Genomic DNA, 55,027 nt, shown 5'->3' on the forward strand with positions numbered 1-55,027 from the left:
ATTTCAAAATACCTGTCAGCAAGTATGTCTGCAACAATACAGAGAGACACAAAAATTCTCCGAGTACAGAGTTAAAGAAACCCCTATGACAACCCAGTTCCTGTTTCTCTGCTCCCTCCCACTCCCGATCCCAGACAGGCCCCCCTCCCAGCCAATATACCCAAACCCCCTACCCTCCAGCACCTAACGACAGCCCTCCAGCCCAGATACCTGCACCCTCCCCCACAAAGCCCAGCTATGGGGACACCCCTAGCCCAGACACCCCCCATCCCTCACATCCCAGGGATCCAGAGGGAAAAACCGCCTGATGCTCGGTTCCAGGCTTGTGCGGAGTTTTCTACATGCCATCGCCTCCTTCCCTCAGGGTGTGCTGGGAACTGCAGCTGCCAGGAACCCTGTACTTTCCTCCTCTGCCCCCTGGCAGTGTCTTCTATGTGTGAGCTGGGCTCTGCTGGATCCAGTGGCCCCTAATGGTAGCCAGCAGCACTGCAGCCCATTTCTGTGGGGGTAAGGAAATTCTGTGTGCACATTAATTTCTGCAAAATTCTGCATTGTGCAGTGGTGCAGATTTTCCCCAGGAATATAACATGCATGATGGTGCTCTGCAGGCCAGAGGTAAGGGCAGATAATGTTCCAGAGGCCACTCTTAGCACAAGGGTAACATGTGGCCATTCTGGGGTGGCTTGTGCAGAGTAGGTGAAGTGGTTGAGCCCAGGCCAGGCACAGCCAGCTCCCTATGCAAGTGGGGTTTAGAGCAATCTAAAAATTATAGACCCTTATTGTGAGGCCTGAATATGAGGAATCCCTGAACCAAATTGTCATGGTCCAGGGTGGCTGCACTGGTATTTTCCCCTTGGTGGTTCAGCAAGTGCATCCATTTTTAGGCCTCTTGCACCCAACCGTCGCCTCTCTTGGATGGGGACATGTGCTTCCCTCCCTCCTGACCAGCGTTTTTCCAGGCGCTGCAACTCCGGGCCTATACTGCAATACTCCCAGCAAGCCGGACTGCCTAAACAGGCCAGCATCTGCACTTTTCTCCCTCTCCAGAGGCTATAAACAGTGTAATTGCTCACAGTGAAAAGTGACCATGCAGCTCTTTCTAAGCAAGCATGTTTATTCTTCAGGTGACAGCATTACAAAGAAAACATATTAAAAACCAATAAAAATTCCTATATGCATGCTAAAAGCTTACCAGAGGTCACCTGCCTGTCTTGCAGTCCTCCATAGGTCAAAGTCCTCCCAATCCTTCCCAGGAATCATTGGGTCCCCCTTTGACAGAAGGTTCTGTCCATTTGCTGGATGAGAAAGAAGTCTCTGAGTCAGTTTAAACTCAGGCTATTTATCCAAAAGTATTTTTGCTGCCTGTTGGTACCTGTACAATCCAGTTTAACATAAGAAATGTAAGAATGGCCATGCTGGGTCAATAGTAAATTTAGCCCAGTATCCTCTCTTCTTACAGTAGCCAATTATTGAGTGATCCATCCCCTGTCGTCCAGTTCCAAGATCTGGCCGTCAGAGGTATAGCCATCTGGCCTCATAGCTATTGATGGGCATATCCTTCATCAACTTATCTAATTCTTTTTTTAACCCTGTTATAGTTTCGGCCTTTACAACATCCCCTGGCAACGTGTCCTACAGGTTGACTGTGTGTTGTGTGAAGAAATACTTCCTTAAGTTTGCTTTAAACCTGCTGCCTATTAATTTCATCAAGTGACCCCCTTGTTCTTGTGTTATGTGAAGGGGTAAATAACATTTTTTCCAATTCTAATCTTTTTTTAGACGGTGTGACCAGAACTGCATGCAGTATTCAGTAAAACAAGCAGTACCCTTAATCTTGTTGCCCTTCTCTGTACCTTTTCCAATTTTAATACATCTTTTCTGAGATGGGGTGACCAGAACTGGATGCAGTATTTAAGGTGTGAGTGTACCATGGATTTACATAATGGAATTATGATATTTGCTGTCTCATTATCTATCTTTTTCCTAATGGTTCCTAACATTCTGTTGGCTTTTTTGATTGCTGCCGCACATTGAGTGGATGTTTTCAGAAAAGTATTCAACATGACTCCAAGATCTTTTTCTTGAGTGGTAAAAGCTAATTTAGAACCCATCATTTTGTATGTATATGTTTATATGTAACATTTTGTATGGGATTATGTTTTCCAATGTGCATTACTTTGCACTTATCAACGCTGAATTGCATCTGCCATTTTCTTGCCTTGTCACCCAGTTTTGTGAGATCTCTTTGCAGTCTGCTTTGGGCTTAACTATCTTGAGTGATTTTGTATTATCTGCAAACTTTGCCACCTCACAGGGTTTTTTGGTTGGATATTTGTTTTTGGGTTTTTTTTGTAGATCACTTCTGAATATGTTGAAAGCTCAGGTCCCAGTACAGATCCTTGTGGGACCTCGCTATTTACCTCTCTCTATTCTGACAACTGACCATATATTCTTACCCTTTGTTTCCTGTCTTTTAACCAGTTACCGATCCATGAAAGGACTTTCCCTCTTATCCCATGACAGCTTACTTTGCTTAAGAGCCTTTGGTGTTGGACCTTGTCAAAGGCTTTCTGAAAGTCCAAGTACACTATCCACTCAATCACCCTTGTCCACGTTCTTGAAGAACCCTTCAAAGAACCCTAATAGACTGGTGAGGCTTGATTTCCCTTTACAAAAAACATGTTGACTCTTCTCCCAACATACAGTGTTCATCTATGTGTTGGATAATTCTGTTCTTTACTATAGTGTCAACCCATTTGTCTGGTATTAAAGTTAGGCTTACCGGCCTATAATTGCCTGGATCACCTCTGGAGCCTTTAAAAAAAAATCAACATTTCATTAGCTATCCTCCAGTCATCTGGTACAGATGCTGATTTAAGTGATAGGTTACATACCACAGTTCTGCAATTTCATATTTGAGTTCCTTCAGAACTTTTAGGTGAATACCATCTAGTCCTGGTGACTTATTACTGTTTAATTTATCAATTTGATCCAAAACGTCCTCTAGTGATACCTCAATCTGGGATAGTTCCTCACATGTGTCACCTAAAAAGAATGGCTCAGGCGTGGGAATCTCCCTCATGTCCTCTGCAGTTACGACAGATGCAAAGAATTAATTTAGCTTTTCAGCAATGGCCTTGTTTTTCTTGAGTGCCTCTTTAGCACTCTGACTGTCCAGTGGCCCCATTAATTATTTGGCAGGCTTCCTGCTTCTGATATAATTTTTAAAATGTTGCTGTTTCTTTGTGTGTCTTTTGGTGGTTGCTCTTTAAATTCTTTTTTTGGCCTGCCTAATTATACTTTTACTTGCTAGAGTTTATGCATCTTTCTATTTTCCTCAGTAGCATTTGACTTCCAGTTTTTAAAGGATACCTTTTTTGCCTCTAGTCACCTCTTTCACTCTGTTTACCAATGGTGGCATTTTTTTGGTCCTCTATGTGCTTTAATTGGGGTATACCTTTAAGTTGAGCCTTTATTATAGTGTTTTTTAAAAGTTTCCATGGAGCTTGCAGGCATTTCACTCTTGTGAGTGTTTCTTTTAATTTCCATTTAACTAACGTCCTCATTTTTGTGTATCTCCCCTTTTTGAAGCTAAATGCTACTGCAGTGGGCTTCTTTGGTAATCCTTCCTCCCCCCCAAAGATGTTATATTCAAATTTATTATGGTTGCTATTGTAACCCACACACCTCCTGGGTGTGGTGTTCTGCATCGGCGCCAATTCCATGGGTGCTGTGAGGCTGGAACACCCACGGGGAAAAATTAGCAGGTGCTCCACACGCACCAGCAGTCAAGCTCTTCCTGCCCCCATCCCCTCCTCCCACTCCCAGCGCTTCCCGCCCGCCACCTAACAGCTGTTTGGCAGCGCTTAGGACTTTCCAGGAGGGACAGGGAGGAGTGGAGACGTGGCGTGCTCCAGGGACTTCGTAAAGAGGCGGGGCAGGGGCAGGGACTTGGAGTAAGGGGGTGGAATTGGGGCAGGGCAAAGGTGGGGCAGGGCCAGGGCTGGCGGTCGAGCACCCACAGGGCAGAGGGGAAGTTGGTGCCTATGGTGTTCTGTCCCCTCTAGTAGCACTGACATCACTTAGAGATTAATGAGTCTGCTCTACAGCCTTAGCTAAGAGCCATATGGCTTTTAGCTCATGCAGTAGAGTCTCATGCACTAAGCTTCAGAGATCCCAGGTTCGATCACAGTCTGTCAGCATTACACTATTACCAAGTGTTTCAGGTATATTCACCACTTGGAAAATTTTGCACAGATCTGGACCTCAAACTATGGCTTTGATCCATCCCAAACTGATATCACCTGCTTGGATGTGATCTTGCCTAGTGATCTCACTCTTGGATCAGTTTGAACTGGTATATGCGAGCCTCTCCAGGTGGTGTTATCTGGAGGTGTTACAACCTGAGCACATTTGCCTAACAGCCCATGATAATCTCTCTCAAGGTTTTTATACTGTTGCCTATCTCTGTAGGATCTGAGCTCCTGTCATGTAAAATCAATAGCAGTAGTGAAGTTTCTCTTGGACTTCATGGAGTCTGGCACTTCTCCCTTTATGGGGCCAAAACTCTGCTTGGCATTGGGTCCCTGAATGGGGAGGATTCTCAAAGAGTGTACGGCAGTGGTGGGCAACCTGCGGCCCATCAGGGTAATCTGCTGGTGGGTCGCCAGACACTTTGTTTACATTTGCACAGCTGCGCGCAGCTCCCAGTGGCCGTGGTTTGCCGTTCCCAGCCAATGGGAGCTGCGCGAAGGGGTGTGGGCCGCAGGGACATGCTGGCTGCCGCTTCCTGCAGCTCCCATTGGCCAGGAATGGCGAACCACAGCCACTGGGAGTTGTGGACGTCCGTGCAAATGTAAACAAACTGCCTGGCAGCCCGCCAGTGGATTAGCCTGACAGACTGCAGGTTGCCCACCACTGGTGTAGAGGATGGAACCATGCTAATGTGCTGTAGTACTGGCACTCTGCCCTAATCACTAACCTCCTGCTTTTTTGCCCTCACTCCCAGTATACTGTCTGTTGTGCAGGAGCTCTCTACAGATGCTACCAGGGCTTTCTGATTAGCTCTTATACTCCAGGCCTCTTTGGTATGTGTTCCAGGCAAAGCCAGGGTTGGAGTGGTAGTACGAGTCAAAGGAAGTGAAGCGGGTGGTGGGGAGGAGGAAAGAGTGTGAAAGGCACTCCTTGCATTCATCACTGGCAGGATCACAGGTGGGAAGCAGATTTCACAATCACAAATGGGTGAGGATGGCATTGTGCCCACCCCATCCTCCCTTCCTTGCACTGGCCAGCGGAGGTGTTCAGCTACAGAAGGGAGTGTATCTTGCACCCCTGTAAAATTTGGTGCAGCAGGTGCACATGGACATGGGAGTGGAGGAGGGATTTTACTTGCTTGAGGCACTGTGCTTCCCAGAGCATCTCCAGGAGCAGGGCAGCTCTGCTTCACATCTGGGTGTTCAAGGCACAATCTGGCCTAGGGTGACCAGAGGGCAAGTGTGAATATTGGGACAGCGGGTGGGTGGTAATAGGTGTCTATATAAGAAAAAGCCCCCAAAATCGGGACTGTCCCTACAAAATTGGGACATCTGATCACCCTAATCTGGCCTGGTACATTTACGTGCTCTAAACTGCTTACAATAGAGCTCCATTTATTCTCACTGATGTTGTTCCTGGTGGTAACATTAGAAATGTGTTATATTCCTATTGTAATATGCAATTCAAAGTCATCATGAGAGGCAGGTAAGCCATGTTTATAAGGGACTCTGGTGACACGCTGTGTGGCATGAGAAATTGCTCTTCCTCTCCATGTCATCTTATAGGGTAAGGTGACCACCTAAGAAAAGTGGAAAAATAATGTCACTTTATTCCTCTGAAATAAATTGAATTACTTGTTATTAAAAACAAAGATAATCTGATTTTCTTTTTATAAAACAAAACAAACATCCTGTTTCCATTTGAGTTTTTGAAAACCACAATGGAAACATTTTTATTGGTCTTTTTTTTCATAAAAGCTTATTTTTACAAAACCTACATTTTGGGCCAAATTTGTTGTTTTAGTGTCCCTTTGCAACAGTTGTAGAGAAATGAGAGAATCTGGAAATATGATTGTCATGCTCTGCGGTTAAATAAATAGGATTCCCAGAAGAAGCTGAAGGGAGTAACAGTCATTCAAAGCCAATGAAATATATTATTACGCTAATCATAATTGCCTGGCTGTTAACATTTTCTCCCCAGTAGTAATAATAATAATTAATAATATACTTTGAATTTGACAGATCTTTTATGCAATGAGACAGCCTGCAAATGAAAATGGACACAGGTCAGAGACTTCCACAATAGTAAGGTCAAATTCCTGTGGTGTCAGGATAAAGAAACTGCTTTGGACAGGTAGAAAGGAAGAACCCTTTTCTTTGAGTTTCCCTGATAATGCTAGGTTTCAGAGTAACAGCCGTGTTAGTCTGTATTCGCAAAAAGAAAAGGAGTACTTGTGGCACCTTAGAGACTAACCAATTTATTTGAGCATAAGCTTTCGTGAGCTACAGCTTATGCTCAAATAAATTGGTTAGTCTCTAAGGTGCCACAAGTACTCCTTTTCTTTTTTCCTGATAATGCTGTGGCCAGATGTTGAACAGAAATGGACAGGGAACTGTATGTGATTTCTACCTGTTTAAAAACAATTGCAAGATGAGACTAATTGAGGTGCATCTGTGACAACTCGCCAGGTCATCCCAATATGGAGCTCTCCATATTGTTTGCTTTCTGTGATTGGAATGCACCCCTTTATTCACACTCTACACACCACTGTAATGATCTTTGTACAAAATATGCCTTGTGAGGAATCGCTTGAAAACTAATACTGTATCTCTCTGGTCAATAATATCCTGGTGAAATATAGGTAGCAACATTATATGTAAAGTTATGAATTCCCCCTAAATGATATTGGTGGTGGCACATGTTCAAACCCATGTAGCCCTGATTAGGCAGAACTGGTCAAGCAGATTTTAAACAAAGGAATGTGTGTTTACCTCAGTTTTCATATAAGTTGTAAACAGGGTCCTTAGACAGTAAGAAAGGGAAGACAGGAGACAAAGAACCTGCATTTCAACAAACAGAGGTGAGAAGAAAGAGTATGTATCCTCTTTCACTACCAGACATCATGTCACCTTCTTTACTGTTTAAATCAACTTTGCTTTGAGAGGTAACCTTCAGGAAAATGCATCTCCAAGGAGGACTGGACTATAAAAGTGAGGGTCAAAAACACCTGAAGTTCTCTCTCCCTATCCATCTTTCTCTCTTCACCTGAGAAGGCAAAAGAAACAACAGTTAGACTATTAGAGCAGATCCTGGCCTGAGAATTTGGTCAGCAATGTACTGAAAACATGTGGTAAGGGACTTCACCTTGAAGTCTAGTTTATAAAGTTTTTTTTATCTCTTTTTCTTGTAACCATTTCTGACTTTAATGCATCATCACTTGTACTCAAAATCTATCTCCTTGTAGTTAAATAAACTTGTTTTATTCTTTAATTAAAACTACTCCAGTGTTGTGAATTGTTTGCTTCCTTAAATGGAGTTACCCAGAGTGTTGTATGTTGATCCCCTTAGAGGGGCAATGAACAGGAGACGGCTGGACAGATTTTTTGGGGGAAAATCTGGGACAGGGAATGTGTCGGGGCCACCCTGCAGGTAGTAACTAAGACTACTGGAAGCCAGAGCGTTGTGATGTTTGCTGACAGGCTGCTGGGGTCAGTGTTACTGGACCAGGGCTGTGGCTATAGACAGACACTTAGGGTGTGAGGAGCAGCAAAGCATTGTAAGGCACTCCAAGTTGCAGAGCAAGTGCTGACACTATCCCTCAGTAGTCTGGATTGCACCTCGATATATCATACTTGTGTTACAACTTTTTTAACAAGGAGAAATGAACCTCCCTGATTCACTTTTTTTTTGTGGGGGATCATATATCTCTGCTTGATGGTTATGCTGCAATTTTCCTTAAAAATGGTTTTACCTTAGCCTATCGAGCCTCAGGAGCTGAGACTCCAGACAGAATCCCCCTTCCTTGTACAATGTCAGGCCCAAATACTGCAATGAGATCCGCATGGGAACACACTTGCAAGGCTCCATTGACTTCACTGGGGTCTGCCTATATGGATCCAATTGCTGGGCCTGGAGCTCCAATTTGAAAAATCCAGGTTCTAAGTGCCAATCAGCAACTTATTCAGAGGGCTAGGTGGAGGGTACGCATCTTGTTCAGTGGGCAATTGGTAATTCTATCTCACTTTTGGTCATCCTCAGCTGCTAGAGAATCTTGTAGGAATGAATTAGAGGTATGACCCCATTGGAGCCTTAGGTTAGATGTCTGAGTGGAGCAGTGCCTACAGATGATTTGGGGGACAGCTATGGAAGAGTTCAGGAGAAGGGGCTTGGCAGATTGAATGGGCACAAGGACCTCAACTAGAGGCCCAGGCGTGTCTCAGAAGCTATGGATGACCAGGTTTAGGGAGGAGCCTGCCTTCGGAGAGGAGACCTTCTAGCCCAAAAGGAGTGTGACTGTTAAAGGGGCAGGTTGCCTTTTAAATTAAGTGAGATTGTAGACTGCTTCCATGAAAAATTTGCTTTAGGGAGGAATGTAGCAACCTGCATGGAACTTGGAGGGTTGCTAAAGGGAAAAATTTGGAGGCGACACCAGAAAGTCAGTCTGTGTGCATATGGCTGGAATGCTAGCACCAGCTGTAGCATCTCTGTAAATAGTTCTCTTCATAAAGTGCCAGTTTAGTTTTAGAAGCATGGAGTCCTCTCATGTTATTACCCAGCATGTGGTATATAAAACAAGGCATAGTTAGCTGAGGAGACTTCGGAGGAGGAAGAGCCATTGGCTATGCAGCTGGGTGCTACCCCAACAGAAGTGAAAAGATGGGCTACAGCCAAGGCGCAAGAGACCTGGATCAGAGTGTGACCACTTAGACAAGGAAACATAGGCTACATCTGTGCTTCAAAAAAAGAAAACAAAACAAACCCGTGGTGGTGAGTCTCAGAGCCCAGGTCAACTGACTTGGGCTTGTGGGACTTGCACTATGGGGCTAAAAATAACAAGAGTGTAGATATTCAGGCTCTGGCTGGAGCTTGGGCTTTGAGACCCACCAAGAGGAGTAAGTCTCAGAGTCAGAGTTCCAGCCCAAGTGGCAATGTCTATACTGCTATTTTTAGCCCCAAAGCACTAGCCCCATGAGCTTGAGTCAGTTGACCCAGGCTCTGAGACTCGTTGCTGCTCGGGGTTTTTTTTTGTTTTCTTTTTTTTATTATAGAAGCACCCTTAGGCAGAACAAATGGGCCCTTGTCTACACTGGAAAATCATGCTGGGGTTGCTCTGGCCAGCACACAGAGAGTTAACAGTTAAAGTCGGTTCATGGTAAGCCTAATGCTTACCTGCTAACCATTTAACATTTTACATCCCTAGTTGATTATCAATTACAATCTTACATTTACTAGTTTCTTCACTGGTTTATAGTAATCTATGGTGTTAGAGGGCTTATTCCTTCACCCGCTCACTTCCCTGGTCCTTCTCGCATTAACAGAGAGCAACAATACCCAAAGTCCAAAAGTGCAAACAATTCAATGTTTATTGGGGTGAACTTCCAGCAAGCAATGATACCAATTTTCTTCCTTAGTGTCCCCCTTCCCAGCTCTGACACCACAGAGCTTTGGCTGTGTCCCTGTTCCCATTCCCTGTTCCCATCCCCCCCTTACTTCCTATTTGACTGCAGACTATATAGTAAAACTTGAGTTCTGCTTAGCTATACCTTAATGAATCATTTTACTGAAATTTAACTAACCAATCCTAACATATTGTAACATGATTATCTAACCAATTATATCCCACTACCTTAATTGGTTTACACCCAACAAAATTGATTATACAGACATACAATAGGGATGTGGGGACTACAGTGATAGAACAACAAAGAAATGAGGATTTCACACCCTAGCTATGGATAAGTGAGTTCTTGCCAGACAGGATGCTATCAAACAGTTTTCTGTAAATCTTCTAGGCTTTTCCCTTTCTCTGGTGGTGATAGATTGGATCACCTTTTTAACAGCCCCAAACTGCCTTATTTCAGTGTGACTGGTGAGGACGTGACCATTCACTTCCCAGCTTATGGCTGCCCCTGCTGTTTAGCCAAAGGCCTTAGCCTAAGAACAGGGCCTTAGACTGTCACAGTAAGAGAAGGCCCTTACACGGGCAGATAGTGATTTTGATTCTTTCTTTTATACCTCTATAACTAGCTAAGTGATAAGAATACACCTCAATTCTTAAAGTATAGGTAGGCCTTTTCAGACAGGCCTGAATATCTATATCCTAACATATGGCTCTCTGAAATGAGATGTACAGAGCCGCATATCTCTAATGTTCATGTAATTGTTACCTGCAGCTCCTGTGCAAGCACTCCCAATTCATCACACATCCTGAGGCAAAGAATGTCCCATTTGGCAAAGTTCACTACATGACTTAAGGCTGGGAATGAGCAGCAGGGGCGGATCAACTCTTACAAAACAAATATCGTTTGTGTGCAAAAATACACCTTAATATAAAGAATGTGGGAAGAGGCATAGGCACCGAGTCCGTGGGTGCTCTGGGACTGGAGCACCCATGGGGAAAAATTGGTGGGTGCAGAGTCCCGCCCCCCTGCCCCAGCTCACCTCTACCTCCGCTCCACTCCGCCTCCTCCCCTGAGCACGCCGCTGGGTCCTGCTTCTCTGCCCTCCCAGCCAGCACTCGCTCCGTGAAACAGCTGTTTCGCGCGGCAAGCCTGGGAGGGAGGGAGGAGGAGGAGGAACGCGGCGCATTTGGGGGAGGAGGCGGGGATTTGGGAAGGAATCTAATAGAAACAGGGAAGAGTGAAGCTCGGGCAGGGCGGGGGCGGCACAAGCACCCACCGGTGCCGACAAAAGTTGGCACCTCTTGGAAGAGGAATAGCGAAAGTATGCTGGTACAAAATCTGCTAAACAACCCAAGTCTCTGTGCTCACCTCACCCTAGTGATGGGCTCTCTGCACTGGTTCCCGATTGAGAATTGCATGCAGTTCAATGCCCTTACAGAATTTGTCCATGGAACTGGGTCTAGTTATCTCATTGAGTCTTCTTCCATGACTATGTTGTACCACAACATCGACATTCTCTAAAACAGGGATCAGCAACCTTTGGCATGCGACCTGCCAGGGCAAGTCCCCTGGCGGGCTGGGACGGTTTGTTTACCTGCTGTGTCCGCAGGTTCGGCCAATTGCAGCTCCCAGTGGCCACGGTTCGCTGTCCCAGGCCAATGGGGGCTGCAGGAAGCTGCGGACAGCACATCCTTCGGCCCGCGCCGCTTCCCGCAGCCCCCATTGGCCTGGAGCGGTGAACTGTGGCCAGTGGGAGCCGCCATTGGCAGAACCTACGGACACGGCAGGTAAACAAATTGGCCCGGGCTGCCAGGGTGTTTACCCTGGTGGGCCACAGGCCAAAGGTTGCCGATCCCTGCCCTAAAACAATAAAATTGTCACCCAGTACATAGAGACTCACGACAGAAGGAAAGAGAACTTTCACAATAGCTTTAACCAGACTATGGAACTTGGTCCGAAACAAAATAAGAATGAATGCAGACCTCAGGTTTCAGAGTAGCAGCCGTGTTAGTCTGTATTCGCAAAAAGAAAAGGAGTACTGGTGGCACCTTAGAGACTAACCAATTTATTTGAGCATAAGCTTTCGTGAGCTACGTGCATCCGATGAAGTGAGCTGTAGCTGACGAAAGCTTATGCTCAAATAAATTGGTTAATCTCTAAGGTGCCACTAGTACTCCTTTTTCTTTTTGCAGACCTCACTATGTTCAAAATAAATGCAAAACACATCTCTTTGACTTGGTGTTCCTTAAATTTTTTGTTCTCTCTCTCTCCCTCACATTCATACACACCATACACTAGTCACACAACCTATAAGTTAATATTTCTCTAAAGGAAAAAATAGAAAGAAATTTTGTAGTGTAGACATGGGCTATGCGATAGGCTTTTGCTAGCACAGCTGTGTAAGTCAGAGATCACATCTCATCACACCTTTGACCCACAGAGATATGCCGCCAAAAGCTTGCAGTGCAGACCTGACCCAAGGATAATGGATGAAAATATTTCCATGTGAGTTTGGAGGAAGCCAGAAATGCTTTTGAGAGTGTGACCAGCCCCCTTCATTTCAGTGAGGTGTTAACTCAGATCTCCATGATGGTAATCTGAATATCAACATTTTTAACTGCTTCATTCCTCATGTCAGGCCTTATCTGTACAGTGATACCACTTTAATTATATTGATCTATTTTAAAGTGGTAGAGTCCCTTTAGTGCACACACAGTTATAGTCCCTTGGCTATGCGGACACTATTCCTTTAAGGCAGGGGTTCTCTCATCACACCATGACCCCCTTCTGACAAAAAAAATTACTACGTCTCCAGAAGTGGGGACCAAAGCCCAAGCGCTTCAGCCCCAGGCACGGGGCCTGTAACCTGACCCTTGTCACCCAGAGCTGAAGCCCTTGGCCCTGGGTGATGGGGCTCAGGCTTCTGCCCTGGACCCCAGCAAGTCTAACGCCAACCCTGGTGACCCTATTAAAATGAGGTTCTGACCCACAGTTTGAGAACCGCTGCTCTAAGGGTATGTCTACACAGCTCCACACGCATGGCTGGGCCATGCCAGCTGACTCAGGTGAAGCGGTTCCGGTGAAGGGACTGTTTGAGTGCAGACACTCCAGCTCCAGCCCCAGCTCTGGAATCCTGCCACTTTGCCTTATTGGGATCCAGGAAGTGGGTGTGTGAAGCCTGCCCACTGCTAAAGAATCCCCCCCCAGCCTAAGTGGGGGGTCCACACGACCTGGAAAACCAAATAATTACAGGGGACAACTAATGAACAACAGGGACAGGAGTGCGGTCAAAGGGTCAAATGAAGAGAACCAGACGGGGACACCAAGCAGAGGAACCCGGACAGCGCCCACTGCTCCTCAAAGGTGTCAAGGGAGTCAGTGGACGCCGCCCAGAGGAACTCTGCCCGGAGGCATGAATGAACGGAGGATCAGAAATAGGCTCCACAGTCACAGGACACTCCATTGGCCAACCTCCTCACCCTGGTTTTATAGATGGCCACTTTAGCTAGGGCCAGGAGGAGGTTGACCAGGAGGTCCCGCGACTTAGTGGGGCCACGGACAGGGAGTGCATAGATAAGGAGGTGAGGGGAAAAGTGCAACCAAAATCAACAAAATATTCATGAGGAGCCGGAATAGGGGCTGCAGCCTGCCGCACTCCAGGTAGACGTGCGGCAGGGTTTCCCTCACGCTGCAAACGGGGCACGTGTACGGGATTGGGGTGAACCGCGCCAAGTACTCGCCCGTGCTCACGGCCCCGTGAAGGAGCTGCCAACTGATATCCCCGGCGGGCCTCGGGACCAAGGTGGAATATAGGCTGGGCCACCAGTTCCTGCCACTTTGCAGGCGCTGGAGTCTGGGCTCCAGCCTGACCATCTACACCGCCCCTTAGCTCGAGCTCCTCGAGCCCAAGTCAACCGGCACACACCAGCTGCAGGGGTCTAACTGCAGTGTAGACATACCCAACAGCAGGGCCCTGCTGGTCAGGGGCGTGAAGAGGGCTGAGCTGCCTGAGGGGATCTACACTGCACAGCCCTGCCACTGTGGCGCAGCCGCTTCCTACGGTTCCCATCCTGGCAGGGGAGCACGCAGGGCTGTATAAACCGCCCGCGCGGCGGGCGGTGTCCCCTGAGCGGGTCAGGCCTCGGAAGGGCGTGTGGTGGGGGTCACAGCTCTGCCGTGGCTCTTTCTGTCGCCACACAACGCGTGACATTGGGGGCCTAGCCCCAGATGCACGCGGCTGCGGGAGAGCCCAGCCCACTTCCCCTCAGCCGCAGTTAACTTGTGTTCGCGTGGAGGGGCGCGGCTCAGGGGGGTTGCCGCGAGTGATAATAGCCAGGAGCAGGGGACACCGACCGCCATTTTGAACACAAGACGCCCCCCCTTTCCCGGGTTGAGGGGACAGAGAGCTCGCGAGAGCCCACACAGCAAGGAAGCGAAGGAGCACGCGACCGAAGCCGGCGCACGCGCAGGTAGACACTAGGGGGTCGCATGGCTGCCGCGGTGGAGAAAGGCAAGGGGAAGGGGCGGGGTTACAGAGTGCAGCTCTCGCGAGAACACGGAGGCTATATAGTGGTGTGGGGGTGGCGAAAGCTTCCCCTCAGTGCAATTCCGTCCGAAGAGCGCAGCCACTAGCCCCCCGAGGAGCAGGCCCGAGACCATGGAGGACAGCATGGACATGGAGAGCATGGGCCCTCTGCGCCCCCAGACCTTCCTCTTCGGTAACGACCCGCGCCGCCCACGATCGGGCCCGTCCCGCCTGGGGACCGCTATCCTCGCGGGCATGGCGCGGGCGCCTGGGCCCAGGCTGCTCGCGGGGTGGCCGCGCGCACGGGGGCTGAGGGGGGGGGGCGGGACGAGGGTTCGCGGCGGGGACTCCGCAGAGCCGCTCTAGGAGCGGCAGCCCCCCCACCCCTCCGACCCCACGTGGCTGGCGCTCGCACGTGGCGTCTGCTCCGGCCTCGAGCTCCTGGCAGCGGCCGCCGCTTTGTTCCTCCTGCTCCCCGCGTTCCCCAGGCGGCAGCAGCCGCTTCTCCCCGGGGCTGGTTCCCGAGCTAGCTAGTTCCGAGCGGCTAGTTCCCGGGGATGCGCTTCCCTCGCGCGCGGCGGGCCTGCAGCCGGTAAATGCCCTGGGCGCACATGGCAGCGTGGGGCGGCTGCGTCTCGGGGTGAAGCACGTGGAAGGGCCGCGCTGTGAGCAGAGAAAAGGCGTGGGCGGAACCGGGCCCCGCTTGTGAACCCCGCAGGCCCATATTTAGTACGCGATCGGCCCCACTGCAGCTAACTGTTTTAATACATTTGAATCTCAGCAGCTTTCACAAATGATTCTCTGAGACCCCTTAAAAATTACCGACACTTGCGAATTACCAATCAGGTGACCAAATAAGAAGCAAATATTGTGCTCTGCCTTTTTCTAGCGTACTAACAAATGTTCTGTCCTTTTTTTTTTTTAAAGGTTAGCTTTGGTATTGAGACCTCGCTGCGTTTCTTTCTGCTATTAAATCTGAGATGTGAGCATTGAGGAACCCTGCATTTTGTATACAAATTTAGATTTTTGAAGTGCAAGCTTGTAGGTTTTGGCTTTACTAACGTCTAATAAATAAGTACTGAAAGGAAAGACATTTTAATATGTAATAAATATATGTGCAGTTTTATAGTTAAAATATTTTACCTGTAACTTAACCGAACTTTTGCAGGTTGTGAACTAAAAGCAGATAAGGAGTATCACTTCAAGGTGCACGATGAGGAAAATGAACACCAGTTGTCACTGAGAACAGTAAGTCCTCATGCTCGGAAATTTAAGATTATGGTCCTGTGGAAGGTAGCTTTCAGCCTTCATAATCATGGGAATCATAAATGAAAATCATTGAATCACTTTTATCCTGCTGTATAGTTTTGTGTGTTGGATGTTGTGCTCCATTGTATTTCAGTGGTGCTTTTGTGAAATTTATAAAAGCTACTTAAGTATTTTGAGATAGATACTTAAAAGTAAAATTACATGAAACTTATTTTCTATTCAGTTTCCATAATTTGTATTTAAATTTCTTCAGAATTATTGATGTAATTAAAATTTACTAAGAACTCTTCTTTTTTGATGAAGAGAAATTAATTTTAAAATAAGCATGTTATGTATGTCAGATTTATATGTCGGAACGCTGTTTTGGAAAAGTAAAAACAATTTAATACAAATTGAGTAATGATTATACCTTTCACTACTGCAAAAATTAAAATACCTGTATGTCAAGCTTAAGCATTTACTTACCAAGCAATTTGTTCAGTTGCTTGCCAGTTTAAGAATTCAGGATTCTTTTCTATTGCAAGACTTGATGAAATAACTGTGTGATATCACTGCTTTTGCCATATAGCAGGGTGGATTGATTTAAGTCACTGATTTTAATCATTGCAAGCAGGAAACTTTAATTTAAATCCTCAATTTTAGTCATGTTTTGCATTTTTTCCTTTGTCTTACAGATGTTGATTTTCATTTGTTAATCAAAATATTTTGATTTGCAGCTAAACATAGCCTTTATGTTAAGTTTGGTGGTGGTTTTTGCTAGCAACATATTTAATTATGCTGTGACATATCTTAACTTACACTTAGATTCTTAATTTTTACTTGTTAGAAAATGGTGAATGATGTACTTTGACGATGGTTTTTTATTACTTTTTCTCATGCTGTATTTGGATAGAAATGCAAATTTAATTAAAATGCACAAAATAAAATTTTAACTTTACTAAATAAAACTACTTTAAATGTGCTGGTACATAAGAAAAAAGTTGAACAAAACATGGTTTGTGTTTAAAGCTAAGTAAGTCTTATCTGTAGTTAGTGAGTTGAACTGATTATGTCTGGTCACCATATCCTTCAAGATTTTAGAACTAGTAGATCTCATACAAACATAAGAATGGCCCTACTGAGTCAGACCAAAGGTCCATATAGCCCAGTATCCTGTCTTCCAAAAGTGGCCAGTGCTGGGTACCCCAGAGAGAATGAACAGAACAGGTAATCAAGTGATCCATCCCCTGTCGCTCATTCCCAGCTTCTGGCAAACAGGCTAGGGACACTATTCATAGAATCATAGAATATCAGGGTTGGAAGGGACCTCAGGAGGTCATCTAGTCCAACCCCCTGCTCAAAGCAGGACCAATCCCCAACTAAATCATCCCAGCCAGGGCTTTGTCAAGCCTGACCTTAAAAATATCTAAGGAAGGCGATTCCACCAGCTCCCTAGGTAACGCATTCCAGTGTTTCACCACCCTCTTAGTGAAAAAGTTTTTCCTAATATCCAACCTAAACCTCCCCCACTGCAACTTGAGACCATTACTCCTTGTTCTGTCATCCGCTACCACTGAGAACAGTCTAGAGCCATCCTCTTGGGAACCCCCTTTCAGGTAGTTGAAAGCAGCTATCAGATCCCCCCTCAGTCTTCTCTTCCATAGACTAAACATCCCCAGTTCCCTCAGCCTCTCTTCATAACTCATGTGTTCCAGTCCCCTAATCATTTTTGTTGCCGTCTGCTGGACTCTTTCCAATTTTTCCACATCCTTCTTGCAGTGTGGGGCCCAAAACTGGACACAGTACTCCAGATGACGCCTCACCAATGTTGAATAGAGGGGAACAATCACATCCCTCGATCTGCTGGCAATGCCCCTACTTATACATCCCAAAATGCCATTGGCCTTCTTGGCAACAAGGGCACACTGTTGACTCATATGCGCTTCTCATCCACTGTATCCCCTAGGTCCTTTTCTGCAGAACTGCTGCCTAGCCATTCGGTTCCTAGTCTGTAGCGGTGCATGGGATTCTTCCGTCCTAAGTGCAGGACTCTGCACTTGTCCTTGTTGAACCTCATCAGATTTCTTTTGGCCCAATCCTCTAGCTTGTCTAGGTCCCTCTTTATCCTATCCCTACCCTCCAGCGTATCTACCTTTCCTCCCAGTTTAGTGTCACCTGCAGACTTGCTGAGGGTGCAATCCTCACCAGCTTTCAAATCATTTATGAAGATATTGAACAAAACCGGCCCGAGGACCGACCCTTGGGGCATTCCGCTTGATACCGCCTGCCAACTAGACATGGAGCCATTGATCACTACCCGTTGAGCCCGACAATCTAGCCAACTTTCTATCCACCTTATAGTCCACTCATCCAGCCCATACTTCTTTAACTTGCTGGCAAGAATACTGTTGGAGACGGTGTCAAAGGCTTTGCTAAGGTAAAGGAACAACATGTCCACCGCTTTACCCTCATCCACAGAGCCAGTTATCTCATCATAGAAGGCAATTAGATTAGTCAGGCATGACTTGTCTTTGGTGAATCCATGCTGACTGTTTCTGATCACTTTCCTCTCCTCTAAGTGCTTCAGAATTGATTCCTTGAGGACCTGCTCCATGATTTTTCCAGGGACTGAAGTGAGGCTGACTGGCCTGTAGTTGCCAGGATCATTCTCCTTCCCTTTTTTAAAGATTGGCACTACATTAGCCTTTTTCCAGTCATCGTCCGGGACTTCCCCAGATCGCCATGAGTTTTCAAAGATATTCCTGCCCATCCTGGCTAATAGTCATTGATTGACCTAGCCTCCATGAATTTATCTAGTTCTTTTTTGAACCCTGTTATGGTCGTGGCCTTCACAACATCCTCTGACAAGGAGTTCCACAGGTTGACTGTGCATTGTGTGAAGAAATACGTTCTTTTGTTTGTTTTAAACGTGCTGCCTATTAACTTCATTTGGTGACCCCTAGTTCGTGTTATGAGAAGCAGTAAACACTTCCTTATCTACTTTCTCTACACCCGTCATAGACTTCAGTCGTATCTCCCTTTAGCTGTCTTTTTCAAGCTGAAGAGTCCCAGTCTTATTAATCTCTCATACGGAAGCTGTTCCATACCCCTAATCATTTTTGTTACGCTTTTCTGAACCTTTTCCATTTCCAATATATCCTTTTTGAGATGGGGTGACCACATCTGCAGAGTATTCAAGATGTGGGCTACAATGGATTTATATAGAGGCAGTATAATGTTTTCTGTCCTATTTTCTATCCCCTTCTTAATTATTCCCAGCGTTCCGTTTGCTTTTTTGACTGCCACTGCACATTGAGTGCATGTTTTCAAAGAACTATCCACAATGATTCCAAGATCTTTCTTGAGTGGTAACAGCTAATTTAGACCCCATCATTTTATATGTAAATTGGGATTGTTTTCCAATGTGCATTACTTTGCATTTATCGACATTAAATTTCATCTGCCATTTTGTTGCCCAGTCAGCCAGTTTTGAGAGATCCTTTTGTAGCTCTTCACAGTCTGCCTGGGTCTTAACTATCTTTAGTAATTTTGTCACCTCACTGTTACCCCTTTTTCCAGTTCATTTATGAAAACGTTGAATAGGACTGGTCCCAGAAGAGACCCCTGGGGGACACCACTATTTACTATCTCATCCTTTCACACATAGTTTTATTCATCGATTGGAAGAAGAAAACAAGCTTTCCTGCCTTTTCAACTCCTGGTTGTTTTTAACTGTTCATGAGTTAGTCATTAAACTGAAATGAAGAAAATAGCCTCTTCTGCAAATGCAGAGAATATTGCTATCAACAGCTGGGTTAGAACTTCAATAAACTCTGGTTCCAGGTGCTTAACCAGGGACTCTCTCCAGTTCAGTGGTTTGAAACTTGGCAGCAAATGTACTGCTTAATATTATTTTTGTATTTATTTGAATCATTTTAATAATTATAGTAAATTTAGCCCTTAACATAAGATGTTGATTTCAAATCTAATTTAAAATACTTACAATCTTTGATTTTTATATACTCTGCACATAATTTAATAAAGTACAGTATCTTTCATTTATTTCTTCCTAAAACATTTAATGTAGTGATCGATGCAGAATGCCAGAAATGTCTACATTTCAGTGGTGGACTGAAGTGATTTCTATACATAGTCTGTAAAGCTCCTTGAGATTTTTTTGGATGAAACTGTAAATAGCAGCAGTTGATGAAATCATGCTTAAGTGTAGAAAATGCTCTTACTCAGATTTCTTTTAATGTCTTTACCTGTTGATGAGGGAAAGAAAACCCTGGACTCAGTTTAGAAGATGTTCCTTTAAAACATATAATTATGAAGTAATTATGTATGCATGTTAATGCAGGGGCGGGCAAACTTTTTGGCCTGAGGACCACATCGGGTTGTATGGCTGTGTCTCCCCAAACAGCCAGGCGTGGCTCTGACCCCGCCCCCCTGATGCCCCCTCCAGTGAATCCTACCCCATCCAACCTCCCTGTCCCCGATGCTTGTGCGCACCCCTCCCTGTCCCCTGCCCCATCCTTCCCTCCCTGCCCCCTGACTGTCCCCCTGCCACTCCATCCTCTGACCACCCCTGCCACTATCCATGCCCCTGCCCCCTGACCACCACCCCGAACTCCCCTGCCCTCTGTCCAACCCCCATCCTGTCCCCTTACTGCGCTGCCTGGAGCACTGGTGGCTGGCAGCGCTAGAGCCGCGCCGCCCAGAGCACCGGGTCAGCCCGCAGTTCTGCAGCTGCGCTACTGGCAGAAGCTCGCAGCCCTGCACTGGCATCACAGTGAGCTGAGGCTGCGGGGGAGGGGGAACAGCAGGGGAGGGGCCGGGCAGGAGGGTCCTGCGGGCCGTAGTTTGCCCACCTCTGTTATTGAATGTTTTTCAGTTTGCTTTTAAAGAGAATAAGCATTGAAATGCAAAATTAAATTATTTTAATATTAATATTAAATTAAATTTATTTTCACAATGCTGAATATGGGTTGGTTGTCCCATATGGAGCTCTAAGGGGGATAATGGTACTTTTACAATTGTTTGTAGCTGTTTAAAAATCAAAGCAAGAAAATGATTAAATTTTGCAGTTGATAGACTTTTTACACAAGACGAGCTTAAAAAACATCAATATTTAAGTGTTACATTTTTCTTGCTTTTTCTGGAGTTTTACTGCTTAATTGTCCTTATTTTTGAAGCGTGTCAAAGACTGGAGATTGAGCTCTTGGGTGTACCCAAAATCAATCATGTAATATGAAGACTATTAAATTGTGATAAGTGAAAGCCAAATTAAGTTACATGATAGCAAAGAGCTGGGTACTTAAGTCTGCCTAGTCATTCTTGTGTTAGTTCCTATACACTGTCTCCTGTTCAGAAGAACATACAATCATTACGAGAGCAATGATTCACTTACTAAATGAAACATAACTTTACTGGAGCCAACTGTAGGTTATTCAGTCGTGGATATCATAAGAAAGCTCACACTAAAAAGTACTGTCGGGGGCGGGGGGGAATCTATACAGTCTGAAACTGATGCACAATTTTGCTGCAATCCTAACAGTGGGAAAAGGCATTGCCTCTAATGCAGTTACTGTGGGATAAGAGCCGTTCTTATTCATAAACACACTTCTAGCAGTTAAGGTGTCACATACAAACTCAAAGGAGTAAAGTTAGGCCAGTTGCCTGCCTGCTTCTCCACCACACTTCAGCACTGTCACAATCGCCATATGCTATAGGGAACACACATTTTTAGCTCTGCTTGAGTGTGGAGGGATGATAGCCATCCAGCATCAGTACAGAAAGTTTGTTCTGAAATATTCAGCATCCTGGACAGCATTTTTCATAATTTAACAAATTGTAATTTATTAATAAATGCATAGTAAGCCTCTAAAAAGTAGCCCATCCCTTAAATAAATGCTACGAAGATCAGTTTAAAAAAAATGCCATTTGAGGCTAAAAAAATCATGACACTCAAAATAAAATTCTTAAGGGTCTGATATTTAAATAAACCTCAGGATAACATTGATTTGAAAAATTTCAGGAAGTTCAATCTTTAAGCGGATTGGGTTGTAAATCAGTGGAAGGTGTATATTTTTCATAGTAAACGGGTTGATTCCCTGTATTTAATGAAGAGTGAAACCAAGCCTTTACAATAAGTTCTTCATTGGGGTTGTGGAGTGTACATTACTAGGAATTGAGATTGTATTTTTGTCTAAAAGATACTCTAGTCTAATCAAACAGGGATTAAAAAATTCCAGAAAGTTCTGTTGCCTGTGTTACGCAGTTCGTCAGATTTCGATCACAATGATCCCTTCTGAATGTCTAATCTGTAAATCTATAGTTTGTACTGCAGTAGTCTCCAGAGACCCCACTTCATAGAAAACTGTCCCTGCCCCCAGGAGTTTCCAGATGAAATATAGATATGCTAATTTACATAAATATTCTCCCAGTAGATGGGGAAGAGGTGAAGTAGATAAAATGGAATCTTCTGATTGTATGTTTAGGAGGTAAAGGTCATAATGAACTACATGTGAACTATATATACGGCAATACATGACATAAATCACTGAGTAGCCTTTCAGATGCTTAACTTGTCTGGAGTAGGTATAGAGAGGTTATTTTACCTCTATTGCGCACTGGTGCTACTGTTTCTGTGTTGAGTTTTGGGGCCCACAAATCGAGAGATTTTAATAAATTGGAGAGGGTTCAGAGAAGAGCCAGAACAATGATGAAAAAAGTTAGAAAACATGTCTTATAGTGATAGACTTGGGCAGCTCAATCTATTTAACTTAACAAAGACAAGGTTAAGGGGTTATTTGGTTACCTTCTATAAGTTCCTACATGGGGAACAAAGATTTAATGAGCCCTTCAATATAGCAGAGAAAGGTATAACACAGTGGCTGGAAGTTGAAGCTAGGAAAATTCAGACAGGAAATGAGGGGTGATGGTGGATTTTCCATCATTAACTTTAAAATCAAGATTGGGTGTCTTTCTAAAAGATCTGGTCTAGCAATTATTTTATGGAAGTATTATGGCCTGTGCTATACAGGACATCAGACTACATGATCACCATGGTTCCTTATAGATTCTGTGGCCATAAGTTACATGGCTTCCTGACGCAAACTCAGCTGCTACTCATAGCTGTTGGAAGGCTATTAGCCGCTCCTCTGAGCTGCTAATGCAGTCTCTTGCCACAAAAGGATAGGGTGGGCAGATCAACAGACATACAAAACAGTTGCTATCAGTCAGCAAAACACAGCAGAACCGTTGTCCCTGGTTTTTATGTGAAAGGATAGACACTTACCTATTCATTTTCTCCACACCATTCATGACTTTATAGACCTTTGTCAAGTCTCCCCTTAGTTGTCTTGTCTTCTAAGCTGAATGGTCCCAATCCTTCTAATCTCTCTTCACATAGAGGATGTTCCATACCCTTAATCGTTTTTGTTGCCCTCTACTTCTTTCAGTCCTAACCTTTTTTGAGATGGTGCGACCAGAACTGTGTGCAATATTGAATAAACAAGCAGTAGCCTTAATCAGATCTTATAAGATACTGGCCTCACTTTCATCACAGGTACCTGGCTAGAACTCCTGTCTGGACCAAACAGCTTTCCCCAGCCAGTTAATTGGTATGGTGTAAGTCTAGAGAGAACAAGAGGTGAGGTGGCTGTGCTGTTTTCATCTGTGCAAGTCAGTGTCCCTGGAATATCCGTTACCAGATGGATTCACCTGGCCCACTAGATCAGTTTGATCTTAGTCACTATGGTTTTGGAGAATGATGGAACTATACAAATATACAACTAAACACTATAAAAACCTTGTTTTGTTCAATGTATATTATAGCATAAAAAGTTCAGTTTGGTTACTATTTTCTCATTATTGAAAATTAATAATTCAGGTTGTATCTAACTGCAGTCTGATGCTAATTAAATAAGTCTCTGGTGGTTTCACTGCAGAAAGATATCCAAAAAACATATCTTTACTTAGTCTTAAGGGGTAAAAATACTGTTGAAATTGTGAATTACTTTCAAATACATTTTAAATTCTAAGTTTCTTCTAACAGTTTTGGCAATTTAAGAATGGTGGTTCAGCTTTTCATAAAGGATAATATATTTCACTTCTTGCATAGGTCAGTTTGGGTGCTGGTGCCAAAGATGAATTACATGTCATAGAAGCAGAGGCATTGGACTATGAAGGGAACCCTATTAAAGTCACGCTGGCATCTTTGAAAATGTCAGTCCAGCCTACGGTAAGGACAAACCTATATATTATTGATAAACTTTGGTGTCAAGTGGTAATCTCAGCTAAGAAACACTAACAAAGTAGAAATAATAAAGCAAATCCTTGTTTCTAACTTCAGGAGTTAAATGAGAATTTTTAAAATACTTCTGTTTCATTTGTATTCTTGGATGGGTCTCTGGTCAGTTCATTCTCAGGTTCTTGGACATGAGCATAACTGTCATTTAATTTGGAAAATGGAAGAATTTTTAACTTTATAAAGCTTTCATTTTAATTAAAATATGGGGGGGGGAAATTGGGTGGTCTAATGTTTCTTTAATCTCTTAATGGAAGCTTATTTTGTGCTAAGCTGGATCTGAGTGGGTTTCCTTAATTTAGAGCGATTTCAGTTATTTGTAAATCACAGTGCATGTTACTCAGCAAATGTGCACCTAGGTGTTCATTCATAACTGCACGTGTCAGTGATGAATTTCTGTTGCTTTATTCATTAGTCCTGTAGAGCCAACAAGTGTGAGATAGATGTTACTCCTTATGCATAGTTTATTCCAACTGCACCTGTGCATACCCTTTGGGGGAAGGCATTGGGTTACACAGTGGTGAAGAGATGATTATAAAGGTGGAATTGAGGGGCCAGGTAGACCCGCACAACCTATATACTGATGTTGATCTATAGTGAGATGAGAACTCAGTTTGATTCTCAGACCCCAGGGAGGTTTTTAGATACCTGCCAGGGTTCTCTCTTGGTCTTACCTGTTTAATATGAGTCTAGTGGAACACTGTAGAGCATGAGTGAGGTACTGTACTGGGTACCACTTGTATGTGGGTTATAAATAATGCCTGCTGAACATTCTAATAATTCCTTCTTGACTGTTGCTATGAGGAAGCTGCTGGTTTGTTGTGTTTGTGTTAATGCCAGCTCTTTCAGCTCTACCATTTACATTGTTTCTGCATCATTTCGGTTGGCTGCCTGTTCTGGCACTTATTATTTGGTGGTCAGGTGTTGACTAAGTTGCTGTTAAATAACCAACATACTTTCTCTTCAGGTTTCTTTAGGTGGCTTTGAGATTACACCTCCAGTTGTTTTGAGGTTGAAATGTGGTTCAGGGCCAGTTCATGTCAGTGGCCAGCATCTTGTAGGTATGTTATATTTAAAAATGCATTGAGAAGACTTACAAGTTTCATATTAGTCACAAATATAGAATACATTCTAAACCAGGGGTCTCAGACTCAAATGACCACGAGGGCCACGTGAGGACTAGTACATTGGCCCGAGGGCCGCACCACTGACCCCTGGCCCTAACCCCACTCCACCCCTTCTCTGAGGGCCTGCCTCTTCCCACCCCTTCCCTGAAATCCCCACCCCCAACTCCGCCCCCTCCCTGCCCACAGGGGGTCGGGGTGCGGGGTGCAGCAGGGGGTTCAGGGCAGGGGTGGGGGGGTGGGGGCTCAGGGCAGGGGGTTCGGCTGCAGGAGGGGTTCTGGGGGTGGGTCCAGCCTGGTGCGCACATGGGTCTGTGTGTTGCCCTGGCTGCTCCCACGGCCAATGGGAGCTTTGGGGGGGGGGGTACCTGGAGGAGCGGCCAGGGCAACACAGAGACCCCTGTGCCCCTCCTCCCCCAGGTCCTATCCACTTCCGGGAGCAGCGTAGGGGCCAGGCAGGCAGGGAGCCTGTCCTGTCCCCAGTGTGCGCCAGGCTGGAGCTACTCTAGGTAAATGCTGGTGGGGTGTGGGTGCCATGGGGAGCTGGCGGGCTGCAGAAAATAAGTACGCGGGCCGCGTGTTTGAGACCCCTGTTCCAAACTGACCAAACTGGTGAGAGTTTGTGTGTCAGCCCAGGTAAAGCTCCCTCTGCTGGACACACTAGGCCAAAAAGGACCCTTCTACAAAAGCATGAGCCCATGTTCCTCTTTCAGCCTCTGGTTTTAAATGCTATCATTAACACCCAGTTTCTTTGTTTCCTCTTTCTGGGAAAATTCCACTGCTTTGGACTCCTGCCCTATCCAGAGTAGTTGGAAAAAACTGGTGTCAGCTAAGATGTGGCCATTCCATTGTCCTAAGATTGTTCCCATTCAAATGGGAACAATGTTATGTTAATGATTCTCCATTGTCCCTGGTCCTAGAAGGACACAACCCTTACACTAATAGTATATGACTGACCCCATGTCTAGTGAAACATTCATCAATAAATTTTGTAAAATTAACCATATTTATAGGTTGAACATAGAAAGATACCCCAAATAGTCACAGCTTGATTTTTGGGTAACATGGTTGCTTACTAGTGGAAAAACTACTTCTGCATTTGTTAATTCTAAAACCCCTCAAGGGAACTCCAGTTCTAGAAAATGGACAGTGATGTGTGTTTTGAGGTTAAAAAATGACCCATTTTTTTGTAGCTCTGGGTGACCCTAATATGGTAAACACTTTGACCTTGTACAAAAATATTCATGTATTGTTTCTTAGCATTAGAGGAAGAACCAGAGTCTGAAGATGAAGATGAAGTGAAGATATTAAACACTTCCGCGAAGAGACCAGCAAGCGGAATAGCAGCTAAAACTCCACAGGTAGAGTTGACGTTTCTTATGAAGTAAGTTCAGGACTTTCTCCTGGAAGAGTTTATATCACTACCACCTAAAGCAGAGTAAGCAGCTGGATTCCTTACAGCGATTAAGGTGGTGATTGTTGACAACTGTAGGAGAAAGGTTACTTGGTACTCAGATCCTGGAAATCGGTACTAAGGACTTTCCCATACATAGTTCTAAAGTATATTTAACAGTATTTTTAAAGTCTGACTGGATGTTAGTGGTTAGCATTTTTCAGTTTGCTTTTTAGTGTAAAAATTGGGGTTGAATGTATAACTGGTGGTAGTGAAAAACCATATCCTGTGTAGTTAAATTGCAGATAATGCACAAAGATGGGCCTTGTCACATAGTATTCCATGCTAGTATTCTTTTAGTTTGTAGCATCAGCTGTATTTTTAAAACAAATGCATATCTTGGCTTATGGTGAGCATATGGTTAACTCCTTTAACTTCATCAGTGTGTAAACTTGCTTCCGGTGTTTTAGACCTTGGGCTTTCTTTTCTTGGTTCTTGTTACAGGGATTTGGTAAACCTTTTAATTTATTGACATTAACAGAACTGATTTTTCTGACTTGTCTACATCTATAAAAGTTGCAGTGGTTCAATTTTAACTTAATTTAAAAAATGATTTAGTTAAACCAGGTCCTTAAAACTCATTGGTTTTAAACCAGTATCGTTTTAGTTTGTGTCCGTAAATTTACCAATACAAAGTAATCCAATACAATTCAGGTGTAAATCAGTTTGAAGTACCAACACACAAGTTGGCACCAGGTTACTTATTTGATATAAAGTGACACATTTAAACTGGTGGAACTCTAGAAGAGGCCTTCATCTTGTTGGGGATACAGTACTGTTTATGGGAAGAGCAAATTTCTGACAAACCTTGTGTACCATCTGTATTGCACATTCAGAAAACCATTTGTTTAACTTTGTAACCAGATTTGTAACAAATCTTTTCTCTAAAGAAAAAAGCAAAACTGTTAGAAGATGATGAGGATGAAGATGACGACGATGAGGATGAAGATGAAGAGTGTGTATCTTTCTCCTTTCTTTTTGCAATGCATTTTGAAATGTTTCGTTTTCAGAGGTAGTGACTTCCAAGCATGAAAAATATGCATGACATTGAATCAAGGGTATTTAGTTCTTACTTAGCCTAGAAATTTTATAGTGAGCGTTACCTCCAAATATGATTTGGCTTCATGTGTCATGATGTTGTATAGATTACGTTCAACACTGACTCAATATTGGGAGTCTGTTTTAGGCAGTTGGGAAAGTGATGGGCTCTTTCTTTTTTAAAAAAAAAGAGATCCTCTATACGTATGTGCAAGAATTTTTTTGAAGGAAATGGTGTTGAGATATTCCAGTTCAGTTAGAGGAGCAGGGCTAATTGTCTTATTGAAGCACATAAATGAATCCAGGAGCACTTGCTGAAGTGCTTCTGTGAGAGGCTGCTGTGTTGAAAACTGTAAGGGAAAACAAATGATAAAAAATGACATCTGACCCCTTCAGCAAAACTTCTTAATCTTCTGGCAGCGCGCTACTTCTGTACTAAAGCAGAATCTAGAGGTAGCATAGGGGGTGAGAAAACCAGAGGGGAGAGAAGTGTTAGGGGCAAGTGCAAAGGTAGGCAGAAGTGGAGATCTGAAAGAAGGGAAGAAAGCCATTTAAGCCGAACAACCTAGGTTTTAAATCTTCTATTATGAACACTTTTTTGTAGAGCATCTTAATATATATTTTTCTCATTACTTTATAAATACAAAACTCTGCAGAGTATGCTGCATGTACTTGAAGTGGCAATTTCCAAGCATGAGAGAGTTTTCCTAAGTTACTCTTACTGCAGTAGTAAGTGGAAGAAAATTAGAAAAATGGTCTTTAGTGTTTGAAAGATTCTCTGCTTTGCTTGATACCCATTCTTCCAAGATGGGTAGTAAAATATTAACCTTATAGAAGATTCTTTTCAAGTTGGTGGTCTAACTTGCTTTTGACAAAGTCCACTTACTTCACTAAAACATCTTCCATTGAAAGAACAGGAATGAGGATGAAGTCACTGAAAAATGAACTGTTTGGGTTAATTGAAACAGTTATGTACCTATTGGGGTGGGCTTCTTAGTAATGTAATTTTTAATTCTAGTGATGATGATGATGATTTAGATGAAGAGGAAGAAGAGAAGATTCCAATGAAGAAAGTAAGTAGTCTTCCTATTTGAGACCATGTTTGTCTGGATTTTTGAAAACTTGCAGATCTTTAGTATCAGTCACCCTAAAACATAATGAAAATCGTGGTTACATATTTAGGTAGTAGAAACTTCTGTCTCAGATACACATGACTGTTGTAGCTTTCTGCTTATTTTATGTAATTCAGTTTCAACTTTGAGACCATTGAGGTAATGCAAAAACCCAAGTAGTTGGCTCAACCCTGTATGTACAGCCCTGCAGAAAACTTATCAGTATGCTACAGGAAATTAAACCACCGGCTTTCATTTCATTCAGAATTATTTCATCTACAAATTATATATGAATAGTTATTTAATTCAGTTTCTGTTGTCACAGTTGTGCTGCAGACTCAAAGCCTCTAACTTTTAAAAACAGTTTTGCCCAAAGTTTGTTTTTACTTACTGATACTGTTAACAGGTTAGTTGTCTTGAACTTCCAGGTTTCTTTTATTGGTTAGTCTCTAAGGTGCCACAAGTACTCCTTTTCTTTTTGCGAATACAGACTAACACGGCTGTTACTCTGAAACCTTTAACTAATCCAGTTAATCCTAGGTTTTTTCTTTGCATGCTCATACATAACGTTCCTTAATCCTCCTTGGTATATTTGGCCAACTCTCAAACTAAGTATGTGCTAGTTCAAGGGCTCCCAGTGGAATTGGGGCACATAATTTAGTAGAGTTTGCCAGGTGTGGGCATAAACATTATTGTAATTAGCTAGAAAATGAGTTGGTACAAAATTGGGTACTGGGGGGCAGAGGAGTTTGGCCTGGCAAATCCCATAATGAAAATGGGGTGCAGCCTGGTTCCAGTATCAGTTGGGCCATAGAGTGCACCTCTTCTGAAGAAATCCAGGGATTTCTTGGTAAGCTTCGGTGTTGATCACCAAGTGTGGAGGGGGATGGAAATCTTCAGATAATTTTAGGATATGTCAAGTATTACAGAAGTTTATTTTCATCTTTAAAACTTGTAAATTTATCCTGTAGGGAAACTTCTTTTATGTAAAATATCTAGCTGCCTGGGAAAAGCTTATTTGTGTTGTTTTTCACTGCAAATGATCGATTTGATGTTTAAAATTGTCAACCTGCACTCCTTAAATTAATCTTTCAGTCTTTTTGCAGACTTGGGACAGCATCACATCACTTCATATTTCAAAAGTTACCTTAATCAAAAGGGCTAGGTCTTTTAAATAAAAGCTTGGCTGGTCTGTACACAAACTTGTACTGAAATAACAAAGTGGTTTCTAATTCACAGCCTGTTTGGTTGTGAGTTCTGTCCAATCCTAGCTATCCTTCCATTTTCCATTCAGTTGTGCATATATGCTTATAACTAGTGAATTGTAGACTTATAATTGGAGTACAAACTTTGGAATGTGTTGATAGGAAATCTTAATCGCTCCATTGTGCTTTTTCTTATCTGTAGCAAGTAATTAACACTTGACCTATCAAATTCCCCATTCCATGTGTGTTCACCCCCTTAGGCCCTGTTATGTGGCAACTGTTCAAGTGCCAGTAGGAGTGCCTTTAGACCATTATTTGCCCTGCTACAGGGCAAATAGCTGATACTATATAGTGGTACCAGCTGTTTTCTTGCTCATGGAGTTTGGCATAGCAAAAGCAGCAGTGACTTGTTTGTCAAAGTAATCCGGTTTTGCATATAGGATTTAGTAGAATAAAACGCAAGGTATCTCCTATGTGTACCCCCTTTGCTCCCGAAAACCTGCATACTTTCTGCCAAAATGACCTGCATATTCATTCTACTTTCATTTGATGTAACGGACCGGAATTTGTCTGCAGTGTATCAGAAGCCCATCTTAGATTTTTATAACCTAGACAATTTCAAGTCCTTTAGATTGTGGTTATTTTCACTGCTAAAGTGAGTTCCCTCATTATGAGAAATGCAAGGAAAAATCAGTGTTCTCTTAAATGAGAATAAACCTTTCTAGTTTGTCAAGTATTAAAAAAAAATAAAAATAAATGTCTTTGTTCTAAACGGTTTACTTTTGTTCTCCAATTTGCGGTTATTACATAACTTCCTTCGATTGTGAAGATGCTAAGTGTAAAATTCTTTTAACTTCAGCCTGCCCGGGATTTGTCAGCAAAAAGTACTCCGAAATCAAAGCAGAATGGAAAAGATTCTAAGCCGTCCACGCCGGCATCTAAATCAAAAGTGAGTGACTACGTATAATGGGGAAAAAAATTCAGTTGAGTGTAACATATGAATGTTGGAAGCGGCGTAGCAGTTCTAGTTGTATTCACCCATAACTTGGTTTCTCGCTTAAAGACTGGACTCATTTCATTATCCACATCTTTTCATTTAAGGATAAAGTTAATAAGGGAACTGGGGTATACAGGCTCTTGGGTGAGCAATCAGCACTGATCTGAATTTGAAAAGAGAATGGTTTATTATCTAGGTTAGCTCAACTAACCATGGACTGCAAAGGGTAGCCAGCTCAGAGCTTAGAAACCCTGAGATACCTACTCTCTCAGATGTTTTGTTCAGCACAGAAGTGGATATGGTCTAGTCACATCCTTGTTATGGTTAGATCTTGACCACCTCCATTGAGGCTAGGATTTGCCTTTGCTCCTGTCCAGTAAGGTGACCTGTTTTGATTAATGTAAGTATTAAGCTTGAGTTCTTAATCCTATCAAATGGCCCCTTAATCAGTGCCAAGCAATTCTCATGTGCTTTTGATTCAGTGACTGCATAAAAAGCCCTTTCCGTTTGCTCTTCACTGATCACATGTGAACTGTGAACTAGGAAAGTTAGGCGGTGCTAGAAATCATTCTGCAAATTTTTGAAATCCTACTGCCATGATTAGTGAGGCAAAGGATTTCTTCTCCACAATAGTGTCCAAGCTCCTAACCAATGCATATGAACGAAGATAGCAGTCATCTTGGGAAAAGTAGCAGGCTAGATTTAAGTAAAAAAGCCATCAGTCCAGGTGATAGCCCTTCTTCAGCATTCCCTCCCCCACCCCCCCACCCCCAAAACAACAAAAACCCACACTTTCTGGAGCATGCAGGCATTTGGCTTTTTAGTAGCTTTTTGAGATTGTTTTGATTGAGAGCTATCTGAACATAGTCCAGATAAGTGAAGTAATGATGGGAAAGGAAAGATCGGGTCTAAGCCTTTGAGCTACAGTCATAGTTCAGACAACTGTTCTTTGCTAGAAAGGCAAGAAAAAATAATTTTCCAGCCAAGCAACTAGAGGCTTGCAGATGTATACTATCCCTTTAGCTGGAATTATCTATAGAATTATAATTAGTAGCTGGAGCAGACATGCACCACTGTTGATGCTGATAACTACCAGCCTAATGGTAATAGGTTGTCTTAGGGCATGGCTACACTGGAAACTTCAAAGTGCTGCTGTGGGAATGCTCCCACGGCAGCGCTTTGAAGTGCGAGTGTGATTGCGCGCAAGCACTGGAAGAGAGCTCTCCCAGTGCTCCTGGTAATCCACCTCCACAAGGGGATTAGCTGGGAGCACAGCTCCCAGTGCTTGGAGCCCGTCTACACTAGCGCTTTAAAGCGCTCAGACTTGCTGCGCTCAGGGGGGTGATTTTTCACACCCCTGAGCCAGCAAGTTAGAGTGCTATAAAATGTGTCGACAGGCCCTTAGTGTTTTTAAGTTGGGTAGTTCCTATTAAGTTTTGCCTTTTATGTTTGTCTTTGGAAGAACTGGGTAGATAATTTTCCTGAGAAGAAAAAGGCACACAGACATTTTTCTGTGATTTGGTAATATACCATTTTGTAGTACAGAACGTATTGTTTGTAACATCAATATCAATCTAAAGTTTGAGTGGTTTGTACATGTGCCCTCTTAAAACCTGTCACCACTTGAAGTGAGGAGCACAAATTAAATAATTTTCCATTTTGTGATGACTTTTCTAATACCTTATTGAAGATTGAGAACATAAAATCTACTGGTGCAACAGTCATATGGAAACTGGAGCAAGAAGGAATCATCCAGTATTAATATCCATATTTGGTCTTAGTATACTTAAATGATGTCCAATATATTTTTTATATTCAGTCGCTTCCTTTGTATTGTTTGAACAGTGTTTTAATAACTTCATTTCTAAAACAAAAGCTGAAAGTAGTGAGAGAATTATAGTAGCTTCTTTGCAATGGCAAAATCTTGACAAATGTGTAACAAACTGGCTGCTTGTTTCAGACTCCGGCATCTAATAAAAAGGAAAATAAACCACAAAGTCCAAAATCACCAAAAGTACCCCTTTCGCTAGAGGAGATTAAAGCAAAGATGCAGGCAACCATAGAAAAGGTGAGTTTAAACTGATGGAAATGTTCATTTTCCAAATGGAATACTTTGTCCTGGATTTCAAGTAGTTCAGCAATGCTATCCTGATGGAAAGGAGATGTGACAAATATCCTACTAGAAGACACTGAGACGTCAATATGAAAATGGCATTGTAGGGTTTCATGTTTTCAGTCTTCCCTGTCTTCAACATTAATTATGCACTCACACTTAAATTTCAAACTCTCTTAAAATTAGACACCTGAAGTCGTATGTAGATACCTAAATCAGCATTTAAATGTCTAATTGGTAATAAAGATGCACAAGGTTGAAAATTTGGCCCTCATTTTGTAAGTAAAAGCTTGTTGGTCTAGCCCCAGAGACCCTTGTGCGGAATCTGTTAAGGTATGGGTACTTCCTCATTCATCACCTTCAATAAAGAGTTTCACAGACTGAGTTACGCCTTCAGTAATAACTGTGTAACCACCATATCTTCAGTGAGGTTTGGCTAGGTGTAAATGATGGTATAGATGGAGAAACAGGTCGCTATTTTATTCACTTTCAAAGTAACCACACCCTTTACAGCAGACTTAACTTGGAGTGAGTGTGAGCATCTCACTTGTGCAGAGTGGGTAAATATTAGTAAGGCTGCGATTTAGTCACAGGTATTTTTAGTAAAAGTCATGGACAGGTCATGGGCAATAAACAAAAATGCATGGCCTGTGACCTGTCCATGACTTATACCTGTGATTAAATCTTGCTGGGAGGGGGAAGGAGAAGTGGCTGGTGTGGCTCTCCAGGACCACCTGAGCAGCTGACCCCAAGGTCAGCCACACTGGCCCCTGCAGAAGTCACCAAGATTGCGGAAAGTCACAGAATTCATGACTTCCGTGACACACAGAGCCCTGCATATTAGCTTTGTTTTGTCCTTCAGAGTTTGGCTCAAGCTTACCAGTCCTGCTGACCACTTATCTAATTTATAAAATACAAATTGGTTCTAAAATGTAGTCTGACACTTAGTAGAAAACTTGCTTTATCCACACTTTAAGGGTGGAAAACATACTGTGTTAAGCTTACTCATTTTGAATTGTTGGGTATATCATTGCCCTACGTGATCTAATAGTGTAAATCTTCAAAATTTTCGTAATGTAATATAATTTTGAATAGCAATTTTTTTGCTGTATGATTGTACAGGATAGGTGGTGGTGATTTTAAAAGAAAATATGGAGGGTGCTGGGGACCACAAGTCCCTGGATGTCTTTAAGAGCTTTAGTCTGCAAATTACTTGTACATTGAATTCCAGAGATGCGTTCCAACTTCATAGATGCCTCACACTTAGATGCATGTGGATATTAACAGCCAGCAATATAAGCTATAAAAATGTTGGCCACTGATGCTGAGATGTGATAGACATTATGTCTGTTTTTTTTAAGGCAAGTCAATTGCATAGGTAAGGGCCTCATACTAGGGTGATGGGTTTGGTAAAAACCTTGATGATGCTGAAAATTTTATTTTAAATAACTTTTGATGATAGGGAGGGTTTCCTGACACTATATAGTTAGCTTTGAAAATTTTTACTTGTACTAAGGATTTAAGACTTCTTAAGGGTTCTCCATTTATTGCAGCCATTCAGTGGTTTTACATACTAAACCTTTACCCTTTTTTTTTTTTACAATAGGGTTCTGCCCTTCCTAAAGTGGAAGCCAAATTTGTCAACTATGTTAAGAATTGTTTCAGGACACAGGACCAGAAGGTAACTGAATTTACAGTGGCTTGGAAAAATCCAAAAGAACTTCTGTAACAAGATTTATAGATTCTTTTTCACTTTTAATTTCTACAAGCTTTGGACTTTCAAAGGGTTACAAACCACAAACAATACCTCACATTAAATAAATGGAAACTGTTTTAAGGGTTTAGTTGGCTACGATGGAAACGCTAATGTTTTATTACATTTTTCCAGCTTTTATATGGTTAGTGAATTATCTCTTGCTTACTAAACCCACAGAATTTTCCTTTTGGCACCACATTGGCTAAGGAAATGAGCTGTGGTTTTCCCTGCTGCTGCATTTGGCAACTTGGGCAGTCTGCTCTTAAACTCCCTTTTGTTAGGGGATGGGCTGGGAAGGGGGAATTTTGCAATAGAAATTATGGCAGTCTTATTTCTTTGTCTTCCAAAGTCAACTTGACTCTTGTGAAAGGGCATGCCAAAGGCTGGTATCAGAAAGGTACAGGATTAGTTATTGCTTGACATTAGACTAACCTTGCATGTCTTAGATTTCCCTATCAAAATTCCTGAAGCATAAGGAATTTTATCATTGGAAGAAGGTTTTATGCTTTTCCTGCTTTCTCCAGTGGTCAAAGGTGTTAAATTGACTGATAGACAAAATCATAGGTTCTTGAAAGAAAATGTTTAAAAGCAGTTAGTCCCAGCTACTGAAGTTGATTTGACTTAAGTCAGGGCAGACAGAGTTCAGCCAATATTTGCCTAACTGGTCCACCACACCCTTCCTCTTGACTTTCCTTCACTAGATTCTTAGTGTGCAGTCTCTTTTTTAAAAAAAACTGCATTTTCAAGTTTTGCTGAAAAGTATATTTGGTTCAGCAAAGTGCATGGCTTATACTCTGCATAGTATGTAAAGGATTCGTTGCCACATTTTTGTGCCTCTTTCTACAAGACTTTGAGGTGTAATCCTTTTAAGCTAATCAGTATTAAAGCAGAGTAGAAACTTGCCTTTTTACCAGCCCATTGTTTGCCACAAATGGCACTTTTTAGAGGATGACAACTTCTTAACACAAACATCCAAAAACACAACTTACTATGTGTTCAACGTAGAGTTGGATACAGCTTTTTTCAGATTACAGCATTTATGTAGCTTTATTTTAATACTTTTAACCAATAGTATAAATGTGTGGAATAAAGATAAATACAGGAGTAATGATTTTTAAAATACTTCATATATACAGGCATAGTTCAGTCCAGTTACCTCCAAGTTGTACTATCCAGAAGATAGGTAATTACACCATTTTTAACTTCAACTTCTAACATTTTTGTGTATACTTTCAGGTTATTCAAGCTCTCTGGCAGTGGAGACAGACTCTGTAAGAAAGAAAACAGTTTAAACCATTCATTAAAATGTGCAGTCTTATTTCTGTAACCATTAATATTTGGCTGTCCTTTTTATATATGCTGAAAGAACTTTCCCTACTGTCTGATAAATGTCGTCCAGAATACTTTGCCAAGAATGTGTTGTCCAAAATGCCTGTTTAGTTTTTAAAGACGGAACTCCACCCTTTGCTTCATTTTAAATATGTATGGAATGTTTTGATAAGGCATAGTAGAGGTGGTGGTCAGACAAATGGAAATGGTGGGGAGACTAAATGTACATGTGAAAATAAAATTTAGTATTTTGATAAAGTACTATCGTTTCTTTATTTTTGTGGGCTTAGGGGTTGGGTTGCCTGTGTATTGAATGAGAGCTTTTAAGTTCTCATAGGAGTTGCTAAATGTATTCCATATTTTTACCCAAACATGTCTCAATCTCTTTAAATGAGATTTTTAAAAAATGAAATAGTCTGAGATGAGGACAGTGTATGAATCAATAACATGTTGAAGATTGTCAGCCTTACAAACACAACTCTTGCACCATATACCATTGATCACATGAGCTGAACGGGTGCTGAACGTTATTAAACAGTAAGAAACATGGTTGGGGGCAATGATGGATTAATCCTGGCTGCACTCATTTGAAGAAAAGACCTTATCCTTAATTTCCTAGACTGTCCCAAAGTGGCTGTCTTCCCTCTAAGGAGATTGTGTTGGGCCTAATGAGCTTTCTGTGGAAAAATTTGCAGACCTGTGCTGAAGTGTCTGCTCTTTGAGTGCTGTGGTATGCCAGTGTTCTTTGGTTTGGAGTAAACATTTTTAAGACCAGTGGGCTAAAAGTTTTGGAGGGTACATTAGGAAACAGTTTTTAATAGGACCTATTATTGGAATTAACACTGTTCAGAAGATTTTGACACTGCTTGTGGAGATGTGCCATGCATATCTGTTTCTCATCTAACGAGAGAGCATAGCTCTTTTATTCCAAATCATTGGATATCCTTGTTCTGACAATTAAAATAGCTAATCCTTTGTACAGATGCCCCTTGTGCCAAGCTTTTGGGCTTTGGACTAAAACAGCTTCTGGTATGAGTTAATGCCTTTCCAAGTCTCTCTCCTCTGTGGATGAGGCAGTCTGCAAAGTGTATAAATCAAAAATCTTAGTCAGAAATGGCAAAGTTGATAAGTAGAGCCACCACTGGACCCAGGGCATGAAAGGTAGTGTTAAAAACAGAAGATGAGAGAATTGCCTTCCAGGTTGAAATCTGAAAACCTGACCAATTCTTGCTGTGAAATGAAAATGCCAAGGTAAAGCATTTGCCCTTGTGTGTTGAAGCAACGGAAAGGAGCAAGTGAATGATATGGTGTTTACCACTTAACACGTTACTTGGTATCTTTCATTTCTGATCAGGCTATACTCCTGCTGTGTGGTAGGTGGTAATACCTGCATATTGGAAGTGCGTATCTGGTTTATACTGTCACTATGTGAGATTGATAAATGCCCCTTGTGTCAAACTAGTCCTAAATTTTTCAGCAAGGTCTGTAGCAAATGGGAGATGCAGCAGCATTTCAAGAAAAGAGGAGAAAATGACTGCTACAGTATCCTGTATTAATCTGAGGCTGTCCTTGTGCTGTCTTCAGTGTACTGCAGATTTTTATACTGACAGAGGCATTATAGAAGTTGAGGGGCAGGTTTTGGCAGCCTAGTAGACAGCTGGTGCTCTTATCAGCAGGGGAGTTGAGGTACTTTGGGATAAACTCATTAGCTGGATATTTTAGTAAATGTAATGATAGTCCAATTCACATCATTCCACCCTCCCAATCTATTTCCCAGTGGTTCCTAATGCACTCCTCCTTTTCTTGTTCACATAGGATTCAGGGGGACCACCTTAGTTGCATTCCCTTCCTGTGGAATGGTAACACACAAGTACTGGCCCCCACAGGTTGCGGATATTACTTTCCAGGTGGATGGGTATGTTTTTGCAAGTGTGGATAAATATGGGCTAGCCACCTGATTCAACACTGTAGACCATTGTTCTCACCAAGTCTCTCGTGATAGCCATTAACATTAACTGAGCATTTTGTATACCTACACACACTTCTCCCCATGTTTGCCTTCTGAAGCCATCCCCCACTCATGTCATAAGGTCTCCTGCCCAATGAGTTAACTACAGGTTCATCTCTATTGCTGTCCTCCATCATGTGGCAACTGCCGATAGTTGCTGTGGTGTTCATTATTTGTTGTTGAAATCTCACATTTTGGCTTATCAGTTTGGTTACCCACTTGTTCCCCATGTACCATGCACCCAGCAGTGTTCCCTGCTGCCCACAATCCCCTTTTCTGATGACTCTGGGTGTGCTCCCTCACCCACTAATCGAATTGTTTCAATCCCTTTATGTATGCACTACAGTTGGGATGAATTTGGTCCACCCACCATTCCTTAGGGTGTACAACCAATGTAATAGAGTGAAAGGAGATGTTGAAAAGTGCTGGCTGCACCCTCTCCTGCAATGGTTCTCATGTTTGGTCACCAGGGAATATTCTCAGCTCCAGGCTGCAGCCAATTTTAAATTTGGGCTCTTCCAACTTGGCAGCCATATCACCTGTAGGGTTACATTCTTCAAAATGGTTAACTCGGCATATACACCATGTCCCAACTTCCATCCAAAAACCATACCAGTGTCCCCTTCTTTACCTGATTGGGGTTAGCTGCCCAAAACACCTGGTGTTGGGTTTTTACCTGGGCTGGCTTCACATTGGTGTGGTGTGCCAGCCATGTGTATTCTGGCTACCCAGACTGCGGGTTCCTTTGCCACTTACTTCTGCAGTAATGTTTTCAGCTTGTAGAGCCAATAACACTTTGCAATACGCTGCCCACTTGTTTGTCCCTATAAAATAGTATGCATGTTTAGCAGCCAGTGGGGGTCATGATAGGACTGGACTATTACCTCTGCATTCTCATGAGGTATTTGAATTTCCCTACCCTGAGTAGGTACACATCATCACCTTTTCACACCATCCGTACTCAAGTTCCACAGCACTCAAAAGTGTTAATGCACACCCAGTGGTAATGTCAGATACCAAAGGGTACAGGTTAAAGGGTTTCTCCCCATCTGGGGATACCAGCACTGGTTATGTGTTCCTTAGTACCCTCACTACACTCTTCTGACCATTCCCAAATTGAGGCTCAGATTGGGTTGAATAGAGGCTGGGCTATTTCTGCATAATTGGCCATAAAATTCCTGCAAAATTCAGTTAGCCCCAGAAAACTTTGCAAGGTTTTAACATTGGTGGGCAGCTGCAGGGACTGGATTAATTGCACCTGTCCCTTATCAATCTCCCTTCCCACCTGAGATCCCTCCACCCCAGGTAATTTACCCTTGTCTGTCCCATTTGTGCCTTCTTCCTATTGACTTTTAACTCCTCTTTTGCCAAAGCCTGCAGGCCTTGCTCAGTAAGTTCCCTGTCTTCCGCCTCTGTCCCTGACATTAGCAGCAGGTCGTCTACATATTATATTGTATGCATCTTGCTGAATCCACCTCCTCCAGAGCTTGTTTCATGTATCTGTGGAAAATTGCAGGGGAATCCCGATATTCCTGGGGTAGGACTGTCCAGCAAAATTGTCTGCCCTCCCATGTGAATGCGGTTTTCTATTGACATGAGGTAGCTAGTTGTAGAGACCAAAACCCATTAGCTATGTCCAAAATGGTAAAAATTTGGAATTGGGGTCCAATACAGGCCAACATTTCAGGGTACACTGCCACCACTGAGGCTGGTGACTTGGCCAGAGCGTTTAGTGCCCTGTAATTAACAGTGAGGTGCCACGTACCATTTGGCTTTCTCGCTGACCACACAGCAACATTACAAGGGGACGCAACCACTCTAATCAGTCCCCTCTGTTCCAATTCCCCAATAGTTGCCCCTATTTCTGTCAGTGCCTCCCGAGGAATAGGATACTGTTTCTGGGGGGAAGGGTCCATACCACCCTTTCACAATCCAAATTATCCTTAGCCCACACAGGGATGTTTCCATCCTGCTGGGGGTGGTGGGAGGGCATGTGCTGCTTTAATGGTCATAGTGGCTATCCCTATTAGAATGGTATAGCCCTGTCTGTCCTGCTTCTGTCCTCGTAGATATACCGAGCTGTCTAAGTCCAGTACAAGTCCCAGCTTGTGTAAATCTCGTGCCCCCAACAAATTGAGAGTATTATTACAACCCTACATAATCTCCCCTTCCCCCCAGGTACCTTTGATCTGTCCTCTCCTCAGGGTTAATTGTGTCTCCCCTCTTGTTGCCCTTACAACTGTTGCAGTTCCTTCTGAGGGTCTCCCCTGCTCCCATGTGGTTAAACTGATGGTTGCACCAGTGTCTATCAAAAAATCCCTCCTGGGACTCCCTTCGATTGCCTCCTGGAGTGTGGGGCGACCAGATGCATCCCATTCTAAACTGAGAACATGGACAGGATGCCCCTAAGTTGCAACACCCACCTCTGTCCCTCCCACTTGTTCGGGGTGGGACTGGGGATCCTGGCACCAAAGTTGTGTGCCTGGCATTTCAGGCAGTCCCAGTCCCCAGTTGTCCGGGGCAACTTCCCCTCTGATCTGGTAATATCCTGGGTAGTCAGTTTAGCCTGAAGTCTCTGAATGTGTTGCTCTGTAGCTGTCCGTTCGTCCCTACTACTCCCCTGAGACCATGACCCCTCCCTCTACATCCTCCCCTCCTGGCTGATCCACCCCTTTCCGCCTGATACTGACCTCCCAGTGTAATAACATGGACTGGCTTTTCCCCCTGATGCATTCGCCTCCACACAGCTCCAACAAGTTCAGGGTGCTGCAGCTGTAAGTGCCCCACAAACTGTGGATCGCTCAGCTTCAACCATTTCTCCAGCAACTCCACACCCCTACCATGCTCCACACCCCCACCAGGTCCCAGTGCCCCTGCCTGGGGCATCATCCATGGACCGTCCAGGGGATCCACCCAGCACCATGCCCATGCCTGTATGCGATTAAGTATATCCCGCCCTGTTTCCCCAGGGATTCACTATATCTTATTCATCCCTGCAGTACAAGAGTACACACCGAACAGCTGTTTTTCCACCTGTCCCGGGATTAGAAATGGGTGTGCCAGCCTGGCCCCTGCCACATCAATTCCCAAGGGGCCCCGTCTCAAACGACTACACCATATGATCACCTCGTCCTCGTGAGTCAAACTCTCCATCTCCCTGTCCACCTCCACTAGCCACAGCACAAACTGATCCCAATCACCCTGGGGTACCTTTCCCAGCCAGCCCAGCACTGCCTCCCAGTCCTTCAGGGACAAGGGGCAGATTTCCACCCATTCTACTACTTGCGGGACCTGCTCCTCCGACCCTGAAACGGGCTACTATTCCCGCCCCCTGCAGTTCCTCCCGAGTAGCCTCTGTCACAGGGGCTGTAACTGTGGATCACTGGTGGATCCAGTGGTGGATCACTGGTGGATCACTGGTGGAGGAGGTATTTTCTTTAGTACCATTGGTACTAGTACCATTAGTACCATTGGTGGATCACTGGTGGAGGAGGTATTTTCTTTAGTACCATTGGTGGGGCAGATGGCTCTGGGGGCCCCCGTTCATTACCCCCATGTTTACATTGATACAGTTCATCCTCTAAGTCTTCTACTCTCCCCAGCAGTTCATCTCTCTCCTGCCAAACTACCTCACAGGACTCCTCTGTCCATGCAGAATCCCATGCCTTTAAATCGGCTACTTCCCTGCTAGTACGGATTTTTCCATTAAACAACGTTGTTGTACCACAATCCCCTCCAAATCCTTAATATGTTGGAGGAGATCAGCTTCCCATTTTACCCAGTATGCCACATGCCAGCACACCATCCCCTTTTCCTGACATTCTTTTCCTCTGGGGTCTCTCAAAACCTCCCCCATCTCCTTCCCAGTCTCATCCCAGGTCAACCCCTGCACCTGGTATGGACCCTGATTCTTCCGTATCCTTTTATTTAAAAAAATCATTACCTTAGCTTACCAGAACCCACAACTGCCATCATGTGGGGCATGTGCCAAGAGCCCGCCATACCCCCTCCAAGCAGCTGCACGGACTGGTGGGGAGGGGGACTTACCTGGCTGCCACTCACCTGGCCGACGCGATGCATCTGCATCAAGATGTTAGCTCAGGGGTTCTCAAACTGGGGGTCGGGACCCCTCAGGGGGGGTCATGAGATTATTACATGGGGAGGGGGGTCACGAGCTGTCAGCCTCCACCCCAAACCCTGCTTTGCCTCCAGCGTTTATAATGGTGTTAAATATATAAAAAAGTGTTTTAATTTATAAGTGGGGGGGGTCTCAAACTCAGAGGCTTGCTATGTGAAAGGCGTCACCAATACAAAAGTTTGAGAACCACTACGTTAGAGGGCTTTCCCTCAGGGCCTAATTTTACCTGGGCCTGTGCAATCTTAGAATATGAGAGACCATTCCTCAAAGAGCATAGTGTTCTGATCCCAGCCCAAATGTTTAGAAATTCTTTTTAAAAATTTCCATTAAGATTTATTTTTTTCCTCCCATTGAGTACACTGAGGAGGCCTGAGATCCCATGGGATTATTGAACAAATGCCATGGATGTTTTCAACTGACCTGCTGCCTTTAACAAATATATTCATCTAGGCACATTAAGAACAGGATTATTACTGCTGAGCTGTAAAACCCCCATGATTTAAAAGGCACATGAGCCAGTATGATTTCCAGTCCTTGAGGCTACTTTTCCTTTAACAATGAGAGAACACAGGTACAGACACAGCAAAAGAATTCAATATGAGCAGGGCTGGCCCTAGACCAAATGGTGCCCCTGGTGAGGAGCATCTTCGGCAGCGCTCGCTGCCCCCCAACATTTGTTCAACTTTTGAATACCTTATTTTTTATTGCATTTGTAGCCCATTTTACGACTTTGCACGATTTGCATGCATGATTTATCCCTGTTATAGAAAATGATAAATTTGCACGCTAGGATCTGTACATCTGTATTTATGCCATTTATAATAAAAAAAATTAGTTTCCTCTAAGCTTATGGAAACTTGGGTGGCCTGACCCTAAATCCAGCCCCGAATATGACATTTAAAGAATAGGAGGAAGCTACGCACCCCCAACTGGTGTGATTGTTTCAGGTGAAAATTCTCCCTTATATGCACACACAACTCAGGGAGGAGAACTGCACCTAGGTTCTCCTAACTTCTGGGATGGACCTGTCTGTCCCCTGCATTTGCTCCCCTATCGCTATTCTGCTTCCCTTTCCTCCTCAGCCTCCTCCCCCTCACATCCCTCTCCATGCTTCTCCAGTCCCTTACCAGCCAGGGTGACCATATTTTTCAAAGAAAAAAAGGGGACACCTCCAGCTGCTTGCCCAAGGCCCCCCGCCCCCCACCAGAAGGCTGTCACCCGTTGCTGGAACCCTACAGGGCCCCCTCAAGAGGCTGTCGCCTGTTGCTGGAACCCTGTGGGCCCCCTTCAGGAGGCTGTCACCCTTTGCTGGAACCCTGCCACTCCTTATGCTGGAACATTGCCTCCTCCCGCTCTGCCACCTGCCGTGCAGGAACCTGGCATCTTCATTCACCCCTTCTGCATTGCACCCCACTTTTTTGACAAAAGTGGGCATTTGTCCTGTTTGCTCTTGCCAACTGATCAAGTCGGCAAGAGCAAATGGGAAAAATGCCTTTTGGGAAAAAAAAAAGTAGGGATGGTCGGGACAGGGCTTAAAAAAGGGACCGTCCCTGCCAAAACTGGAGGTTTGATCACCCTACTACCAGCACCCTTCTATTCAGCCTCCCATCCCTCTGCCCTTTGTCTCCTTCCTGCTCGCCTTGTTCCCCTGCTCTCCATCCTCCCTCCTTAGCCAATCTCAGGTGGTGCTGAAGACCGGACTCTTACTCTGCCACCCATCCTTCCCTGCACTCTTTCCCTTCTAGCTTACATTTGCTTTTCTTTCCCTGAAAACAGTTTGCCCCTCGGAGCCCTGTCTGCCTTTCAGGAAGTAAGGGGACACCAGAGCCACCCGCCCACAACAAGAGCAGGAGAAAGTTAAGACAATTGAGCAATATGTTAGTGTCTGCAGTCCAGCAGGAGATGGCAATGCTGTGTGTCTGCTGCCATGTGGGAGGTTATAAATGGGCAGCAGATGCAGTCACAAAGTTGTTTCCCAGCAGGGGGAAAGCTCTGCTGGCTACTCTGGAGTCTCTGTGTTCAGAAGTGACAGCGATAATAGGGCAGCAGTCCTCTAAGGCAGGCGCTCTCAAACCGAGGCCTGAAACACTTGTTTTAGGCTATGGCTACACTACAGCTTACGTTGACATGTTATGTCACTCAGGGGTGTGAATTAACCACCTGCCGGAGTGACATAACCTATGGCCACTTAAGTACTGGTGTGGACAGTGCTATGTTGATGGGAGAGCTTATCCCGCTGCCATAATTACCGCCGCTTGCTGGGGCTGGAGTAATTAAGCCGACAGGAGAGGTCTCTCTGCAGGAATCCTGTTTAGCCAGCCTGGATGTTAGAAGGGCATTGATCTTCTACTTAAATAGGCCCAAGCTATTTAGGAAGTCATCTGGGCTCTTCATTTTCTTCGCAGATAGATCCATGATGTCTTCACTTAGGACGGAAGAACCCAATGCACAGCTACAGACTAGGGACCGAATGGCTAGGCAGCAGTTCTGCGGAAAAGGACCTAGGGGTGACAGTGGACGAGAAGCTGGATATGAGTCAGCAGTGTGCCCTTGTTGCCAAGAAGGCCAATGGCATTTTGGGATGTATAAGTAGGGGCATAGCGAGCAGATCGAGGGACGTGATCGTCCCCCTCTATTCAACATTGGTGAGGCCTCATCTGGAGTACTGTGTCCAGTTTTGGGCCCCACACTACAAGAAGGATGTGAATAAATTGGAAAGAGTCCAGCGAAGGGCAACAAAAATGATTAGGGGTCTGGAACACATGATTTATGAGGAGAGGCTGAGGGAACTGGGATTGTTTAGCCTGCAGAAGAGAAGAATGAGGGGGGATTTGATAGCTGCTTTCAACTACCTGAGAGGTGGTTCCAGAGAGGATGGTTCTAGACTATTCTCAGTGGTGGAAGAGGACAGGACAAGGAGTAATGGTCTCAAGTTGCAGTGGGGGAGGTTTAAGTTGGATATTAGGAAAAACTTTTTCACTAGGAGGGTGGTGAAACACTGGAATGCGTTGGCTAGGGAGGTGGTGGAATCTCCTTCCTTAGATATTTTTAAGGTCAGGCTTGACAAAGCCCTGGCTGGGATGATTTAATTGGGGATTGGTCCTGCTTTTGAGCAGGGGGTTGGACTAGATGACCTCCTGAGGTCCCTTTTAACCTTGATATTTTATGATTCTATGATTCAATCTCTGCTCAGAGACTATTGAAAGGGACATGTGGATGTATTATCACTTGTTATGGTGCTGCAGACGTTCATTTGCCCCCCCAAAGGATGATACCACATTTCAACCAATGCACAGGCAACATCTGCAGCATTACTGAAGAATGTACCAGTATCTGAATTATGTAGGGCTGCTACATGGGCTTCAGTACATACATTTTCAAAATATTACGTCCTGATCCATGCTGTCAGATCCGATGTGGCACTTGGTTCTTCTTCAAGTGCTTGCTCATGTCCATTCCATTCTAGGTGTGTGCATGCCCACGTGTGCAGCTGTTGGAGATTTTTGCCTTAGCAATATCCGTAGGGTTGGCTGTAGCACCCTCTTGAGTGTCGCGCCCATGTGTTGGTATATTAGGCGTTGCTGGCCCTATGCCCTCTCAGTTCCTTCTTACTGCCCATGGTGGTTAGGCGGAGTGCCTTTCCTTTGTCTTGCAAAGGCTAGTGGTTCTTCTATTTCAGACTTCGAGCCTTAAGGCTTTGTAAATAGTTTGTTTACAGTATTAGTTAATAAATAGTTGTTAAGTAGTGTAGTTAGACATAGAGTCCCAGCGAGGACTTCACCCCAGGCAGGGCATGCCTCGGTCTCTGGGTTTTAAGCCCTGCTCTGACTGTAACAGGCCTATGCCTGTTAGTGACCCCATAGCAGCTGGTTCAAATGCTTGGGGTAAATCACACGTGAAGGAGAAGTGGCATATCTGTAAGAACTTTCGTCCCAGAACTCAGAAAGAGTGAGACATCCATTTGAGGGCTCTCCTCATAGAGGCTGCTCTCCGGCCAGTGTCTGAACTTTCCTGGCCAGACTGCCCTGAGTACCTCGGCCTTGGTGCACAGCGCACCCCCAGCACTGGGCTCCACCCATCACCGCTCCCTGTCACCAGTGCCTAAGAAGAGTTTGAGAAGAGTGACTCCCAGGCACCGAGCAAGAAGGGCAAAGGACCCAGTTTGGGCAGACAGCCCACATTGGAGCCAAATAGCCCTCTCTCCCCCAGAAGGTACAACTTCAACTTATGGGACTCCCTCCATCAGTTCAAGGACTCCCTGCCCCAGGACTCGGCCCAGGAATCTGGGGCCCTGATGGCGGAGGTGTATGACAGCTGTAAGGTGCTCCCTCCAAATGGTGTGGGATGCGGCCGATTGAGTAGCTAGGGTGGTCATGTCAGCGGTGGTCATGAAGCATAGTTCCTGGCTTCAGACCGCTGGCCAATCCCAGGAAATGCAGGCCTTGATCCAGGATCTTCCCTTTGATGGCAATGGTCTCTTCGCGGAACAGACTGATGTGAGGGTGCACAGACTGAAGGACACTCGAGCCACTCTTAGCTCACTGGGTCTGCATATGCCAGAGTCAGTGATGAAGCAGGTCCAGCCACCGCCAAGGCCTTGGCTGCCTCAACAGGGGCCTGCAAGGAGAAGGGATAGAGACATGAGTTTTGGTCATTGCCACCCTTCCTCCTCCTGCTCCTCTGTGCAACCCGGCCCATCAAAGCCTCATGATGGCCAGAAGCACTTATTTTGAGGATGTGCTTGAGAGCAACACCACAGTCAACTCCCGGGATCTGCCTCATTCTTTCCTCACCCGTCTTCATCCCTACTGTTAGGCCTGGTTGCGGATCACCTTGGACCGTTGGGAGATGGAGATTGTATCTCGGGGCTACACCCTCTCAGCCACCCCCTCCCTTTCCCTGTCCCTCTTGAGGGACCCTTCTCACGAGAAACTCCTCATTCAAGAGGTCCGAGAACCTAATGCAGCTGGGGGAAGTGGAAGAGGTCTCCTGGAACATGAGGGGAAAAGGATTCTACTCCTGTTATGTCCTACTCTCTAAAGTGAAAGGGGGTCTAAGACCCATTCTGGACCTGCGCCTCAACAAGTCTCTCAAAAAGTTGAAGTTTCTTATGGTCTTCCTGACCTCCATCATCCCCGCCCTGGATCCAGGAGACTGGTACGCCACCCTCAATCTGAAGGACACTTATTTATGTATCTCCATCTTCCAAGGTCACAGACGATACCTACGTTTTGTGGTGGGCGGGTGCCATTTCCAGTTCATGGCGCTGCCCTTTGGTCTCTCGTCTGCCCTAGGGTTTTTTACAAAATGTATGGCACCAGTGGCTGCTTACCACAGGCATTGAGGAGTTCAGATCTACCCATATCGCGATGATTGGCCAACAAAGGGCAGGACCTCGGGATCAGGTGCCAAGGAGCCTCGATCTGGTTTGTTCAACCTGCTGCGACCTGGGCCTGTTGATAAACGAAAAGAAATCGACCATAAGGCTGGTGCAATGAATAGAGTTCATTGGGGCTGTTCTCAACTCCGCATGGGCCAGAGCCTTCCTTCTGGAGGCGTGTTTCCAGGTCATGTGGCATCTGATCGCCCATGTGAAAAGCTACCCGCTCACCACTGCTCACACCTACCTGCGGTTGTTAGGACTGCATGGCCACATGTATGTACGTGGTTCAGCATGCCCAGCTCCATCTCCGGCCACTGCGAGAGTGGTTGATGTCAGTCTACTTCCCCAACAGACATGATTTAGACCAGGTGATCAGGGCGCCGGTTCACATACGATCGTCCCTGGTTTGGTGGCTGAGCCCCGAACTGGTGTTGGAGGGAGTTCCTTTTGTGGCCCCGTCCCCGTCGCTGTCCCTGGTTTCCAAAGCCTCTGACCTGGGCTGTGGAGCCCACCTGGGTGAGCTCAGCATGCAAGGCCACTGGTCGTGGGATAATCTGTCCCTCCACATAAAGGTCAGGGAGCTCAAAGTGGTTCGCCTGGCCTGCCAGGCTTTCCTGCTCCATGTGAAAGACAAGGTGGTGCAGGTTCTGACAGACAATACTGCAGCGATGTATTACATCAACAGGCAGGGCAGATCCTGATCGTTGCTCCTTTGCCAAGAAGCTCTCTGCCTTTGGGGCTTCTGTGTGCGGCATGCCATCCATTTGGTGGCTGTGCATCTGCCCGGGGCCAAGGATGTGGTAGCAGATCGCCTCAGCAGGATCTTCTTGTCTCGCCACAAGTGGTTGCTCCACCCGGAGATGGTCAGTGGGAGGGTGGGGGACTCCCAGGGTGGACCTGTTCACGTCCCATCAGAACAGGAAATGCCACATGTTCTGCTCATTCCGGAGATTGGACAGGGGCTCCCTGTCAGATGCCTTTCTGCTCCTGTGGGCGGGGGCTCTGATGTATGCCTTCCCACCAGGGCTGGTAATCCACAAGGTCCTTATGAAGATCAAACAGGACAAGGCGAAGGTGATCCTGATAGCTCCTGGATGGCCTTGGCAACACTGGTTCGGCATTCTGCAGGACCTTTTGGTGGCTGCCCCACTACAGTTGCCTCTCTGGCCAGACCTGCTGTCCCAGAACCACGGCAGTCTCCTGCGTCCAAACCTGGCAACACTGCACTTGACAGTGTGGCTTTTGCATGGCTAAAGGCGGAAGAATGGGAATGCTTGGTCCGGGTCCAACAGGTCTAGTGGGTAGCAGAAAGCCCTCCACCAGAGCCACCTATCTACCCAAGTGGAAGAGGTTCACGGGCTGGGCCTTGGACCGGGGTATCCGGGCTAAGCAGGCCTCTCTGCAGGCTATCCTGGACTATCTTCTGCAAATCAAAGTCCATTTGGCTGCTATTTTGGCTTTCCACCCTCCGCTCCAGAGCAGGTCGGTCTTCGCTCATGACATGATTGTCCATTTTTTGAAAGGTCTGAAGTATCTCTACCCACAAGTCAGGGATCCCGTCCCTCCCTGGGACCTGAATCTCATGCTGTTGCAGCTCATGGGTCCTCCTTTGAGCCTGTAGCTTCCTGCTCCCTTCTCCTCCTCTCCTGGAAAGTTTCTTTCCTGGTAACAATAATATCCACCTGTAGAGTCTCTGAGATCAGGGTGTTTACTTCAGAGCTGGCCTAAACGATGTTCTACAAAGACAAGGTCCAGCTCCGGCCTCATCCAGTGTTCCTGCTCAAGGTAGTTTCACAGTTTCATACCGCCCAAGACGTACTTAGCTGTCTTCTTTCTGAAGCCCCATACATTGGAAGAGGGGCACAAATTGCACGCCCTGGATGTCAGGAGGGTGCTTGCCTTCTACATCGACAGTACCAAGCCATTTCGTAAGTCAGTGCAGTTCTTTGTTGCGGTGGCAGACAGGATGAAAGGTGGCTCGGTGTTTGCACAGAGGATTTTGTCCTGGATCACGGCCTGCATCCATTACTGCTATAATCTGGCAAAGGTGCCTCCACTGCTGACGGTGACTGCCCACTTGACATGGGTGCAGGCTTCATCAGCAGTCTTCCTGGCCCAGCTGCCGATTCAGGATATCTGCAGGGCCGCTACCTGGTCGTCTATCCACTGGTTTACGTCTCATTATGCGCTCACCCAGCAGGCCCAAGACAATGCTGGCTTTGGCAGAGCAGTGTTGCAAGCCGCATAACCATGAACTCTGAGCCTGCCACCAGGGATACTGCTTGTGAATCACCTAGAATGAAATCAACATGAGCAAATGTAACCCGCACACCTCCTGGGTGCGGTGTTCTGTCTCATCTAGTGGCACAGAGACCAGTTATAGAGACAGTTAAATGAATTTGCTCTACAGCCTTAGCTAAGAGGCCGTTGGCTTTTAGTTCATGCAGTAGAGGCTCATGCTCCAAGCTCCAGAGGTCCCAGGTTTGATCCCGCTCACCGACAACCGGGGTCTGTCGATGTTACAAGTGGGGGCTTGTCCAGGATTTCAACTGGGAAGTCTCTGAAGCTTGGGACGCTTCCTCATCTAGTGGAAGTATTAACCCACACACCTACTGGGTGTGGTGTTCTGTCCCATCTAGTGGCACAGAGACCATTTAGAGAGAGAGTTAAATGAATTTGCTCCACAGCCTTAGCTAAGAGGTAGTTGGCTTTTAGCTCATGAGGTAGAGACTTATGCACTAAATTCCAGAGGTCCCTGGTTCGATCCCGCCCGCTGATGACCGGGGTCTGTTGACATTACACAGGCACTTGAAGAAGAAAAAATGGTTGCCTAACTTTCGTAACTGTTCTTCTTTGAGATGGGTTGCTCACCTCCATTCCGTTACTCACCCTCCTGCCCCTCTGTTGGAGCTGCCGGCAAGAAGGAACTGAGAGGGTGTAGGGCCGGCAGCACCTAATATACCAATGCATGAGCACGGCACTCCAGGGGGTGCCACTGCCAGCACTACAGATACTGCTAAGGCAGAAATCTCTGGCAGCTGTGCACGTGGGCACGTGCAAACCTAGAATGGAATGGACATGAGCAACACATCTCGAAGAACAACAGTTACTAAAGGAAGGTAACCATTTTTTCTTCAGTACTGTCTTCAGTTCTGGACTCTCTTCTGAAGCTCCCTTCTCCATCTGGGGATACTGCTTGGAAATCACATGAAGCAGAGCACCCATAGAGACACTACTTGAAGAACAGGTGTTACTCATTTCAGGCAGTAATTGCGGTTCTATGAGATGTGCGTCGCTATGGGTGCTCCGCTAACCGTCCTCCTTCCCCTCTGCTTCGGACTGTTCCTTTCAGTGGAGAAGGAACTGAGGGCAGTTTGCCCACACAGCCCTATATAGCCTCAGTATCTGGCATGAGGAGGCATAGGGTGCATGCGCAGGCCGAACGAACATGGCTAGCTGGAAAATCTCCCATCAGGCACATGTGCAGCTGAAGCGGAACACCCTTATGAGTACACATCTCAAAGAACCACAGTTGCTACATAGAGTGAGTAACCTCTTCTGTGTAGCTCAAAAGCTTGCCTCTTTCACCAACAGAAATTGGTCCAATAAAAGAGATTACCTCATCCACCTGGTCTTTCTTATATCTGTCCAAGTTAGACTGTTATGCCTTTGTGCCTGTAAACTTTGAAGCTCTATGGAACAGGCGTTCTGTTTGTTGACTGACGCAATTTGCCTATGGCAAAGTGCCATGTACCAGGGTTTTCTTGGTAGCAGGACCCTGGCTATGGAATTCCTTACTAGAATAGATCAAATTGAGTGATATTCTGGCTACCCTCAGCTCAAAATGAGAGACCTGAGCCTTTCCCACATAAGTATTTCACATGCACGCATGCAAACATACAATATACAGCCAAGGTTGCACAGAGGGAAAAGTCACCATTGACTTGTTTATTTTTAAAGTGAGTGAATTTGGTGCTTGGATCCCAAGATGATAGATGCCTTAGGTATACCTAGGGCAGACAGATGTGCATTATGTATAAATGATATTAACTAAAAGGGTAGAGAAGCATTTGGACAAGTATGTTAGTGGTTTCCTTTATGTAGATATGGATCTTGAATGCAGCTTTTAACTAATAAAATGCTATCTTGCTCTATCATGTGAAAAACTCAATAAAGAAAATGCTAAAAGGCCAGGGAGAGAGTTTGGGAAAGGAGCACTAAATGCTGAACATGACCTTATTACTAAATGGAGAGCTCTACTTCCTCCATTAATTTAGTTACATGACTGAAGTTGTCCACAATTTCATAAATCTATTGGAGAAACACATCACTTAGTAAATTGCTACTGTCTAAAAAGAGTCAATAACATTAGTGAGTCCACCATAGTATTAGGTTCATTTAAAAACCAACCATCTCAGTTTCACAGTGCCTGACGGGTATGGGCAATCGCAATGACCTGTGGCAATGATAACCAAAGAGCGAAGCAGTAACAGCTTGTTGGGCACAGTTTATCTCGGTATGTAAAGGCATCCTTCCCATCTTTCTGTGAATTTATCCTGGCACCCTTTTGCCATCCACAGAGGTCATCAACAGGATTGGAATACTTAGATCCACCATACAGACCTCTGTCCCTTGAGCACACACAGTAACTGATAGCAGTTGGTGCAACTGTAAATTGTTTGGAGAGTTCTTTTTGTCTGAGTTCACGCTAGAAGAAATGCTTGTAGTCCTTTTCAGATGCTGAGTGTACCCCAGTAAAGTCAGTTGTACCTGACTCTCTCCATTGTGGATGCAGTGATAGCTTGTAATTTCCTTAGTTTTTAATGCTTTTATTTTCCACCCCAGTGACGTGTAATGGTGTACCTTGCACTGAATTGCATTTAAGAACCTTGGCTAGAATTTTCAAAGGGGTTTAAACACTCAAAGCTCATTGAAATTCACTCCTTTGGCCTCCTTGAAAATCCCAGTCTTTAACGATGAGCTAAAGTATTGGGGGGGGGGGGAATATATCGGCGGTGTGGCTCAAAACATGGAATTTTTTCCCTTTAGGTGAATCAGTGAAAATATACGGCCATTTTGTAGCATGCAGAAGAACTTCTAAGCTAGTGAGTTCACAAGAATTCAACAAGGAAGGTGAGATTTTTGTTCCAAAAGTTCCCTACCCCAGTCAGGCTCTCTATTTAATTGAATTTTTAGCTCCTGCAGAGTGCAGGTCAATAAGCAGTGGTATTTGCTGTGTGTCGCCCTCATGTTGTTTTGCACTATTTTTGTTAGAAACAGTCGCACACGGCATTCAACCCAACTTTGTTTCTCATGATGTACTGTAGAGGGATGACACACTGTATGCTGCAAGGATGCACCCTACGTCGAACATAAGGTTTTCAAACTCTAAAATTTGTACAAATTGCACAGAAAATTCAAAGCTGTCAAAATTGTTGTAATTTTATTACTTGTATTTTCAATGAATCAATCCCTTGTAAAATGGGTCACACCCTCCCTGCATTGGTGACAGCAGTCCTCTATGGTTATCCATAAAAAAAGTCCCATACGGACACTGGCAGTACTGCTCTGCTAACATTTCTCAGTCTTGACCTGGAGCACATCATCTCTAGGGGAAAAAGGGTAACTCAGTCTCCATGGCCATTCCGTCCTTAGCCTTTCTTCTGAGAACACCAGCGAGACTACTAATTATTGAGGTGTGGACATTTCTTCACTAGAAACCAGACTGAGCCCCTGAATTCACTTCACACAGGCTTCAAAGCAGCTGTTAGATGGTGACCTACAGATGAAAGTCTTTATATCCCTTTACTGAGACCTGAACCATCCAGTCCCTACATAATTGGGTTTAGTTTTATTGAAAATTGCCAAGGGTAGAAACATAAGACTCTCTTTGTATATCTGGGCTGTATCCTATTATAATACATTCTACACAAGAATGAAAATTGTTCATTATAGGTACATAAAGTTCAAAACTGAAACATTCGAAACCTAAGAAAATTGATATCGACATTATTTCTAAGATTGGTTTTAAATACAGCTTTTGTTAGTATTAAATTCAGATTACAGTATTAAATTACATACCACACACATGAACAATTGTCTAGCAGAAACCAAAATGGAATAATAAGAGGAGAACCAAACTGTCATTGAGGTGAAAATGAAATAGTGAATGTGAGCTCAGCAGAACAGGATATGTCCTGGTGACCATGGCTGCTAGGAGTCACTGCAAAGGAAAAAAAGGCAGTGGAGCCAAAAGAGAATAATTTGACCAAGAAAGTAAATGTAGAGACTTTAAGCAAAAGTGAAAATATATAGGAAGGAGAGAGTGTAGCCTAAGGAGAAAAGCAGGGAACTGGGGGAAGTTGGGATTCCCAGCTTCTCTTCCTCACCCTGTTGCCTGCTCTGAGAAATTGGGTTAGTCACTAAGGGCCAGATTTACAAAGGTATTTAGGTGCTTGAAGATGCAGATAGCTGCGTAGTGAGATTTAGAGAAGTGCCTTATTCCCTTTGCTGTCAATAAGAGTTAGATGCCTGACCTGCTTAGGCACATTTGAAAATCCCACTGGGTGACTATCTGAATCTTAGGTGACCAAATAATTGTAAATCTGGCTCTCAGGCCAAAATGGTCATGCTTGGGTGTCTAAAGTTAGGCATCTAGCTAAATAGCCTGAGCACCCAAACGGCTTCCACTGTTTCTTGATTAACAGTGATACTAATCCAAACCACGGCGGCCTAAGCCTGCCCCAGACCCCAGTGGATGTGGAAGGTTCAAGAGCTAGTAGACATCGATTAGCCATGTTTTAGCTGTGCAGAGGGAAAAATTGAAGGGGGCCCATATGTGCCACTGAACCCAACTCAATAGATCTTCCTGTACTGTGCTACAGGAAGGTGCAGTGGGTGGATGAGATGGGGCCAGTGGGTCTGACTACATGGATTTATGAACAATTCCTCTTAAGGATGGTGATGTAGTCACCACACTGCATTAGTGGCCACAGTGTAGTACCACATTTGATATTGGGATTGAAGCACAGAATCCCACTCCTAGGTCCCTATGTACCTCTCTAGCACCCAAAGCCATTCGCTATCCAATACTTGGCCTATAGTTATTACGATTAGAATAATTCTGAGTTGAGATCGTTCAGTCCTCAGTAAATATTATAGACACCAACGTTAAGATTGACAATGTCCAATAAAGCCCCCAACCTCTCTGCATTTTCAGGAAGGAGTCTGGAGCAATGCCCTTCATAGGTAATCATCATGTACACTTTTGCCAGGGACGCTGTCTGGAAGAGCTCTAGTAAACGTCTGTATGATAGGAGCAGGATGTGGGAGCCTGATAGAATTCTGCCCTCACCCTTCCATAGGGTCATGGGACTGATGAGTGCACAGCTGTATTTGATAGACTAATAGTTCTTTGCTTTACAATTAAAGAGACTGAACATGCTATCCCATTTTGTCCCACTGGCTCCATATAATTTAATTCTCTGGATGATTTTTTTCAAAGGTAGTTTGATTTAATTTTTCTTTATTTTCATGTTTTATTCCAGTGTATTGGCTTAAGGCATGATTGAGTAGGATGAGCTCAGTGCAGCACTGAGTGGCAGCTGTTGCATCTCAAAGACTGGCATCTG

General features: G+C 44.5%; 1 protein-coding gene across 1 annotated transcript; it reads left to right on the forward strand.

Moving 5' to 3' along the window:
• Nucleotides 1-14,216: 14,216 nt before the first annotated feature.
• On the forward strand, nt 14,217-36,128 carry NPM1 (nucleophosmin 1). Its single transcript, XM_084637539.1, has 11 exons — nt 14,217-14,374; nt 15,350-15,429; nt 23,555-23,674; nt 24,708-24,801; nt 26,125-26,225; nt 27,208-27,272; nt 28,374-28,428; nt 30,532-30,621; nt 32,630-32,737; nt 34,389-34,463; nt 35,775-36,128. Exons 1-11 carry the CDS (start codon nt 14,314-14,316, stop codon nt 35,811-35,813), a joined length of 888 nt encoding a protein of 295 aa, XP_084493665.1. The 5' UTR covers nt 14,217-14,313; the 3' UTR covers nt 35,814-36,128.
• The last annotated feature ends 18,899 nt before the right edge of the window (nt 36,129-55,027 follow it).

This window comes from Lepidochelys olivacea (genome assembly GCF_965140295.1).
Source record: "Lepidochelys olivacea isolate rLepOli2 genome assembly, chromosome: 8".
NCBI lineage: Eukaryota > Metazoa > Chordata > Testudines > Cheloniidae > Lepidochelys > Lepidochelys olivacea.

Coding starts and splice junctions, on each gene's coding strand:
- NPM1 (XM_084637539.1), top strand. CDS start 14,314: ATGGAGGACAGCATGGACATGGAGAGCATGGGCCCTCTGCGCCCCCAG. Junction 30,622..32,629: donor CGCCGGCATCTAAATCAAAA/GTGAGTGACTAC, acceptor TGCTTGTTTCAG/ACTCCGGCATCTAATAAAAA. Junction 34,464..35,774: donor TCAGGACACAGGACCAGAAG/GTAACTGAATTT, acceptor GTATACTTTCAG/GTTATTCAAGCTCTCTGGCA.